The sequence below is a fragment of the Saccoglossus kowalevskii genome, chromosome 6 (assembly GCF_978046115.1).
Source record: "Saccoglossus kowalevskii chromosome 6, keSacKowa6.1, whole genome shotgun sequence".
In the NCBI taxonomy this organism is placed as follows: domain Eukaryota; kingdom Metazoa; phylum Hemichordata; class Enteropneusta; family Harrimaniidae; genus Saccoglossus; species Saccoglossus kowalevskii.
Window position 1 is genome coordinate 5,856,061 of NC_140646.1, and position 72,089 is coordinate 5,928,149.

Genomic DNA, 72,089 nt, shown 5'->3' on the forward strand with positions numbered 1-72,089 from the left:
GCACTTTTACATGAAATTCGGGCGTCGGCCAGCTATATTGAATTGAATCACAAAAATAATGTTGGTGCAGATGTATCTCTTGGTATACTATCTTTGTACAAAATTTAAACAGAAACGTTCATGGCATTCAAGAGAAAGTAGCATGGGTACCATGAAAAACAAAATGGCCACCAGTCGGCCATATTTGTTTAAATCACGGAAAAAGTATGACGTGCACCTATAACCAAATATGTATGATCATCATACCAAGTTAGATCCAAATTGACCCAGTCATCTCCGAGAAACAGCTCCGGACATGTAAAAATGATGATTTAGCGCTTTTACATGAAAATTGAGCGTCGGACAGCCATATTGAATTGAATCACAAAAATCATGTTGGTGCAGATGCATCTCTTGGTATACTATCTTTGTACAAATAATAAAGATAAAGTAGCATGGGTACCATGAAAAAACATAGTTGAACTCTGGTGACCTTGCCCTTTGTTATATAATATAATTCCCTTTAACATATTTTGTTTCAATATAAATATGCATTGTCATAATTAATTTTGAGTACAAACAAGTTTTGGGGTTGAACCAACAATGGGGAATCAGTCTACCGAATGTCCTTTAAAGATGTAAATATCTTACAAAAACATTGGTGCCTTATTTGTTTAATTATTTTAAAGGACATAATTTCCAGTTTTATTCAAAGTAATTCAGATATTTTAGTATAAAAATAAATGCCTCATCGCAAAAAAAAAGTGCTGCATTTAGACGTGAATAGATTCATAAAACATGCAAGATAACATAAAATCTTAGCTTACATCCAAGTATTTTGTACCGGTGTCTGTCAAAAATTAATGATTCACTGAGACAAATATGAACTGCCTCATTGTGCGACTTCTGTATTATATGAAAAGTAAAAAAAAACACTCTTTATGAATAGCTATCATGTTGCAAGCTCTGCTTTGTATGCAAATCAACTTAAATAGTTGGTGTCCAGTGGAGGGAGAAGTCAACAGTACTGTTGCCTCCTGAGAAACTACATCTTCAAACACTGCAATCTCTGAAGTGCGTTTTTAAACTAGTATAAAAACTATCATTCTGTTCTAATAGCTGAAACATATTCCTGTGTATTTTCATTTGTCGAATGAACTGTTTGTCAAATACAGAATACATATATTTTAGAATAATTTTCTTTTTAAAATGTGGATGAAATGTTTTGCTTTTAATGTATTTTTTATGTATTGTTTTTGATTTGATAACTTTGAACTAAACACATTTTCTATTAGCTTCAGATCTTGATCAAAGTTAGGCACCCAGTTCATAGGAGTGCTTATATTGATTTTCTGACATCTTGTTTTCTGTAAAGATTTTATTGGTAGGTTTGCAAATGTGTATCAGACTGTGCAATCTCTCCATGAGTTGGTTTTGAAACCCAGTATGGGATTCTGAGATACATTACCAAGGATATTATTACAAGATAAATCATTTGCTTCATTGAACACATACAACAATGCATATTTCCACTGAGAACAGTGACCTTTGATGTGTATCACCAGTGATCAGTCAAGTAGAAAGTCAAAATATTTTATCAGATTTTCTCAATTTTGGCATGATATTTTCATACAGGACATCTGTTGTTCAAACTCAGGGAAGACTTTATACTGATGAATAAGGTGACCAAGTTTGATAAAGTTTGGAATAGAATTAGTAAAGTTATTATGCACACAATAACAATTATTAACAACAACGACAACAACAACAACGATGACGACGACAACGCCGGACAAAATTTTTCCCTTAATAAACCTTTCCCTTCCATCTTTGATGGTACGGGCAAGGTAACAAGATGGCCACCAGTCGGCCATACTTGTTGGAATCACGAAAAAAAAATGACATTCACTTACAACCCAATATGTATGATCATCATACTAACTTTAATCCAAATCGGTGCAGTTATCTCAGAGAAACTGCTGCGGACATGTTTGGCATCAGAAATAGCAAATTTTACATCCAAAATGGCCGCCAGTCCATTTTTTCTCCGATCATAAAATAACTTGACGTACATGTGTAAGACATTATGTATTGTCTTGATGTAAAGTTTGAATGAAATACGTCAATGAGTGTGCGAGATATAGCTCCGGACGGATGTACATCTTTGCAATAGGATCCTACGAACTTGTGTTTAATGGATCTTGGCAATAATTGCCTTTTCAAATCCTCGTAAACTACCAGCTCAATTGCTTTGATACATGTATTTGACATGTAGGTAGAAAGATTTATTTTATGACTACCGGTACTTCAATTTTCGGTACAAAATGTTATTTCCGAATTCTTCTTGGACACTACCAATAGCAGAGCTACTTAGACCGCTATGTAATTTGTTTACAACCATCTACATAGTTTCTTCCCTCGACACCAATCCTTCCTTTATTAAATAATCCGCTTCCCACAAGTCAGAGAATTTATGCACCAAGATTCATCGAAATAAGACTACTTGAGATATCAATGGGTAAAGTTATGGATATTTGGTTTTGTGTTAAAATCTGCTCACACAATTACCTATCGGGTCTGAAATATCAAATAAAAAGGATGAATAAAATTTCATTTAAATGTGATTACCATAGAACCAAGATGTGGAAATGCTGAAAATTGACGGATTATGCAAATTAGATATGCAGATTTTAACCCAAAATGTGGCAGGTTTGTGAATTGTTCTAGCGCATCTATGTAACAAGTTTCACTGAAATTTGACCAGGTGGAAGAGATGTACAGACAGGGTAACTGGAGACGATTGCGAGTTTCGCACACGAGTAAAAAAAAAAATACAATCTCTACAAACAAATTTTGGTTGAACTTTTTTAATTTTTATCAAAAAAGAATACAAGATAAATTTGATACAAAAATTCTGAAGAAATTTTTTTTCCCCACTGTTTACAATCAAATTAATGTGGTCTGCTTCATTGCCATCAGTAAAAACAAGAGAATCGCTAAAACGCACAAAATGTATCCCAGGTTCAGCGACATCAAATAAAACAGCACAGGTAAATTGCAAGAACTTGCGAACTGAAACAAAAATAATTCCCCTAAATTAAAAGCAAGTACCATCTAAAGTCCAATTATAAACCGCAACCCTTGTTGAGAGTTAAATTAAAATTCCAGACAAACATTAATAACTGCATCTCCAACTTCAAGAAATTTACTGTAATATCCATTTAATAGAAAGCATCCAATTCCAGAATTAGGTATAAATTCCAAACATCCTAGCATACACTTATTTACTAACTCTGGTAACACTGATCACACTGACTAGTCATTTGAAGGTATATAAATTGGCAGTGATTTTTCTCAAAACTGAATTTAAATTGTTAGTGTGGAAATTTCAGTAGTTTTGAAATTCCAACATTGTAATACTAACTGCAGTAATAAAGGGACTTTATTGTTAATAAAAACTGCTCATTGTGACAGCACCACCCTACTTTTATGCAAGACCCATTCAGGCAGGACTGGTGGTACCAGCAGTAGTTTACAGTGCACTTAACAATTGCAGCTCAAATTTCTACAAACTGCATTTTGTGAATTAAAGACTGAATAGGAAATTAATTTCACACTCAACATCTTCAACTGACCTATAGAGGTGAAAGAGTTAGTCAAAATTGTCAACGAGTTTCACATTGTAAAATCAGCACAAATTGCCTTAAAAAAACATTGAATACTTCTATGGGATCTTGGGATTTAGCTTCAGAAGCCAATGAATGTTACTATGATAATTTGCTGAAGTAAATATTTGAAAACAAGATAGCAATGATTAGATAATAAACTAATAGTTGCCAATGGCTGGTATAATTAATACTGCTACTTGCCACTTCTGATGCACAATGACATGTTACTTTTTCTCAACAGAAAACATTTTTTAACTGCTCTTAAAAATATTTGCTTTATTACATTTCTATACATGTACTTTTGGGAAAATAAAACCTTTAAATATCTGTAATTAGAAATTTCTTAGACATTATATAAATTAAAGTCATTTTTTTTTAACCTTACTGAAATTAAAGCTGAAAACGTTTTGCTACATGTCAAGACGTCCAAAGATGGCACCTTATTCCATGGTTTTACTAAAAGTGGGAAAAGTTTTCTCTGGAGAAGGGAACAATTTTTTACCTGAATGGAATTTGACCAACCAGCAGGCCCAGTGTGTAGAAATGTAAAATGTAGACATTTTTCAAAGTTAAGAAAAAGAAATTGAGTACAATGCAAGAAATAACCAGTTTCAAACATAATATTTGGCTGAACGCAAGTTAATTGATGTCATCTTTCAATAATTTTTAAGAATTCATTAGTTTTTTTTTTTACAACTGATTGCAAATTATTAATAAAATCCAAACTACATGAGAAGTCTAGGCGGCAATGACTACTTCTCACAGGAAAACAAGTATTTTTACAAACAAAACTCAGATTCTTTCTGATTTTCTCTAACTTAATTATTGATTTGAAAGTTCAAATTTTTTTTTTTTTGCAGACTTATGGTAAATCAACACATTGAAGTGAAGGCACTGTTATATCTGGTAACAATATGCCTATCTAAGAAGTAAATGGATATGTACATACAAACTCTGGCAGTGTGCACACAATTCCCCAGTCACAATGCAAAAATATCAATATTCTGCCTAAAAAACCAAATGCTATTTAACAAGGCAGATAAAAACAATCACATACAAATTTCTAAGGTGCTTGTAAATAGTACAGTCCCTGCACATGTCAGAAAACTTGTCTCTGTCAGTTTTCTATTTAGTATTGTCTGCAACAAAACAAGGAGTATTGGGGAAGACAAAACAAGATTAATATTATAGTACAAGATGAGAACTAGTCATTTATTTTCATGGCATTTCTGTTCCAATTAAGCTTTAGCCAAGATAATAAATTACTACTCAAGTGAAAAAAAAAAAAAAAATATCTTGTGTGTCTACGCTTTTAAATTGATCCCAATAATACCATTTTAAACCAATCAATAGCCAATTAGTTTATTGGCTGAATGTAATTACATTTTGTAGATATTCAAATCATATGTTTTATTATAAGTAGCTTAACTGCTGTACATGTGGATCTCAAAAATAATATCCTATAATTGCAAAAATCATGCAGCAAGAGCTAAATATCCTCAATCTTTGAGAAAGTTCTCCAGGCAATTGTGCCTGTCAAAATAAGTTAGATTTTGTCCTTTTCATCCTTTCCAACTCAGACGCTTTCCCTGAAAATCACCTGCAAATACAGCAAAAGATAATGAGCTAGATTTAAAATCAGTATCATTATGATCACACTAAAGGAAACCAGGTTACTGTTAAAGCTGCCTATGTTATTTGTCAATGTTGCATTGAGACCAAGGCATAGCCTTTATTTACAACTATGTCAATACACACTGTATAAAAAAGTTATTCTTTGTTTGGATCTTACCATATTGAGTTCATAAACCATGTATAAACCTAATTTGGGCTTACAAGGAATGTTTGTTTCTAAAAAAAAAATTACCATATAAAGTTATACTTCATTGTGTACTTCAGGCGCTTGCTGCTCATAGTCACCACTCTGATTTTCAGCACTGCGGCTTCGGTAAGCACCCTGTTGTTGACGACCTCCGCCTCTGTTATAACCACTGCCTCTATTTCTATTACCACGGTAACCACGATAACCCCAACCACGATAGCCTCGCCAGCCACGCCCTCTTCCTCTACGCCAGTTATTTACGGGTACACCAAATGTCTCTGCATTGAGGACTCTTTCTTCTCTCCATGAAGGGTGGTTTCTGACGCTGCACACAAACACAATAAGATATCATTGTTAATTTCAAGTGGGAGATTCTCACAATTCTTAGAGTCACTAATTAACTTGGAGTATAATTTCACTTTGTCAGTGGCTCACAATAAAGACACTGGTTAACAATCAACTAAATTGAGTTAGCACAGTATACAAAGCCAGACATCTCTATAAAAATCAAAGAAAGCTTAGAAAGAACTCCCGTGTGCTGAGAGTAATGAAGACACATTAAAAATTAATTCAAAATTACTTGTACATGAGATATTGATAGAAAAGCTGAAAACTAATTATGTACATCAGGTAACTAATATGAACAGAACAGAACAGAACAAAAAAAATATGAATTATTATGCTAATTAGAGAATTAATATGAACAAATTTTAACCCAAAATTAATCAGGCCTGTCTATTGTCCTAGAGCATTTATGTACCAAATTTTATTCAAATGTGATGATCAGTAATTGAGATATCAGTGTTAATTATGTTAATTAGGGGTGATCTCATATTCAAACAAGCGGGTCAAACCTACGAAAACCCAAACCGCCCTAAACCGCCCGAACAAAACCCAGTTTTGCGGTTTGGAAGTTTAAACAATAGACAGTGCGGTTCAGGACGACCGCACGAATTTGCATAAAAACTGCGGTTCGAACCGATCTCATTCACACCTCATTCAAGCTGTTGTTTATTTTTAGGATTGACAGTTTACATTGCTTTTTGAAGACGAGATAGTTGTCTGAAAAATGTGTCGATTTATTTTGTACAGTAGTCATTTTACAGTGTGTCTTGCCTAAAAAAACAACACTATCATATATCGGTGAACAGCGTGCTGAATAAATTGTTTTGTTTTGATAAACTGTTATGCTCGTGTCGCAAATTGAGCAGAGGACGTGAATCAGACTTTTCATTGGGCTGGACAATTGATATGTGTCTCTGACAGCTAATAAGTATCAGAAGACGAACATTTGTTGATACAAAGTTGCACTTGAGACATACGCTACAGTGTTCAAGCCTTTACTACTGTTGCGCGTTCAATTTTCAAACAGTTCTTTCAGGAGTGCGTCATCGCAAAATCCGGAAAAACAAATGCAGCGTACGCGAAACGAAGTATCAAAACAGAAAATTAAATTAAATGGACTCGCGCTGATTATTTAAGGCTATTCATCTGCAGACGAGACTGCTTATAAAATACGAACCCTGACCTCTGAAAATACCTTATTCATAGAGTGCCTTTTACCTAAGACCGTCGCCCAAGGCGACACAGTGCACGTTGCGATATCGCAATCGATGCATGCTGGGTGACAAGGAGAAATTCTGATTGAGGTAACCAAGATGGCTGCATTGAGTGCATGATTTTCTGCGGTGAATTTAAAAACAAATCCTCACTGCCTACTTCGCCCGCAGTCTCTCAAAGCACTGTACTTCGATGTATTTTCTAAAATAATCGTTTATTTTTAATTAACCGGGGGTTCGAAATGTGTGCATTTTGTCACCGAAAAGTAAGATTTCGGCAGCGGTAAATACCCGTAATTTCCCCGCAATGCCGTCAGCTGACAATGTTACGGTGGTGCGCCGGAGTCGTAGCGTTTGCCCCGACTTTAGTTTTCACACAGTGATAGAGGAAATGTGGTTTTCAGATGCCTTCGTAAAAAACAATGTTGCCATTATCGATTTTATATCATATCATCATATTTTGATAACTCGCAGTCTCACAGACTTTACAAATTTAAGGTAGAGATGCAGTTTATTTGGCTTGCTTTTTAATTGAGTAATTAGACAATGAAGATGGTATTATATATCCAACATGTTATATATTTTCTGAAAGCTTATTATACAAACTTTGTAAAACTTGTCTTTATTTTAAATATCCAGAATGCGTTTTTGATTTTGGGTCAAAAATATGCTTTTTTGGACAAAAGTGGTTTAAAAAAAAATAGCTTAAAAACTTCAAGTCCATTTGTGGATAAAATTACATCACTGGATACCTTGGTATACTACTAATTCAAATGTGTCCACTCATCTCTCTAACGACTTTCAAAGTCGCACAGCATGACCTCAAAGTTCACTCTTTTCTATTTTTGCATAATTTATATATCCATGTTAATTGCGGACTTGTTATTTTTGTTCCACTCGCCGTAATAAACTGTCCGGACGCATTTTGAAGGGGAAACACCTTGTCAATGTGTGAAAATTTCGAGGCAAATGGCCAAAGCGTCTATCAGCTATTTTAATTTAAAACCCAAGAATTCACCAAAAATAGAAGACGAGAAAAAGGCTAATTTGCATATTTGCGCGTTAAACCGGGATTTACTGCTTTGTCATACTTTGTCATACTTTCTAGACTATTGAAATTGAAAGTTGACGTATAGACAGACATTTTATGTAAAATCGTTGGACCAGAACAACTGCTCTTGAATATATAAATCAGAAACACGTCATTCATACCAGTGATTTGATGGGGTCGGTAAAAACACGTGGCAATGCCCAGTAAATATGACGTCATCTCATGAATTATTAAACAGGGGGCGGTCCTAGGAAGGTGACCTTTTATCATGATCAAAACAGCATGGCTTCTCTTCGATGTATTTTCAATAAAAAATCTACGAGTATTTCAGAGCCTATGGTTTACCGTGAAGAGTACAAAGTGGGATATTAAATTATTTATCCTTGATGATTTTTATGTAGTATTGAGAACCAACTCCAGGAAGCGAACGCACAATAATGAATAATCGCGTAATCCTAGAATCGAAACGCGAGGCACAGAAGTTTTGTTCATTGTTTCCAATCCCATTTTTCCCACTGCAACATATTTGAATTATGTTCGTTTTTTAAGGAAGCATTTTTTTATTTTTCCGATTTTGGCAACGCCTTATTCAGGGATTTTCTAAGACAGTCGCAGACAATCAGCGCACGGATGTACGTACAAAACATGCTGTTGTACTACCGGCGACTGTCGCCTGCAAGAAGAGAGCTCCAGCTCCTAACGTAAAAGTTTTAAAATTTCGACCGGTTTTAAATAATTAGTGTTGGAAATCTGACATGTTTTAAGGGTGCAAATTAAGGTGCATTTTCGAGCGGTCGAATTTTTCTGAATAGAAATCGGCAAATGAAAAAAATAGGGAGTGCTAAACAGTGTGCTTCGGTAGTTTAAACAAGCAGCCTATCGGCTGAGATAGCTCCGCTGTTAGCAATGCACATTTCACTTAAAGAACTGAAGACATCATTAGAAAATGAACAATATGAATAGTATCAAAGCAATCGGACTTACAGTTTTTAACAAGAAGTCGAAAATATAACTTTTTACCAAAAATGACAAAAATATTCACCAAAATTAGAGAATTGAAGATATCATCACAAAATGAACAAATCTGAGAGAGGTCCACATGTAGTACCTATATATGTAATATCAAAGCAATCAGACTTGCGGTTTTTAACAAGAAGTCAAAAATATCACTTTTTACCAAAAATGACAAAAATATTCACCAAAATTAGAGAATTGAAGATATCATCACGAAATAAACAAATCTGAGAGAGGTCCACATGTAGTACCTATATATGTAGTATCAAAGCAATTGGACTTGCGGTTTTTAACAAGAAGTCGAAAATATCACTTTTCACCAAAAAATGACAAAAATATTCACCAAAATTAGAGAATTAAAGATATCATTACAAAATAAACAAATCTGAGAGAGGTCCACATGTAGTACCTATATATGTAATATCAAAGCATTTGCACTTGCGGTTTTTAACAAGAAGTCGAAAATATCAGTTTTTACCAAAAATGACAAAAATATTCACCAAAATTAGAGAATTAAAGATATCATTACAAAATGAACAAATCTGAGAGAGGTCCACATGTAGTACCTATATATGTAATATCAAAGCAATTGCACTTGCGGTTTTTAACAAGAAGTCGAAAATATCAGTTTTTACCAAAAATGACAAAAATATTCACCAAAATTAGAGAATTGAAGATATGATCATGAAATGAACAAATCTGAGAGAGGTCTACCCAAGGTACATATACACCAAGTATCAAAGCATTCAGGCTTGTAGTTTTCAAGAAGAAGTCGAAAAAGTAAAACATTGACACGGACGACGACGACGACGGACAATCACTCATATGATAAGCTCCGCTCGACAAAGTCGACAGCGGAGCTAAAAAATGGAATGTCCGTCAAATTTACGTAAACTTCCCCATTTTTCACGGAAAAAGCAAAGGTCGTGGCCGTGTTGCAGGCTAAAAAACTCAAAAATCAAAACAAAATCATCAATCAGTAAGTATTATGACAAGGAAAGCAAAACATCAGACGCGGAGAAGCGGTCAGCGCGTCAAAAGAGTTGTTACCGTAATGTATCAAGTTACCTCTCTCTGTGATTTATTTTTCATTGAAATTATTTGGTTGTTTTCAATTAATTTTAGCGTACCTTTGCAATTTATTTTAGCATTGTCAGTTGTTTGCTTTATTGAATTAAACGGAGTTCGTCCGGTTGCAAACAAAGCTGTCTCGCACCACCGAGCAAAACTTGCGAATGATCGAAGTACAGGTACCCATTGGACAAAAGATACACAAAAGTTTGTATCTCCCCGACCCAGTGCAATATATCCGGTTAGAATCAAAGCTCACGTGTCCCTTATTTGAGGGACCAGATTCTGCCGTAAATTCGGGATGGGATTTAGAAAAAAAATAAAATGGGACTTTTAAGGTGTATTTTGGCGTCATTTCAATCATTCCTAATGCCTAAAATAGAGTCTAAGTTTTACCGTAGTTATTGACGCCTATTCAAGAGTATGATGTTTATCGTGACAAGCGTGAATGGGTAAGCTTCGTTTCGACTATGAGCAGTTATCACTGTAAACAATGTTAAATTATTCTTCACATGCTCAGTTTATTTTTTGAGAACAATTATTTAAAAATAAAATCTCTCAGTCAATCAGAAACTCTGATTCATGCCTTCAGGGAAAGTCATGTTTGGACGCTCACATCGATTTGTTTTTCGTTCGGTGGGCTGATGCCTACAGTGTAGCTTTTGCATCTTCCGACATAGAAATCATCTGAATCTTCTTTCTACCTCTCTATCTTTTCACACCACGCATAATGTAATGATAAAAATTAAGAAAAAACGCTGAGGAAATATAATGTTTGGTTTGCTAGCGAGCGAGAACTGATTTGAGAATAATTGCACATGCGCGTGAATTGAATGAACTATGACCCATACAATCTCGATTTGCATATTGTCAATCAAGGTCTTGTTATTTGGTTACTCATGCAAATTAGGCAATTGGACATAAACATTGCCATGTGTGAGTGTTTTTTATTTTTAACCAGAAAATAAACAGCAATTTTAACTGTGTTCCAATAAGAATTCATTGGTCAAATTTTCACAGAATGTTCTTTAGATAAAAATCTATATAAAAAACGAAAAAAACTATTTTTGATTGATATTCACAAATAAAGTGCATCTCTACCTTAACCAAAAAATGTGTTCTATGAATTTATGAACTGACATGGGCACAAAACTGACCGTACTTGTTGCGGACAAAATGTACCAGTTCGCTTAATGGATAAACATATTTTACTGACTATGCCAAATATATATAATGTAAGTAATTTATCCTAAGAAGCTGCTCATTAAAATTCTAGTGCATTTTTTCCCTGTTCTGTTTCAAACATTAATTCACCATATATATCACAATAGAGAGGGTCTATGGTATCACTTGATTCACATTCAATGACAAAATATAACAAACCATCACGTCTGTAATTAATTCCAGATAAATTGAATAACAATTGTATTTGGTACAAACCAAAATGTGAGTTGTGGGAAACTGATTATTATTACCAATCACAGAAATAAATAAACTTTTCATCACACTTATAAATGACATGATGTAAATAGATTTGTGAAACACATGCAAGTTTGTTTTTTATTAGCATTTACATGTACAAGACTTGCAAAGAAAAAAAATCGCTGCTGTAATTCTTAACACTCAATATGAATAAGGAGCTCCATAGTATACATCTTATTTTTTTTCCTACTGAAACCTGGCTGAAACAGTATTGTAAGAAAAACCTAGGTTTCCCTAGGTCTGTCTTCTTTGTTCTCTGTTGTTTGTTTTCAGTGGAGGCGTTAATGGGCAGTTAATCCAGAGGTTAGGTTCAAACCTACTACTAATTTGCATATTGTAGGTCTAGTAGGTCTGATTAGGGCTAGCAAGGGAAGACCGGGTTAACCCAGGTTTGGCCCGCATGTTTGAATATGAGATCACCCCTTAGGAGATTAATAAGCATAAATATTTACCAAAAACTAATTGGGTTTCTGCATAGTTCTCTTTAAAAGTTTCATTAAAATCCAATTTGTGGTTCTTTATATATCAGTGGAACATTATGCAAATTAGGTAATTAATATCCAATTAAAACTAATTAGGTCTCTGCATAATCCTAGAAGATCTATGTAGCAAGTGTCATTGAAATGTGATGATTACTACTTGAAATATCAAAAGCTGAAAATTAATTATGCTAATTAGGTAATTAATATGTACTGATATTACCCAAAAAACTATCAGATCTGTGCAGTGCCCTATGACATCTATGTACCAAGTTTCATTGAAATGTGATGATTACTACTTGAAATATCAAAAGCTGAAAATTAATTATGCTAATTAGGTAATTAATATGTACTGATATTACCCAAAAAACTATCAGATCTGTGCAGTGCCCTATGACATCTATGTACCAAATTTCATTGAAATGTGACAATTACTACTTGAAATATCAAAAGCTGAAAATTAATTAATTATGCTAATTAGGTAATTAATATCTACTGATATTACCCTAAAAACTTTCAGGTTTGTGCAGTGTCCTATGACATCGATGTACCAAGTTTTATTGAAATGTGATGATTAGTACTTGAGATATCAGTGGAAAAGCTGAAAATTGATTAATCATTATGCAAATTAGGTAATTAATATGCATGGATTTTTACCAAAACCTAATCAAATCTGCGCATTGGCCCAGAGCATCTATGCACCAAGTTTCATCAAAAACTGATGTATGGTTCTTGAGATATCAGTGGAACAGACGGACACACATACACACATACAGACACACTAACTGCAAAGACTCCCTTTTTGTGCTTCGCACACGGGAGTCAAAAACAGATTTGAATTCAATGTGAAAAAGAAACAGGAAATTAAATGCCAGCGAAAAAATGATTTTATAGTAACAGCTCAGAAAAAAATCAAGGATTGTTCTAACTCTTGTATCTCGCAACATTGCATGCCAAAATCACCACCCAAATACAAACAAGTTGGAAATTTCATAAATGGTGAATCTGTAGAACAAGCTATTACACCAATTGCACATTCTTACCCTCTATTTTTCTGTCTTGTAGATGCTTCACATGAAATCATATCAAAGAAAGATTTAGTTTTATCATAATAAGTCACATCATCTTCCTCTTCCTGAGGGACTTCTACTTCTTCTGTTGCTTCACCATTCACCAATTTAGTATTGTCACCTACAACAAACAGTTTGTAAATATTACAGATATCTGTCTAAAAAAAAACATTGGAACATTATCTGTTATGTGCCATTTTTTGTTTCAAGATTAAACTGAATTGCAGTACCTAATTGATCATTCCAGCTGTGACACTACTTTCACTGTAAAAAGTGCTGCAGTGTATTTCAATATTACTATCAGATAGTGCATGCAAATATCAATGACTATCAGACATAGTTTAATGATTGTACACTAAGAGTGACAAACTTGTATCTCTTGGCACAAGACAAAGCTTTTTCCTTCATTTACATTATGGGCAAGATAACAAGACATGACATGTCATAGCCCCCGCTCAGAAAAAAATTTAAAAACTTATATTGAACTTAGTTTGTGTCAGAGTGAATTAATTCATTATGAGCTGTATTAAAATTCTGTTCAGAATTGATGTGTTACAATTTTAGGGGGTGGGGTAAAAATATATTCATTTGGCTTCTCTGAGACAATTTATAACTTGTTAAACATATAATGCGATGTGCACTTGTAAACAATTATTACCTGTCCCTGTACCAACTTTGAACAAAACTGGATGACACACATCTGAGAAAAAGCTGTTAACAGCTAGAAAAAGCTTGTTTTTTTTAGATTTTTGAGGGAAAAAATGGCCTCCAAGTCGTAAAACTTTATCCAATCAAACAGGTCATGAATGACAATCCTTGGTATACATTACCTGTGTCAACAACTTTACTTCCCATGTACTTCATGTACAGATCTACATGTAGTTTGTGGCCCTGAATTAGTTTCAATATCTCTAAATAAGGACAAGAGTACTTCTCATATGACAATGATACAAATAAAGTGCAAGAATCCAGAAAAATATTATCAAGTTTTTATTATCATACATTAATATTAACAAATCGTGTGAAATTGAACTTTTATGTACAGAGAAACACATATTTATGCTTTGGTTGACAGTACTTCTCAAAAAAAAAAAAAGACGACCTGCAAAACTTTATACAATTGTCAGACATGCAGCGAATAGTATGCTTTTGTAATATATACAGTTTCAGTGGCTTTGCTTTCCAAGAAAAAAATTCTGGCTCTGCACCTGAAAAAAACAAAAAAACATTTAGTCAAAAGTAAGCAGAGGTTGTAGTATATATGCTCCCATTAGCTGTTAAATTTAATTAAATAAGATATTTGTGTACTGTCTTTTCAGTACGAAAACATATTACTTAATATATTTATACCAGCCAGAAAGAAATTGCAAGTTTTCACTGAGCAATTAGGAATATACATGGACAACAATTGATGCATGTGTAGCAATATACTGTTTGAAAGGCTGCAAGATGTAATGAAGTAGCAAACCAATCACTACTGAGTCTGACTGGCTGGGAAACTTCACAATACATACAAAAATGTATGCAGATGATATATGAGCAGCTCCACCAAATATAAAAATATTCTTTTCATAGTTATGACTCTAATGTGATCGTACAAGTTTATTGTGATTCTATAGGTGTTTGTAATATTATTTAGCTTTATTTAGCATTCTGTTTAGTTGGTTAACTTTACTGTATCTTAATGTAGTTTATTTTATTTTTATACGACCATAGAACAACTCACTGTAGTTTGTTTTAATGTTGAATTAAAATTAAATCAGTCACTGTATAGTGGTGACGTATTGCGCGAAATTGTTGCAAGGACAATACTTTTCTCGATTTGCGTGTCGTCGTGCGTCGATAAAAAATGCATGGAATGGTCGGCAGTATCGATCAAGTTCGTCTAGTGTGACATTCGTGGCTGGCGACAAGATGCCGTATAATCGTTTAAATAGACGTCAAGGAGGAGTGAAAGGCCATAATTTGGTGCTACAATAGACTTCATGAAATGTTGGAAAATTACAGTCAATCAAAAAAACTGTTCACATGACAACAAAAAATATTCACTATATTCAGGCCTCGAAAATTTAAAAAAAAATTTATTTCATCAATTATTTTGAGAGCGATTGTTCGAAATTGGTCGTTTTCACGACGAAAACCGCGGAAAACTACAGCGAAATCCCCATGTTTGCCGCCATCTTGAATAAGTTATCGTGACGTCACAAGGCGTCACAGTTTTCCCATTTCACGCAGTTTTCGTCGTGAAAACGACCAATTTCGAACAATTGCCCTCAAAATAATTGATGAAATAGTTTCGGGACCCATCGACAGTAGAAAAGTTGAAACTTGAGGCGAAAATAATGAAAAAAAACTGCTGTTACGGCCCGACCTGATTTCAGGTCGGTAAAATATGGTAACTCGCATAGGATGGAACTGTAGCTCCCTGGTTTCGCGTTAACACCACGACGAACAAAATAACCGACAGCGAAACCAAGCGAGCTACAGAACTGCAGCTAATCTCTGTGCCGACTTTCCACAACAGGGCACATTGCATCGACATGTCTGACATCGGTTTCCCATACTTGGCAAGCATAAACACTGTGCTAAAAAGGTTGCTGTATCGTCGTAGCTGGTCGTCATTCAATTTACGCATAGCAAGCCCGATAAGTGTCGCATTTATATTTGGAGATGACAACTCGTTGGGACTTCCGATGACCTGTGTGACGTCGTCTCTACGAAAATACGCAAAGCACTACAAGTGTGGGCGGCTGCTTTCATTGATTCTACGCGAAAAAATATCGCAACCATCAAAAAAAGCATTTCGCTTACACGACGGTTTTGCAATACTAGGATATTTCAAACAAACTTGACAAAACATTTTATCTTGCCTGTGTTGTAGCCATGGCCACAGATCGATCCATTTAGGCAAAAACTTTCGTTGGCACTTTGAATCATCATAGCGTTGGTTTTTTGACCTCTTGTCGACCTTATCTACAGTCTGATCTAAGCGTCTTTTGTTGTTTGCCGACGATGGTGACTCGGGTGCCGATGGTTTGGTAAAATACCTGACGATACTCATGGCTATGATTCGGAGATCCAGGGCTATAGACAGTTCAAATGAACCAATTTTGAAACCAAAATTTAAAAGTTAAAAGTCGTAATTTGATTGGATTTCACGTAAATTTTATTACATAAAAAGTTGCAAGATAAACCACTTCATTGGACGAAAGAAAAATAAATGACAGCTATCATACGCGTGACTTTGGCGTAAAATAGAAACATGTTGATAATTTGTATCAGTCTATCAAGGGCCGAGCTTAGGGAAATAAACATCAGCTTCAAAATGGCTTGCCCGTCGGACGAGGACATTGTTGATTTCACTTGCCCTGACATAAAATCTAGTTGCCACGGGCGTCGGGCAGCGAGAATTTTCGAGGCCTGCTATATTTATTATGCATTATTTTTTTGTTGGTAGCAAATGATCACGGTACGGTAGCATACTTGTTTTCGAAGTATTGTAATTGTTGATTAGTACTCAGTAGTGATTATATTAACGTACAAAAAATAAATTCGTTGAATTGTTATGAAAGGCAAGTAAAATTCAACTTAGTTTTATCGTAAGCAAATGTTTTTGGTTACATGTTAACGCTCGATGAGACAATATCCGCCATGTTATCCATGCCCACGACTCGTGTTTATTGACCAGATAGGTCAAGTCGCTAATCAACCAATCAAAATGCTGGATGGTGCCCATGTGCTCAAATTACCATAAAGCATTTAAATATGACAGTTCAGCGACCTCATGGTGAAAGCAACACGAAAGACCAGATTTACCGATGTTTTAGTGTGATCTTTTGGCTTCGTTTCTCATGGGGAAAAAGGCATGATTTTTTTAATCGGATTTAGAAAAATAAATAAACGTACCGTCCCAAATAAAAATGTGCCGGGTGGAATTTTTCTGTGGAAAAAATAAACGTACCGGTACGTTTATATTGGGACATTTAGCGTGGGCAAGCTCTCCTGAGTAGCGACATATTTTTAACTTCGCCTATTGCGTGATCAGTGGATTACGTAAATAAACCAACACTTTCAATGAGTACATGCCGACCCAACTAAACTTGTTTATGGCTGTTTATGAACAGCGAGGACGCATCTCATAGAACAATAGCTGTGGAAATCATAAACAAATGTAAATGTTGCGGAAATCAAGCATGGCGATAATGATTTTGAGCGAGGCAGAGTCTGGCAAGCATCTCAGAGCAGCATTGCGCCGACACCACGACGTTTGAATCCCGGTGAGAGCACTGCAAACCTCTTAAGTCACGAGGTAAACTTTCAATTTACACAATACATAATCAGTTCCTACAACCATAATAAAAAGGCAGTTTTTCTGGCGAAACTCTCGACAGGTTAGCAATAGTTTCTCATGATCACCAAACCCGAGACACAAACGATAATACAAAGTGTATAAATACCATAACAAGCACAGTTTCTTACCTTTGAAATTGACTAGACACAATTTTGTCCATAGAAGCGTTGCGCAAATAAAGATACAATTCCGGGATACAATATCCTCATAAAATTGACTGATTTCCACCGAGACGAGAACTGCGTAAGCATCATCAAAACTCGGATTAAACTCGGGTAATTTCGGGAAAAGTCGGATTTTGAAGGAAAAATGTTAAAAATCAAGGAAAAACAGTGAAACTTTGAAGAATTGAAAAAATAACTTGATGTGCACCATAGCACCATCAATTTCTGTCTCTGTACCAACTCTGAACTGAATTGGATCACACATGTCTGAGAAAAAGCTGGTAACATGAAAATGTGCACACACATTGCAGAGACACAACCCAAATTAATACCCCCTAAAAATTAACCATCATAATGACACTTAAATACATGTAATAATAATTTTCTAAAGTTCCAAAGCTCATAACAAGATTTTGTTTTATACTGCAAGGTAATGTTGATACTGTAAAACTTAAATTCAACCTAATTTTTAGTTTTTTTTAAAATTTATATAGGCTTACAAAATCACTGGTTTTTTTGTTCTGTAAAAATTCGTCCACCTCAGATTTACAAGGGCAATGAGGTTATAATTGTATGAAAGTTCCCAAACAGTGCTACAATTATATATTGAGTAGGAAAATACAAATTTACAAGCCAGCTATATCAGACTTGAAATGCACCAAAAATATAAGCTGCTTGATAATATTACAAAGTTGAGAAAAATTGAGATTTCAACAATGACAGACATTGTAACTACTATACCTCACTACTTCATTAGCATTATGGGCAAGCTAACTTCAGTGCTAACCCAAAGGTATTTTGACAAATAATGCCCATGTGTGCCATCCTACATTTTTGTAATCACTGAATTTTTTTCTAAAAATAGTTCAGTTCAAAATTCAATGTGATTTTTTAGTAAAAAACAATACTAATTTTTTAAATTAGTTAAAATTCATAAAGGTGCAAACAATGAATGGTGTGAAGAATAAATGTGAATTTAATTTTCATACATAGAAAAAGCAATTATGACCATAAGAGCCAATAAAGTATGATAAAAAAAACTGCAGTTATTACTTACTGATTTTGAGTTTCTGTTGAAGTTCATTTTCAATTGAATCTTTGTCAAATTTGGCATTTGAACTTTCAAAATCAAAATCTTGTTCAAATTTTAAAGGTTCTTTTGTTCTTGCTGTAACCTGGCCAGTGCGAATGCGACCTCGTCCTCTTCTACCTATATAATGGGGCAAAACATTATGATTACCTTACTTAGAATCAGGACATAGCAATAACGCTGCAACAACAGAACAAGCCATGCATGGCACAGCCCCCGTTAGTTATCAAATTTAAAATATATAGTTTTGTTTATAGTAAATATAGCTGGAATATAACCATGTCAGGAATATGATTTTTTTAACATTAAAATGATTGACATTTGTATCTGATCGTCAAACAAGTACTTGTCCATATTGAGAGATATTGCTCTGGAACAGCATTCAAAATCAGCCATTTTGAATACATGTATATATATACAGTACAGTTCTCGCGGAAGCTTTGGCTTCACTTTAGCTTCACCTTCGCTTCAGCATCGCATCATTATGGCATTGTTATGGCTTCAGCATCGCTTCAATGTCGCGACATTAAAAAGTTAGGCGATTATCGCTTCGCTTCATTGTGGCCTCATTATGGCGACAATGTGGCATCAGCATCGCTTCATCAAACAAAGAAGTACTGTACTCATTTCCTCCAAACCTCTTGACCGCTTCCGCTTTTGACCGGTCAATTTCTGTTTTATTTTTGACCGTGCAAAAATTCGGACTACTAAAAATTTTCTGGTTTTCATAGATCACGGTTACTAGTTTAGTAACCGTGCATAGATGTTGAACAACCGTCAAAAGTTCAAATACATTTTGTTTTAACTATCTATAATTATATGCACGCAATCTGACCCTTTGACCTAGATTTGGCTGGGATTGAATATTTTATTTTAGACAATATTTCGACGTGATGCACTGCTACAAAATGTATTCAACAGAAGTACAACATGGTTGTCTGGGTTTCTTTTCCTGATTGTGTTGAGTTTACGATTTGTATAATTATTGTTGTTTCCCCCCAAAGCAGAAGACAAGCCGAAGGACCATGAAGCTAAATAGAATTCCCACGCATGGACGTGGACTGAGTGAAAGAAAATATTTCTAAGGCTAAAATAAAAATGACCTACTATTACACCTCTTTGTGCATTTGTCAATTTTGTATATATTTGGTATGACCGTATGATCGTAAATACCTAGAAAAATCTCGTCTTTCGTTAATAATTTCATTTGTTTGAAATATCTACCGACCGTAATTTGTTTCTCCAAACGGTCCCGACGTCCGTCATTCAACACAATCAGCATTTATTTATTGCAGTTCATGGGGATCATGTCTCGTAATTTGCGGGCTGTACAACCAAATAATTAAACAAGTACTATTTATTGTATTTTTGTTTTACCTCACGAAACTACAACAGAGCGTAGAGTTGTCGCGGTTAAATAGTCGCCTTGAAATCGATGGAACTTCAACTACTAGTATCCATTTCTCACCTTGAAATAAAAAAATCGAAGAGCATCGGGGGATATATTATTAACCAGTCTTACGAATCACTAGCTTTATTTTATTCGAATTCATAAAATTCACGAGTTTTCGACATTTGTTGGCAACTTCCGCGCTAAAATGGTTGAAAATGTGGGTGTGGTTTTCTCGCAAAGTCCTGTTGATAATACGGACAAATATGGTTCTGTGACCCAGGTCGTGCTCCGATCAGGTGACTCTCAGCCAATCAATGATGTTGTAACAAAACATGTTTAACGCAAATTGAAGGGTCGTCATACCATCCAATCTCCATCGTCGATTCACAATTTTTTTTTTGTGCTGTAACAGGCTTCGCAATTATTCACTGAAAAACATCGGTATATTTTGACAAACTGATGGGATTTTACCTCAGTTCAAAAATAGAAAAAAAAAACAGGGCTGAGATACAAATCAGTTTTGCAAGTTGGGAAATAAGGTAAACCAGCCTGGGGTCGATGATTTTCAGTATCGAAGGACTTCCGTGTGAATCATGATTTTCAAATTGTTCATTGGCTGGTCACCAAATATTTACGGCCACACTAAATGGACACGTTTTTTTCTGAAGCCCAATAAATTATTTCTGCATGTCAAGCGCTATTCGATTTTTTACAGGGCATGTGGCTCGTTTTCATTCGAAAATATGTTTGTGAAAATACTTTTAAAGTACGTATAGACTGAGCTCAGATCACTGATCGTGACTTAACTTTGAGAATTGGTTGTCAAATTTTACCAGACCGACGCCACCACAACCATCCAATCATATGTTGGAAATGTACGCACTTGTTTTGGAACTTTGTATCAAGATGACTGGCGACGACGCCGACGCACCAGGCGGCGTACGTGTGTATTGCATGTTTTAGTAGTCCGGGCATGGGGTCGGACTCGGCTAAAACTAAACGAAACATAGAAAAATACCACCGAAATGAGGAATCTGAATCTGCTCTTCTAGCAGCAAATAAAATGAGCGAAAAAAGGTAAATTTTATGACAAGAACAGTTTCACTTCGTATACAGCAAATTGTGTTGTATCAGAACGACGATTGCATCGTGTGATTTGAATTTATCACGATTTTCCTTCCAGTCAATATGAAACACGTCACCTTGCCGATTGTAATGTACTTCGCAAAGTTTTTGGTGCCCAATACTCGCAACACTAAAATAATTAAACAAGATATCTTTTTAAAATGGCATTTTACTCTTGATCATATTATTTTATTTGCCTTGAATTTCAAATCGATTACATATCGAACTTCTGTACATGTTTTTGTCTACTGCCCTTCTGCGTGCAAATAATGAGGTCATACTCATGTCACAACAAATTGAAGCTGATGCCATGTTGATGCCATGAGACTGCGAAGCTGAGGCCACGATGATGCCACAAAAGAGCGAGGCGAACACAGCTTCAATTTTCAATGACGCGAAGCTGATGCCACAATGATGCGATGCTGAGGCGACAATGAAGCCATGCGTAGGCGACAATGATGCCACAAAAGCCAAAGCTTCCGCGAGAACTGTACTGTATATAACATGATGTATAATGAATATATAAAATTTAAATATAATAAGTCAAAGCATTTAAGAGATATGGCTCTAGAAGCCCAATCATTAATTGGCCGCCAGTCAGCCATTTTGAATCCAATCTGAAAAATAAAATGATGAGCATCAGGAACTAGTAATGACTAATGTATGTACCAAGTTTGAACGAAATCCACCCATAAATACTTGATATTTGATGATTTTTTAGCACAAAAATGACCACCATTCGGCCATTTTGAATAGGATCGTCAAACCAATATATCTATGACATGATGTATAATGAATATTTAAAATTTGAAAATATTATCAGTCAAAACAAATCAGATATATGGGTCTAGAAGCCCATTCATTAAAACAAAATGGCCACCAGACAGCCATTTTGAATCCGATCTGAAAAATAAATGATGTGCATCAGGATGTATAATGAATATTTAAAATTTGTTCATAATCAGTGAAAGCAAGTCAGATATGGCACGAGAACCACATTCATTAAAACAAAATGGCCACCAGTCAACCATTTTTGAATCTTATCTGAAAACAATTATTTGCATCAAGGTCCCATAATGTCTAATGTATATACCAAGTTTGAACAAAATCCATCTGTAAACAGCCGAGAAATGCTTGATTTTAAAGATTTTTTTTAGCACAAAAATGGCCTCCATTCGGCCATTATGAATCAGATCGTGAAACAAATTGACGTGCATATGTGTAATACACACATGTATCATGTATGATGTATGTGTGAAGTTTGATTGTGATTGGTCCAGGCATTTCTAAGATACAGGTTCCGATGCACGCACAGACGCACGCACACACGGAGGTCAAAACATAAGTTCTCGTTTTCGGACTGGATCCAAATGGGGACTAAAAATACTGTATTCCACTGCGTAAAGCATCCCTCCCACTTTAACGCGATTTTTATATTCGCAAAATCTGCCACCCCAACCAAAAATCTGAAATTTGTTGACTAGTCATGAAACTTCAATCATCCCATGGTATCATATGGTAGTGAGAGTTTTGGGGGGACTTTTCAAGGTTTTTTCAAAATGTGTGAAATGGCACTTGGGAATTAACTTTATGTAGTGCCATATTTATTTTGCTGAAAAGAATGTTTTTTTCTGGTGTAAAAATGCATGTTTTTCTCTTCTTTAAACAAAAGCATAACCTCTTCATTAATATTCATGATTGACAAACGTTAATGAACAAAGCCTAGATAATGAAAAGTAGTAGGATTCTAATGTTTGTCATTTGTAAACACCTACAGATAAGATATGCACACTGTTAGTTTTCTTGACAAGAGAAAGCTGCACGATAAAACCACTGCCACATTACTGGAGGCTGTTTGCCCAGCACATTCTCTAAAATATGCTCGAGAAGCAATTTATGTTGTCGCAGAAGCATTGGAATTTGGTACATTGAAAAACTTGCAAGAATGTACGCCATTGGCACCAAAAAGCTGATCAAACAAAATCAAATCTACACAATAGAAGATTTTCGATCAGCAGTTACCGTAAAAGCTCAATCAATTCGGCCACTCAAATAGTTCGGCCACCTATTTTTTGCGTCATGGTTAATTTTAAAATGTATCTGTTTAGTTCGGCCATCTGTCCAGTCAGTCTATTGTTTGTATTCAATTAGTTCGCCCTGTGATGACACCGCCCGATTTTTACGTCCCTCTCTCAACAAAGGTATATTTTCACACATCTATCACGTAAATACAATGTACATGTATAAGCATTTACATCCATGGTATAAACAATCGGGATATCCGCCAGATGTGCAGTCATGGTGTCAACCGTGGTTGTACAAAAGACGTGTGAAATCTCCAGTACGTCCATGGTGAAATATACTCTGTTGATTGTCATTACAAATTACCCAGTACATCAGTTGTAAATAATCGCTAAGAAAATTCTCATCACGACGCCAAAAATATCGACAACGAACAAATACTTTAAGTCTGCTAGCAATCACTGACGAAACGAAGCTCCATGGTTTAGGGACAACAAAATTCAGGCCGACACTTGATTCTCGTCTTTGGAATTTCAAGCAAGTCATACAAAGTCGCAAATGTGTTACGTGAAAGCGTCATTATTATTGGACGTAGTTTTGTTTACACAGTCACGCAGCATGTCAAAATATCTTCTTTTTTTCGGTTGACCCAAATAAAATTATCTGCTGGATTGTTTCAGCACAGTCGTTTCAGTAATGTTCGAAACATTGTCCTGCAGAGTTGTTTGTTTAAAAGTCAAGTAGATTATTAATGTTAACGGGGTAAAAAATTAATTAATGCCGACTTGCAAATTGTATCGTCTTCGGCATTTCCAGTAAGTCGATACAAAGTCGCCAATGTGTAGCGTGAAAGCGTCATTTTTATTGGACATGGTTTTGTTTACACAGTCACGCAGCACGTCAAAATATCTTCTTTTTTTTGGTTGACCCAAATAAAATCACAGTCGTCCCAGTTATGTTCTAAACTTCCTCTTGCAACGTTGTTAGTTTAAAAGTCGGGTGGATTTTTTGTTTTGTTTTAACTGTGGGTAAAAAAACATGACCGTGAAGTGAAAACTGCGCTCTCATAGAAGCGGTTTCAGTAGCTGTGCGTGGTTACGGTAAAGTGGCAGACGAGACGACGTGAGGTGTGAATCCTGGGCCTATCATTTCGACATTGTACGTCAGACTGAGTACTGACTGATGTACATCCTTTAATTTCAAAAGAATATGTGATAATGTTGTGGCTGGTCAGAGTATCATGCTATAAAAGTGGCAATTTCTCTGGGGAAAGACACTCACTTTTAGTTTTCCCACAAGCTATTAGTACTTATTTTGTCACTCGCTAGCCATGTCTCGAATCGATTCATTTTTTACTAAGGCAACTGCCGAGGTCCCAGCTGTACCTGCTTCTATGTACCGGACACCACCCGCCCCGCCCCGCCCCACCACCACATCCTCCAAAAAGAGATACCGCAACAAAATATCAGTGTGTCGTCTCGTATTATGTTTTTCAGTGTTATTTATTGTAGTTTATTTAAAATATATTATTGTATTGTATGTATAGTTTAATTGTAGATAATTTCAAAAAAATAGTACAGCAATTAGCAATAAAGCATAATTCTATTCTACTCTATTCCAGTGAGTTTTTCACGTTATTATGTTTGTTTACATTTACGGGAGCGTGACATAAAACTGTCGTCTCCACGGCAACAAAACAGCAGGTGGCCTGGTTGCGTCAGATTTCTTGAACGCGCTTGTAGTTTGTTTTAAAATTGGGTCAAGTCTCAGACTAGTACTACCGGTACACCTTTACTCCAATCCCGCAAAAGATATATTTATTCAGTTTTTCACGTTACCATGTTTGTTTACATTTACGGGGAGCGTGACATAAAACTGTCGTCTTCACGGCAACAAAACAGGTGGTCTGGTTGCGTCAGATTTCTTGAACGTGCTTGTATTTTGTTTTAAAATTGGGTCAAGTCTCAGACTAGTACTACACCTTTACTCTAATCTCGGGAAAACGATATATTTATTCAGTTACCGGTGATACACACTTCGAACCAAGTTTTAAAACGTTGAAAAATTATTCAAACAAATCGACCACTTCGGAAACATATTTTCTATATTTATTCAATCAATTGGCCCACCCCCAAAAATATTTATTTTTACATGGCCGAATTGATTGAGTTTTTACGGTAACAATTTCTATAAAAAATAGCATTTTGTACAAAATATTCATATTTAAAAAATAATTTGCATCCAAATCGAGTTTGTTGTTGTCTGCTCCGTTGAAAACCGCTACGATCTGGAAACAGTTTATTTGACTGTGTGAACCCTGATACTATGTAAAGATGCATTTGATTGAATAAAACCACGCATCGACGCGAAAAACAACCAATCAGAATATTTGTTCCAAAGAAGAAAGCAGGTGAATCTAATTCCTCCACTTATGAAAGAGAATTGAAAGTTTGACTGTTTTATCATGTTTTTTTTTGTAAATCACGATTTAAAGAAAATTCAACTGATATTCGTCAAAATATACCCGTGTTTAAGCAAGCATTCGTGTGGACTTCTTGGTGATCAGCAATGTCTGTGGTGGTGTGTCAGCTGCGCTGGTCGTTTAGGTTTACCGATCATGCCTTTGTTCCGCTTGACTGACGTTGCTGCTACATGTGACTGCGTGAACTTAGTTTTAACCTTGTGCCTCAACGAATGTTTTAACCGATATCGATTTTATATATTTGACGTAACCTTGACAGTAAAAATATGGCTATGGTACTACACTTTTCTAGGCCAAATGTTATTTTTTTTAATCATGTTCAAAAACTGTTTGGTGGTGTTATCACCCCACGGTGACCTGCTTTGATAAGTCAGAATTTTTACGAGATGGCGATGGTTCGCTCAGGAAGTTTAACAGAGTGTTGACAATTTAGACAGGGCTTTAATTTCAGAAAGCAGGGTGCAGCACCCAGTTAAAACCCTTCGTGGAGAAACCCAGAGACTCGGAACATTGTAGCTGTCATTTACAGTGATATTTTTTTGAAACTCGCAGCCTACCGAAGTCAAAAACGGACTGCATACTTGTAAAATCACAAAATGTTGGAAATGTGAATCATTTGCTCAGGAAAAAAATAAATAGAAAAGGACAAATTAGAAATACAGGATCGAAGTTCATGAGCTCCTTCCCATGATAACGTGACTTTTGGGGTCACTGTCATCATAGTGGTGTCGTCATTTTCAATTTTATCCATGTTACAAAATATACCAGTCTTATTGGTTTAGGAGGTCATGTGGTCCTAAAACAAACAATATTGAACAATATCCCTTCTTTCAATTGTAGGTTGGCATTTCACTTGCCAATAAACTATCTTACTACCTTAAAAGACAATTTGACTAAAGACACTGTTTATATGCTGTATTACCCATTGTAACATGATTCTAACAATCATTGAACACCCCAACCATCTACCATGAATTAACTTATAACTACCGTACCTTGATTGTTTCCTTGTCTCTGTTGTTGATCTCTCTTCCTTTCTCTATTATCTCTTTGTTCCCCCTTATTCTGCCCTCGACTTGGTGGTCTATCTTCTTTAGAGCCCCGTCTTTGAGTTTTTGAAGTCTCCCTCTCTTCTTTCTCATCTTTTGGTGATTCTGTTGCCTGAACCCCTTGCTCCATTGTAGGTGACTTGCGGGCAGGGGGTGGGGTTGTAGTCCGCCCTGTCAAGAAGGGAACAAAACCCAAGTTCCTATCTGAAAGACAACACTTTTTTTTTAGGAGGAAAAAGCGGCCACAAAATGGAAATTCTCTTATAATTGGCGGCCCAATATTTAAAACGCAATCATAGTCCAGTTTACATCAGACCTACCTCCCATTTGTGACATCTATGAAGGCTATGCATACTGTTTGCATCAGACCTACTTACCTCTCATTTGTGACATCGGTGAAGGCTGTGCATACTGTTTGCATCAGACCTACTTACCTCATTTATGACATCTGTGAAGGCTGTGCATACTGTTTGCATCAGACCTATTTACCTCTCATTTATGACATCTGTGAAGGCTGTGCATACTGTTTGCATCAGACCTACTTACCTCATTTATGACATCTGTGAAGGCTGTGCATACTGTTTGCATCAGACCTATTTACCTCCCATTTGTGACATCTGTGAAGGCTGTGCATACTGTTTGCATCAGACCTACTTACCTCTCATTTATGACATCTATGAAAGTTGTGCATACTGTTTGCATCAGACCTATTTACCTCCCATTTGTGACATCTATGAAGGCTGTGCATACTGTTTGCATCAGACCTACTTACCTCCCATTTATGACATCTGTGAAGGCTGTGCATACTGTTTGCATCAGACCAACTTACCTCTCATTTGTGACATCTATGAAAGCTGTGCATACTGTTTGCATCAGACCTACTTACCTCTCATTTGTGACATCTATGAAGGCTGTGCATACTGTTTGCATCAGACCTACTTACCTCTCATTTATGACATCTATGAAAGTTGTGCATACTGTTTGCATCAGACCTATTTACCTCCCATTTGTGACATCTATGAAGGCTGTGCATACTGTTTGCATCAGCCCTATTTACCTCTCATTTATGACATCTGTGAAGGCTGTGCATACTGTTTGCATCAGACCTACTTACCTCCCATTTATGACATCTGTGAAGGCTGTGCATACTGTTTGCATCAGACCAACTTACCTCTCATTTGTGACATCTATGAAGGCTATGCATACTGTTTGCATCAGACCTACGTACCTCCCATTTGTGACATCGGTGAAGGCTGTGCATACTGTTTGCATCAGACCAACTTACCTCTCATTTGTGACATCTATGAAGGCTATGCATACTGTTTGCATCAGACCTACTTACCTCCCATTTGTGACATCGGTGAAGACTGTGCATACTGTTGACCAGGCATTACACCATATTGATATGACAAACCACTGAATGGACCATACCCACCAGTTGGAGGACCAAAAGTGTTTGATGGCTGGAATGAGGGTTGTGTAGACACTGGTGCGGATTGCTGTTAAAGAAACATCAATTTATCAAAGCAATGAAGACCTGGGACCAAAGGGACTATTCTCAGCCCATTAGTGTCAACAAAATGATAAGCAGGTTTACCTGAAGTTTTGTTAAAATAAAAGTAAGCCCACATGACAAATTAGTATTTGTATGCTATAAACAAATCCTGACACATCATACAAACTACATGATGCATCAAAACTAACATTTCAGTGTGCCCGTATACAAGGCCCACCCCACAGCCCTCCACTAGTCTATTATTCATAGATTTTTAAAAATCACATGGCATCTAGTTTAAGTGTATGCAATCCCTTCCAGCATAAAACATCAGTGGAATGCATATTCCATAATTTGCCTTTGTAACAGGTTCGATTACTCACAAATCAGAAAACAAGTCATTGTCAATGACACGTCCCCGTTCCGTTCATATTTGAGTGACATATACATTCAAAGCAGATCATGACCGAAATCTCAGACAACTTTCAGTGGTCTGATCCAAAATGTACTTGCATACAGGGTTGCAGCCAGGATTTTTGACAATGGGGACATGGTGGCCCACCAGCTTTAATTTTGTGGGACAATTATAATTTTGTGGGGACAGTAACAAAATGAACTAAATTGCACATGTAACTAGTAAATCAACCATAGCCTTTATTTATCATCATAATCATGTACATAGAAATAAATCATAACAAAGCTTGACAAAGATAAATAACTGGTGTTTCAATTAATTGCATTGTAACAATACAACATATAGTGATGCTTTTGAGTTTGTAAAATTTAACAAAATCAGATCACTGCTTTGCTGAACAGACCTATAAGAATATTTGGTGTCCTATATTTTTTTGAATCACTGTTCTGTTGTGGTACAACTGTTTGGGGTTTTACTTTACTGTTACTGTTACTGTTACGGCCAAAAGCACATATTATAGCCTTATTTGGTTATAGCGCCACCTATTGATAGGTTTTGGTTAGGTATTTTGGCCACTAGACGAAACATGGCGGCTGCCGCAGAGTTTTAGGAACGCAAAGGTCAAATACGCGTTTGTTTTGGTAATTGTGTTAGTTACCACACACTATAATAGTAGAGAGCGGTAGATAAATAGCGCCTGGTCTGCTTGAGTCGTCTAAAATCACGGTAGGAACTTATTTACTTGTGTATTTCTAGTTTTATGCTATCTACTGACCGTCGGAAAATTAGACACGTGTGTTTTGTGTTTCTGACAATGTCGATTTATTGGTACCTCGTGTGTCACAGTCTATTCAATAGTAACACTGAAAATTGTCATTACATAAGAGTATTGTACATTACTTTCATTGAATAGTTTTTATGATGAATGTTATACTTTTGAAAATCAGACTATTTCTGCCTGTTACGGGCATCAAGTTATCATCGTTACTGTATGGCACTCCATGTGCATTTTGATTTTCTGATATCATACTGACTATCTTACTGCGTATATTAATACATTTATTTCGTAATTTATCGATGTACTGTACGATTCATTTAGTTGCTTTTAGTCAGCTTATTAGACGTTATGTAGGGTTTTATTTTTTGTATATGTACTTTAAGTAGGGTTAGGGCTTTTCATAGCTCTATTTGACTATACCTATATTGTTTGTATTTTCTTTATTTTAGTTAATCATTCTCCATATGTATTGATGTAACAGACTCAAGTTGAGTGGGCAAATAGTTACTTTTGGACTAATAAAGATCAGAAGTTAGAAGTTTATCTGTAGCCATTACAGTTGCACTGATTTCAATTGCACATGTAACAAAAATAAATGGAAAAAAATAATAAATTGTACCATAAACTGAGATCAGGTAAGTTGTTTTTATTATTATAAAACACATAAAAGATGTCTTTTCTGTTACAGTCACTGTATGAATGTTTATATACAAAATGACCTACTTAGCAACAATTGTTTACATAACACTTGAAATGAACTAGAAATGAACATTTTTGTTGCAATATTTTGATGAGAAAATGTCAACATAGATATAAACTTTACATCTAGCCTACTGCCTTTATTTTACATTGTAATTGTTATGCTAGTCACGCATCTAATTTTGGAAAATACAGCGTTGTTTTGACTGTCGCCATTCCTTAAGTGCGTCGTTAAATGGAAACTGCTCGATAGGGGAACCCTCTGCCGATATCACGTGAAGCCGATCGGCTTCCAGTCGGTTGCGCGATTTCGTTTTAATTCAATTTTGTACAGAGAATCCCTGTTCGCAATCAGCGGTCTGCACTGGCAACACGAGCACAATTTTGGCAAATTTCAGCAAATTTGGAAAAGCTTCACGATGGTATGTGTATAAGATTTTCCACAAAGTATCAATCCTATCTCTGGGGTATTTCTGCACACGTACAAACTCCTTGGCATCAGCCCACTCCACTTGATCGGGATCAACAATTGGCTTAACGCACCGTCGGCCAGTGTTTTAGGTTCGCCAAAGTGTTTGATTAAAACCTCAATTTCGTTGTTGCTAGTCATTTAGATGTTCCTCAGACAAGAATTTTAACTGTCGCATAGCGAGAACGGCGAATGCAGTAATTAGATTTGTTGCGTCTTGGGGAAAACGTTCGTCTAAATTATCTAGAATATTTTCAATGAATTCCTGTCTTATGTTTTCGAAATGTTTCTTCTGATTTTCAGTTGCACTGATGACGTGACCACAGACTATTTTTTACCGTCTGGTGTTACCATGGCCTCAAAATTAGACATGAATTTCCTGTCAGTAGTTTTCAACTCGTTAATTTGGGCTCGAGTAGATAATGAAGCATTGACTACTGCGATATCTAGGTTGCTCGATTGAAATACCATACTAAGATGTGTTAATATAGGAATTACATCCATCAGCAGATATGTAGTAGCCACAAACTCGTAATTTTTCATAGTTTTCGCCAATCCCTTTGCTTTTGGTTCTTTATCAGCAATTGATTCAAAGTACGATAGATAGTCTCCAGGGACGAATAAAACGAAAACCAACGGACATCGTGTACCTCTTTGTACTTCAGAATTGGGTCATCAAGAATGGCTTGAATGTTCTTGATGGCCTCACGGCTGATCGAGAAAAATAATAATAAATATTAGTTAATGCCTGGGAATAATTCTTTAAATAAGGAACAGAGTTAGCCGCCTGACTGGTGCACAGGGCTGAACGATGTGCTATGCAGTGAATGCTTACCCATACATGTATATGGGTTGACTTCACACTGGCACCGTCGCTGCCAAAGCCGATGAGACCCGACACAATTTTCTTCAAGCAGATTTTTTTTAAAGCTGTTGATATTGTCACCACTGTCCCGTCTTTCACTGTCACATTACCAACATAGCTCGCGTTCTTGGATTGAAGTCGTCGTCAATATGACGTGTGTAAATAACCAATTTCTTTGTGACGGAAATATCTGTACTTTCATCCGAAAGAACACTGACAAATTCACTTTCCTGAAGTTGGCGTTTTATTTCTTTTGATATTACAGCTGCTATTGCATCTTGCATTTCTTCGGCTGTCTGTCATGATGTACAAGTCGCATTCTGTCTGACATTTAATTTATCCAAAGTATCGACACCTTGTAGTTTCAGAAATGACAATAACGATGCATACTTGCGTGTGGCAACGTCCTCTTTTGCTAACCAGTAAATGGACTGCATTGCCGAAACCAATGCCTTGTCACTTTCTGTTAGTGCTTTATTCACGGCAGTGTTAAAGTTGGAGCGTAAAGCCGTCTCCTGAATACCTTTGATGTGGTCGCGTGTAGCCATGTGACGATCCAGTGTTGAGGTACGGAAATTAGAACATCCAGGCACAGCAGTAAATGGGTTCTTCTTCCCGGTAGATTGACATACACTGCAGAGCATGGCATTATTCTTTCTGTCATACTGCAGCCAGTGAGCATATTTTTTATTTTGCTCCCACTCTGTTTGGTACCGGCGCTCAGAATATTTCTTTTTCTTGGCAGCTGGCCCCTGGTCGGGATCATCCCGGATTTCATTGTGATCACCTGGTTGATCTTGTTTTCCAGTATCATTGTGGTTTATTGACTCAACGACGTGCTCATCTACATCAGACTTTGTTGTAGAAAAGTAAAATTATATTCTTTTCTGTTCTGGTTTCTGACCACGTATAGTAGTGGCAAGTTGTCGACTAGCCATTTTCACTTGCTGTCACAATGATATCCACAGCGCGTACCTGCCGCGTGTATTTTCCCACACTTATTGCAACAAATTATTCCAAGAGAGGCACGCGTAAATTCATAGTTTCTGTTGACAATTATGCAAATAATCGAATAAACGACAAGGTAGATAATACGTCAAATCAATTTAATCGCGTAATGCATGCGTGACTCGAACCGGCACTCGCATGCGGCACATAATCGCCTAGATTCACATCACTACACGTCTTAGCCTTGGCCACCGGGCATTCCCCAAAAAAATGAAGCTTAATAAGTGAAACTTATTACGTGCAGAGAGCAGGAAACACATCTACGCGATCTGAGTCACACAGCGTAGCCAAATTTGATTTGAGTAGTATCTACCTGGCTGTTTATTTGGTGTTATTTGCATAGTCAAAGATCTTGTCTATGTTCTTAACCGGCAAATTTGTATAGGGCGCACAAGTGATTTTTTCTGCGTCAGTTTCTGTTTAAATCATGCGCCCATATTGGTCCTCAATTATAAAACAAGCAGCCTATCGGCTGAGATAGCTCCGCTGTTAGAAATGCACATTTCAATTAAAGAACTGAAGACATCATCAGAAAATGAACAATATGTATAGTATCAAAGCAATCGGACTTACAGTTTTTAACAAGAAGTCGAAAATATCACTTTCTACCAAAAATGACTAAAATATTCACCAAAATTAGAGAATTGAAGATATCATCACGAAATGAACAAATCTGAGAAAGGTCTACATGTAGTATCTATATATGTAATATCAAAGCAATTGAACTTTTGGTTTTTAACAAGAAGTCGAAAATATCACTTTTTACCAAAAATGACAAAAATATTCACCAAAATTAGAGAATTGAAGATATCATCACAAAATGAACAAATCTGAGAGAGGTGCACATGTAGTACCTATATATGTAATATCAAAGCAATTGCACTTGCGGTTTTTAACAAGAAACCGAAAATATCACTTTTTACCAAAAATGACAAAAATATTCACCAAAATTAGAGAATTAAAGATATCATTACAAAATGAACAAATCTGAGAGAGGTCCACATGTAGTACCTATGTATGTAATATCAAAGCAATTGCACTTGCGGTTTTTAACAAGAAGTCGAAAATATCACTTTTTACCAAAAATGACAAAAATATTCACCAAAATTAGAGAATTGAAGATATCAACATGAAATGAACAAACCTAAGAGAGGTCTACCCAAGGTACATATACACCAAGTATCAAAGCATTCAGGCTTGTAGTTTTCAAGAAGAAGTCGAAAAAGTAAAACATTGACATGGACGACGACGACGGACGACGACGACGGACAATCACTCATATGATAAGCTCCGCTCGACAAAGTCGACAGCGGAGCTAAAAAACGGGACAAAGCTCGAAAATTCGCAGTAATCCCGCAATGCCGCGCTCTGGCTGAAACCCTGCCTGCATATGTACAACACATTGTATGTGTGTGAAGTGTGGTCTTGATCGGTTCAGGCATGCCTGAGATATGGATGCTGAACTGTATTCAGTTAAAACTCGATTTGGAAAACAAAACGTGATTCAAGGTACCATAATGTACAATGTATGCATGGTGAATATGTGCAATTTTGACGAATTTTTGACCTTTGATGGATGTTATACACCCATCTTAAATCAGATCTTGACCCACCTAACATGCATACATGTGTGTACAACATGTATGACGTATGTATGACACTTGAACTTGATCTGTCCAGGCATGTCCGAGATGTGGATCGAAAACTAAATTCTTGAAAAAACAAAAATGGTGTGCATCAAGCTTATATTATGTTTAATATATGCACTAAATCTGAACAAAATCCATCCATGCATGACTGAGATCCAGTTCCGGAATTGTGAAAATACGTGATTTTGATGCATTTTCGGCTTTAAAATGGCCATCATTCAGCTATCGTTAAGCGGATCATGAAACAAATGCACATATCTATTTGTGACAAGATGTACCATGTGTGTGTGAAGTTTGTACTTGATCAATCCAGACATGTCTCGGATATGAATCCAGAACTGAATTCTTTAAAACAAAATGGCCACCAGTCGGCCATTTTGAACTTGATCCGAAAAAAAAAAACGTGCATCAAGGTCCTATTATGTTTAATGTATGTACTAAATTTGAACAAAATCCGTCCATGCATAACTGAGATCCGGGTCCGGAATGGTGAAAATGTGCGATTTGAATGCATTTTCGGCCTTAAAGCGGCCGCCATTTGGCTATCGTTAATCGGATCATGAAAAAAATGCATGTGCACATGTGCCATATAATGTGTGATGTATGGGTGAAGTTTGAACTTAATCTGTCCATGTATATTTGAGATACAGGTGATCACTGAAGCACACAGGGCAAACCATAAGTCCCCCCGTTTTCGGACTATGTCCGAACGGGGACTAAAAATATTTATTTTTCCTAAAAAGAAACACTACCTCAAAATACACGGACCACAATAAAATGTCCGTAGAATATGTATTCTATTATAATTTGTATCTGTATAATTTTTCAACTGCATGCAATTCCAAATACCAGTTAAAATATCGTTTAGACTTAAAATACAATTTATTTGGATGAATCAAGATAAAACAAGTCATGAATGACACTGCCTTCGCTAGTTGTCATTCTAAAGTTGCATGGACATAAATTGGCCAACATGATTTCTATAGCATTTTCAAGTTTATAGCACTCTCCATCCAGGTCAGCATTATTCTCAGCAAGGAAACCAGATAGCACCAAACCAATACAACAGGTAAAATGACAAGGAAGTATACAAATCAGATCTGCAAATATGTAGAGTCAGTGTTGTGTCTGTTTGGATAAACTAGTTTGTGGCCCTGGATCAGTTTCAATATCTCTAATAAGGACAAGATTACTTCTCATACGACAATGATACAAATAAAGTACAAAAATCCAGAAGAATATTATCAAGTTTTTATTATCATACATTAATATTAACAAATCGTGTGAAATTTTATGTGCACAGAAAACACATATTTATGCTTTGGTTGACAGAACTTCTCAAAGTAAAAAAAAAAAAGAGGACCTGCGAAACTTTATACAATTGTCAGACACGCAGTGAATAGTACCGGTATGTTTTTGTAATACATGTAGTTCCAGTGCCTTTGCTTTCTGAGAAAAAAATCTGGCTCTGCACCTGAAAAAAAAAAAAAAAAAAAGCATTTAGTCCAATAATAAATTTATACCAGCCAGAAAGAAATTGCAGTTCACACTGTACTATTTTAAACATGTTCTACCAAAGTCTGGGATGAACTAATTCAATAGTTTCCACTCTACAAAGTTGTCAAATTAATATTCACAGGATTCTGCAAAAATAAAATATTAAGAATGTGCAAAAAGCCAGAGTACTTGTGCCGAAAATTTCACTTGAGCTGAACCAAATGGATGCCAAGCTATCAAAAGTAATAAAAAAAAAACTATTGAGAAAAATACAAAAAAATACATTTAATATAAAAGCAGATAGAAGTGCATAAAAAACTAATCAGCAGAGGTAGTGATCATGTAACCTAAAAGTGTATGTCAAATTTCCTTTGAACTGGATTGCATTGTCTCAGATTGGCTGCTAATTTGTATATTAATTTGCATACTAATTAACATATTGTAGTTGTATTAAAATATTATATAAAATAATATCCGAAGTTTTGAAAAAAAAATTTTAATATTAAGTCAACATCATTAAAATTGAGGATTACGTGAATTTGACCCCCTCCCTAATATTATTTCACATATCCCTTAAAAACATGGCCGCCGTTAAATCCATCTCAATCGAGGTCCGTAATTTATTTTCCTGCTCATAATGGAGATAAATTGCCACCCTGACTTCTGTACCGAAATAAATAGCTGATTGGGAAAATGTGTCTCTGTTGACAGAGGTTCGATTTACCGATAAACTTCCAACACCGCATGTAGCATGGAGGTCCCGGTCACGAATGCAATAACGCACTCGGGTATCATATTTACTTCAAAGGTAATTTAAAAGTGATGATAGATTCATTGATATTGAATTAAAGTACTTTTCAATTTCATCATTGCTTTCAAACAGTCACGGTTGGCCGAACTTGACTTGTGTTTTCTCGATAATTCTAGTCTAATGTGTCGTCACGAAACCAAGTTTCAATCTGCTACAGTTGCCAATGAACAACGGAAATAGCAATCGTACATAACAGAATCACGATCAGCGTGTTCTAAACTTTTACGTTTTTATTATTCCAGTATTTTATATGCCAAACGTTATTCCCAAGCCTCCTAAATGACGAGATAGACTTTCGATTCACACGTTTCATAACCAGTTCTTGAACTAATAGCAGGACTGTTTTTCTGGCAAAATGTGACACTGTGCGATCGCTAGTTTCTCACTAAAGTCAGGACACAAAAGGATGAATCAAATAAATACCATAATAAATACCATTGGCACAGTTTCTTACCTTTGAGATAGAATTTAATCTATGTAAGCCTTGTGCAAAGAAAGATACAGTCCGGAATAAAATATCCTCAGACGAAATCGCCGACGATTTCCTCAGCGGTTGGACTGGCGCATGCGCAATACGGTATGCCAGTTCTCTTGCGAGATGTCGTTAAAACTCGGATTTTTCCGGCAAATTTCGGCATTTGTACTAGTAAAATGTTGAAAATCACAGAAACACAATGAAACTTTGGCGAATCAAAAAAATACTTGGCGTGCATATGTATGGCATTGAGATATACATTTGCACCAATTTGGAAAAAAATTGGACAGAACATATCAAAGTTATAGGAGGCAAAAGACGAACGGACGGACGGACGGACGGACAGACAGACAGACAGAACCCAATCTATAAGCCTTCGGCAGACTTCGTCTGCGAAGGCTAACTAGCACAGGGTTCTCCCCAGAAAAAATGCATAGTGCCGGGGCTAATTTGCATACATTTACATATCATTTACATATCTTTCCTTCATTGATTAACAGAACTTGTTTACAATTATGAATATTAGTGAGCTCAGTCACAGGGCAAATATTTTTTTTTAATGGAATCAACACATTATGTTTCACAATTTAGAAGAGTTTGAAACATTCTCGAAATACAAATGCTGCAGACTAAAAACACAAATAAATTATTGTTGCAATTTAATTGTTTTGTAAAACGTTGAAGGAAACGCATTCAAAACGTTAAGCCAGATTTATGTTCACGAATCTCATAATTTTATTCACTCCAAAAACATTCTCCTTCAAAAAATCGATCACGTAATTGACATATTGTTGTAATTTATTATTCGTACCATCAACTTCTAAAACGTTTACAATTACAGTAATGAGCGAACAAATAAAGCTTCAAAACGATCATCAAATTTCAATTGACAACTGCATGATAGCTTTCGAAATAGGTGATTTGCAATTTTTAAAAGGTAAATTAGGTCTTGAAAGAAGAGTTTTTACATGATTCGCAATGATAACAGTTCAAATGTATTTTACCAAATCACGCAATAAACACGTTTTTTTCTTGAGTAGCGTGAACTGATCGTGAACTCCGATTTGACCATGTTATATCGAGGTGGAATTGATTTTGAAATAATTTTAGCTTTCAATCTAAAGACTGTGTTTATCGCAGAAAGTATTTACTTACAAACAAAGAGGTGCTAATTCCACAAATTTGACTAGCCGCTACGTATCGTGCGACTAGGTCTATTGTTTATAAAATATAATCCACGACTGACAGGATGCGTGTCGGTCGGTACGTAATTATACTAACAATCAGACAATAGTCCTCGTCGGAAGCATTTCCGTGGTGGTCACTAATTTTGAGTGACGGTCGGGGCCGACCGAGGTGGCGAACAAAGATTTTTCACATCTGATATTGGCATGTCAAATATGAAATCAAGCGCCGAGGTGGGAACACATAGCGCCGAGGTCCCAAGTGAAGCGCCGAGATTCACAGGTATAGCGCCGCGGACCTCGGCGCTAAAAACCCTGTAGCATGTGCATCTGCCTCATGTCTGTGCATTGTGCATGTCGGAAATAGATGGACAGATGGAATCCAAATAATAAACCCCTGTTAAGACTCAATCAGGAGTTAAAAACACATGAGGACTTAAACTACAGTGTTACAGCATATCTGAGTGCAATGACGATACCTGCACAATAGCTGGGTCCTGTGGCGGGAGAGGAGCCGAGGGTTTAGGAGGTTCACACACATGGAGATCTTTGATATCTGCACCGCGGAAGATAATGTATTCAAACACTTCGTCCCTTGGAGCTACAGGTCGATCTGTTGGTCTGTCTTCTGTTCCAAATGAGCGTACTAGAAAATAAATAAATAATAGAATACAATAGCATTACACAATCTTGTGAGTTATGAAGTTCACAAAGTCTGCAGGACAAACACATGCCAAAAATAGAGAATTAAAGATGAAATGAACAAATTTGACATTGTTTGTACACAAGTATCAAAGCAATTACGAACTTTTGAGTTCCTAATGGCTGCTCATTTGCATGACCATTTTAAGGTTTGAATGCGTGCAGGCTCACTCAGAGAGGGATTGTTTTTGAATAACCGGAGCGTAACATCTTTAAACAAGTCATTGAAAATGACACAGTCCCCGTTAAGTTCTCTTTGTGCTCGTCATATTAAAGCGGAGGGGTTGTCGCGAGCATGTCCTTGAAACTTGAGTGCCAAGTGGCGTATACAACAGATTGTTTATTTACATCAAAACACGTGTTTCGTGTCATAGTAGTATGGCCAAAATAAAAACAGCCGTTATTCAGCCATCTTTGATCTGATTATGAAACACACTGATATGTATGATGTACTGTATGTACCAAATATGAATGAAAATGGTACATAAATTGTGGAAATATAGTAGTAAGGCCAAAAAGATGGCTGTCAATTGGCCATCCTTGACCAGATTTTGAAACAAATTGTCATGGATATGCATCCTAACATGTATAAAGTACATGTATGTGCCAAATTTGAATGAAAACTGACAGAGCACGTCCAAGATACCGCATAAAATAAACAAAAACAAGATGCCTGCCAGTCGACCATCTTTGATCCATCATGGACATGTATCCTAACATGTATGATCTATGTACTAAATTTGAATGAAAACTGACAAAGCATGTCCAAAATACGACATTTTCAAAAAACAAGATGGCTGCCAGTCGGCCATCTTTGATCCAATTGTGAAATAAATCATCATGGACATGTATCCTAACATGTATAATCTATGTACCAAGTTTGAATGAAAACTGACAAAGCATGTCCAAAATACAACATTTTCAAAAAAAAACAAGATGGCTGCCAGTAGGCCATTTTGAATGAATCGCTAAACCACTGCATGTGCATATGTCCCACATAAAGTACTAGGCACATGCAAAGAATGAACGGAATCGGTCCAAGGGACTCTGAGATACGACTCCGGACGGACGCACGGACACCGAATTCTAAGTCCCCGTTTTCGGACTTCGTCCGAACGGGGACTAATAATCTTACTTCAAAGAAATTCCAGAATTCGTTAATTCCTCCCCAAGGATCCTGCTAAACATGCAGTAATGCACGAATAGCAAAGCCTATTGAACTTGTAGAAAAATGCTGATAAACTAAATGTTCTTTCCTTGGGACATAACGATCATGGAATGTCGAGTAAGCTCCGCTGTACTTTGCAAAATTGTTATATGTACACAGTTGAAATTATTTTTACTTTTGCATTTTTTCATAAAGTACCAAGAATTGAAAAAAAAAAACAGTGCCAATAATTATGTGTGCATGTAATATATTTATTTCCTACAAACTACATGTACAGAATTTTCTACTAATAAAAACATTGCTAATATCTTCAGTTTCACGTACGGCTATCATCAATGCCGCTGTACATATAAATACAAAAAACGCCATTGGGTTTAGTTATCAATCGTACGTCTCCCGAGAGTAAGTGTGGTAGACTAAACCAACAGTGAAGAAGAAATATTATTTTCCTTACGATGAAAAGTTGTTTCGTGTAAAGTCATGGAAAGTACAAGTCAGAATATTTCGTCAGTTTTTTTAATTGTACTGGTAGAAGACCAAAAGCAGTGTAATACCAGTCTGGAAATAATATGCTTCCCCATACGATGCTAATTGGATGCATACATGCTGTATTAATTCATAGACCCTCCAGTAGAGGGTCTATCATTAATTCAACCCCACTCAACACGCCAAACACTGAGTGTCTTGTCTTTACTGGAATTGAACCTGGATTCCTAGCCATGTGGTCTATGTAACTATCATATGGAACATTTATTTTCTAGTTTAATATTGCATGTTGCTTACATAAACGACATGTGTCTGATCAAAATGTCCAGCTTGTATGCTACATATTGCACCATTGGATTTTGAGTGTGATAGCTGATCTACAATATAAAATCAGAGTGCTACAGACCCGCCAGAAAGTATTTACGCACCACACTACAGGCAGCTACTACCTACGATATCATACAATAAAATAAACTCAGTAACGGTTTGAATAAATATATTTCTATATCTAATAAACTATGCGTTTTTACGCACAATAAAAACAACAAAACTGTCATTGTCATGCATGATTGAATAAAAATGGCAGTCTGATCGAAACAGTGAAAAAACGTTTGAATTCTCTATGGAGAATACCGTGTAAACGCAAGCTCATGAATATTCATGAAGACATAGAACGCGGCGATTGTCAATAATGCGCGTGTCCACCTCTTCGCTGGATGACTTCTCTGAGCCGTTTTGGCATGGTATCGACGAGTTTCCGACACATGTTCACCTGGAACTGTCCCCAAGCTTCCATTATACTCGCGTATAAATCCTCGATGTTAGCAACTGGTCGGGAATGCACCTCTAAATCGATCAACTCCCAAAGGTTCTCAATGGGATCCAAATCTGGAGACTGTGCAGGCCAATTCAAAGTGGTAAAGTTGTCGAAAAAATAACCGTACTCTAGTGGATTATTTAGAAAATCCCTCACTGCCAATGCTGTGTGAACGGGGGGCATTATCCTGTTGGAAATGAAAATTGGGTCAAACGAGTCTTAGTGCCGACGGTATCATTTCGTTTTGCAGGATATCCAAATATTTCCATCGGTTCATGGTCGTCGGTACACGGACCAGCGACCCTAAGCCGGTAGCCGAAAAACATCCCCACACCATGACGCTACCACCACCAAATTTTATTGTAGGTTTAATGCATTTCAGCTCGTACTCTTCACCTGGTCTCCGACGTACAAATAATCTTCCACGGCTCCGAAACACCGTAAACTTTGATTCGTCCGACCAGATAACTTGAGCCCACTGCGCCGGAGTTCAGTCGATGTGTTGTCTGGCAAATTGCAACCGCGCTGCGATGTGTCGAGGTTGTAGTTTTGGTTTCTTTTTTGCAACACAGCCGCGAAGATTACCATCCTTATATAGTCTTGATTTTATAGTGCTCAAACTCAATCTTTTCCCAGTGAGTTGATTAAAATTGGCACGCAAATCACGGGCGGTGTGAAACCGATTCGCTAAACTAGACCTGATGAGTAGCCGGTCTTCGCGTTGCGTTGTACGCCTTGGTCGACCTGATCGACGACGATTGCCCATACTACCTCGCAGACGAAGTTTTCGCAGGTTGAAACGTATGGAGCCTTCAGAAATTCCCAGTCTTCTTGCAATTTCCCTATTAGACACTCCTTCTGTATACAGTGCTTCAATGTTCCCTTTAGTAAATTCTGACAATTCCCTAACTTTCAGCATGGCTCAATGTTTGTAAATAAAAATTACGTATCTGACACTATGACCTCGATAGGAATATTCATGAACTACAACTGACAGGTATTCCCGCCCAGAAGCGCGTGTTGAAATAATTTCAACTTCCCAGTTGGTTCAAATTTGCATGAGAAAGGACACGACTATCACACATGTTTTATGGCGCGAAGTTTTAATGAGATGCAAATGATATGCAAATGAGCGCGCTTCCATAGAGTTAATTATGGCGATTTTTGCTCACTGAAAAAACGTCTACATAGAAAAAAACTAAACACAAATCAACCATTTTATTTTGACTAAAATGCACTAGTTCTTAAATTTAGTATATTTTAAAGTCAACACATGTTACCCGGAATTGTTATTTTTAGTTACGAAAACGATCAAATGACAGGTGCGTAAATACTTTCTGGCGGGTCTGTATATACATTCATTTTCTGCAATTTCAATTTTTGATAGGTAAACTGAATATGGCATGAAGTATTTGCCACATTTCACTTTTATTAACAGGTCATTGTCTAAGTGTAGTTTAGGCACGGTTACCATGGTCTGTCTATGCATTCACAAAATATTCACGGTGGGCGATTACCAGTATTCGTTAAGCAATGATCAAAGACAAAGTTTTATGATTAGATAGTCAAATTAAAAGCATTTTGAAAGGAATAGGCGTTTAGCCGAGCATGCACTTTATCGGAGTCAATATTCCAACATTGTCGCACCTAGACCCAATACCAGCCACTGCAAGAGACGAGAATTCGATGTTGAAACACCAAATTTACGCAAAAGGCTCTTCAGCCGTGGTACTGTGTGTTAGTCGACATCATCAATCATATAAACGTAAAAACTGATTGCAAGCAAACAACTCATGCAAGGACAGCATTTTGAGCCAAAGATTGACCTGTGTCACGTGGCTGACAGCCGTTGTCAGGGTATCTCACAGGATCTCGCATTATCCACTATTTCATTCATATTTCATAGGCAAGAGGGCAGTAAACTAAGGGAACTGATCATTACCACCCAGCCGGTTTCCTGTGAGTTTGACTCGGTTTACCGTACCGGTCGTTGCTTTACCGTACCGGTCATTGCTTTACCGTACTGACCGTTGCGTTACCGTACCGGCCGGTGCTTTACTGTACCGGCTGGACAATTACCGTACTGATAGGACCAATACCGACTATTTATCACCTTCGATTAATGAATGCATGGTAAACAAAGCCCCGGTAACTGATCGGCGCCCTGCCGGTAACCGTGAGTCATGCATGAATTAATTGGGCATTTTGCAAACAATAAGAATTTTTTTTTACCCATTGAAAGTGAATAATTTGAAAAGGACATGACTTGTACAACAGTGTTACGTCCCAGTCGACTAGAGGACTCGATGGTTTAATTATTTGTTTATATTTGTCAGTAGCTCACACAGTGGAAAGAAAGTCGAACAACCATCGAAATACAAATAAATTAAATAAAAAAGTCTTTCTGAAATTCTTCGCATGTGTTTTTTTCAATGTATGTGTGTTATTCACATATTCATGATCGCCTGTAACGCTATAAAACGACAGTCCTACATCGTAGCTTACCCACGACGTTGAATAAAACGTCTCAATCTGTCACATGAATTCGATGATACTTGCATAAAGTGTCAGCGTGACTCGCTTGGACGAGCTCACATGTATTTAAATTCGGGCTTGGGCGTTCGAAAATCTGTTTTGATACTTTGTTGACAATAACACGCGCAACGCGTGCACGTAGTCCAGATAAAATTCAAGTGCGTAAAACGAAATTTGACCTTGCTCTAGGTCAACATTTTTCCATTGCTTTTCGACCTCATTTTGTGATTTTGCTTATGGAATTGACCAAACATATTTACACACCCCCTCCAACAATCCCCAATGTAACTTTATTATAACAAAACAAGTGTGCAAGTGTGCCGGTATATCTCTTTTTGGAACATGTGATTGGCCCTGAAAAGGACTGTTTGGTTTGGGGCAGAATACGATTTAGACTGGAAAGGTCGGGACTTTTTTTTTGTTTTACAAAAAAAATATAATTACAGCCAATACAAAGTCAGCTTGGACATTCAGTTATGAGACATAACAAAATAAACGGTGCCAGCGATAGATTTTGCGAATGAAAGAACAAACTAAACGCAATCAAAGGCGCCGACCACTCCGTTGGAAATAAACTAATAAAACGCGTTGCGACGAGAAATCTCGTCTGCATCTATCATTCACGCAAACGCACACACATGCTATTTTTGTATGTTGAATACGTTGGCAACGTCGTCAAATATTTAGCCCAATCACTGAATAAAAAAACATCCAAGCACACGTGCACTGGCGCCAGATAAAGTAAAAAAATGAAAACAAAATTACGTCTGCACTGTGCATTTGTAACAATAACCAAAACCATTAGGTTACATGCCAAAACTACCGACTCGGGATTCATCATACACAAATATAGTCACTTTCATGGAACTGTTATTTTTGTGATCCACTTTGTCGGCTCAGTTGATTTGAGTGCACTGATCCCAATTTAAAAAAAATAAAAATATCGTATAAAATAAAGACACAGTTCCGTCTGTAGTCATATCCAACAGTTCACATGGACGTACTGGGAGCTCCATGGTCTCACAAAAATCATGTGTAGCATTATCACGCGCAACTTGAATGTAAATATCATGCAATAATAATGGTAAAGTTTAATCTCTGACAAATAAAAAGACGCAACAAATTGACCTGGTGGTGTATTTGACCTCGAAAGCTACCGCATAGCAAACATGAACAAAATGATTTATAAACAGACTATAACTACAAACTAAACAAATTCTACTCAAATTAATTCTACAGTTTTGCTTTCTCTGACGATCCTGTGCATAAAACTGAAATTTAAACAGGTCGGCATTTTACCGGTAAACCGGAATATCAATGCATAAATTAACTTGTCAGAAGTGTGAATTGCCTCCTGCCAGTACGGTAACGGCCTTGCCGGTACGGCTAATGACCTTCGGGTACGGTAAAGCAGCGGCCGGTACGGTAAAGCAGCGGCCGGTACGGTAAAGAAACGCATGCCGCAGGAGACTCGCAGGAAACCGGCTTGGTGGTAATGATCAGTTCCCTAATTAAAGTGCCTGTGAAAAGCCAGTGTTTTACCTATTAAAATACTTGTGCATTTGGAAATTGGACAGAATTAAAATAAATATTTTCTATCAGACATGCACGTTTTATTGATCCGGTTGGCGCGTCAAGATCATTTGCGTTTCAAAATATAACTACGGTATTTACTTCCATCTGCAAATCTCCAATAAAAGTGCATATAAACCCACAAATCATTTTGACCCTAGAAACACCTGTCATTAACACAAGCCTATACACATTACTATACAACTGTACTTGTTTGCCCATGGTACTTGGGACCAAAAATCCAGTTTTACAAATCAGAATATTTTTGTAATCTGAAGAAATGGGCACTGAGTCAACTTGCTTCCAAAAACAAAAATATCCCTAAAGCAGAGGTGGGCACTTAGACAAGCATGGGCACCAAGTCTATACAAGTACATGTAAGAGAATAAAGTAAATATGGTACTTGCATATTCATCAGTACATGATGCTGTTACTGCAAGAACACGAGGCAAATGATTTGAAAGAAGCTCAGATTGAACTTTCAAAGTCTTTCTTTATTAAAAGATATCGACCTAGGTATTCACAAATGCAAGTGCGCAAGGCTGTGTGGAGGGACATTGTCAGTAGTTGCCCTGATTATCGCAAGTAGGGCTATGCTTTGACATACCTCTCCAATAAATTAAAGAGAACCTAAATGCGGCCTTAATTTATAGTTGTGTATATTCTAAACTGTATTCGAAATAATATTGCAGTGGTTTAATTTTGTTTTAATTATAACTGTACATGTAGCTTGGATAGGCATTTGAAGTGCTTGCCATGGAGGCCATTCATGGAGGGGAATAATTAACGAACGAACATATTTAACATCCGGGTACTTTTCAAAGCTACGACGTTTTAGTATCTGATCGCATTCGTATACGCCATTGTACATAGCCGTTCATGCTGCCTAGCATTGTGTACTATTAGTATAAACTCAACTTTTATATGCACAATGTGCTTTTTAAAACTTGGGTTAGAGCCTTATGCGTTTGAACCACAGTATTCTCAGAGTGAAAGCCGATCCCCGATCGTAAGCCCCTCCCGAGTATGAAGCCCATCCCTATGTTTTTACTTGGTATTTATCGAGTTGAGGGCATTCACGATTATAAGCCCAGAGTGTTTTTACTGGGTGTCGACGATATTCTTTAAAATATGCGTGTAAAACGTGTGTTTCATTTCATAATAATCGTGATTGACATGTTAGTTTGGTTCATGCTTTTAGTTTTACGAGTAAACTCGCATTAATTTCAAGTTCAGAGTGCATGGCGAACGTACACAACGTGATTCGCATCGTTTCTATTCTGTCATTTACTCAGGATGAACATCGATGTTGCAATTCTGGAGTAATCCACATTTCTTTGAGTAGTAACCTTCGAAAAACCAAAAAATATGATTGTCAAGGTGTGTACCTGGTTATTGGGCATGGTTTACTTTGAGACTATCATGAAAGTCCTAGGGTTGAACGATGAGACATGTTGGAAAGGTGTTTAAATTCTTTCTCCACACTCAGTTTACCCACGGTTACTATTAACAGTCGTTTATATTTCGGAAATTGCGAATCGCCAGTTTTTAGGGAAAAAAATCATCGTTTTTTCGTTGCAATCAGTGCTACAGATCACATTTTAACATTGCGGTAATTCACTTCCGCATTGCGCTAAAAAATCATCGTCAATAATCGGAAAATTTCATCATTACGACACATCATATTGATTGGTTAATGAAAGACATGACCATTTATGTCAAAGGAAGTTGTTCCAGGTCAAATCGTGCTGAAAAACCTCATGGTGGAAAATTGTTTTGCGTCGAGAGTTACGATCGAAAACATACCAAAACGAAGATAATGATAAATGTTTTCGTCCACCGTTTCCTCACAGACCCTACCCATTATTTCACCGTAAATTCAGACGGTATGTAAATCGTATTGTAATAAAATGTGTGTGTTTTTTATGAACATGTTTGTTTCTTCATTGTAAGTATCGTTCAAATCAATGACGCATTTTTTTTCAAAAATAAGTATTATTTTCCCCGAGCCTGGCGTGGTGAACGAATATTTTTTTTTGGATAATTTTTCGTTGTTTGCAAGATGGTTACAGTGTTTAACCCCAAAACAAAATCATTTTTTCTGAGTTGGTCCTCGAGTATAAGCTCATCCCTTACTTTTCCTTTACGTGTTCATGCCTCCGAGCTTATGATCAGGGAAGTACGGTATATCGTGAAGATTCAATTCAGTCCAGTGTGAGTGATGAGAGTATATCGTCGACGATGCCCCTTGTTCGGATGAAAGTGTTATTTCAAATTACACGGAAGTCTGAACAATCTGCTTGGTGTTCCTGTGACACTTGTTCCATGATTTGCCAGTGCAGCCCCGTGAATACATGGACGAAAATGTTTCCACCACCCACAGTACAGTTCTCGCGGAAGCTTTGGCTTTTGTGGCATCATTGTCGCCTACGCATGGCTTCATTGTCGCCTCAGCATTGCATCATTGTGGCATCAGCTTCGCGTCATTGAAAATTGAAGCTGTGTTCGCCTCGCTATTTTGTGGCATCATCATGGCCTCAGCTTCGCAGTCTCATGGCATCAACATGGCATCAGCTTCAACTTATTGTGACATGAGTCTGACCTCATTATTTGCACGCAGAAGGGCAGTAGACAAAAACATGTACAGAAGTTCGATATGTAATCGATTTAAAATTCAAGGCGAATAAAATAATATGATCAAGAGTAAAATGACATTTTAAAAAGATATCTTGTTTAATTATTTTAGTGTTGCGAGTATTGGGCACCAAAAACTTTGCGAAGTACATTACAATCGCCAAGGTGACGAGTTTCACATTGACTGGAAGGAAAATCGTGATAAATTCAAATCACGCGATGCAATCGTCGTTCTGATACAACACAATTTGCTGTATACGAAGTGAAACTGTTCTTGTTATAAAATTACCCTTTTTTCGCTCATTTTATTTGCTGCTAGAAGAGCAGATTCAGATTCCTCATTTCGGTGGTATTTTTCTGTGTTTCGTTTAGTTTTAGCCGAGTCCGACCCCACGCCCGGACTACTAAAACATGCAATACACACGTACGCCGCATGGTGCGTCTGCGTCGTCGCCAGTCATCTTGATACAAAGTTCCAAAACAAGTGCGTACATTTCCAACATATGATTGGATGGTTGTGGTGGCGTCGGGCTGGTAAAATTTGACAACTAATTCACAAAATTAAGCCACGATCAGTGATCTGAGCTCGATCTATACGTACTTTAAAAGTATTCTCACAAACATATTTTCGAATGAAAACGAGCCACATGCCCTGTAAAAAATCGAATAGCACTTGACATGCAGGAATAATTTATTGGGCTTCAGAAAAAAAAAATGTGTCCATTTAGTGTGGCCGTAAATATTTGGTGACCAGCCAATGAACAATTTGAAAATCATGATTCACACGGAAGTCCTTCGATACTGAAAATCATCGACCCCAGTCTGGTTTACCTTATTTCCCAACTTGCAAAACTGATTTGTATCTCAGCCCTGTTTTTTCTTTTTTTGAACTGAGATCAAATCCCATCAGTTTGTCAAAATATACCGATGTTTTTCAGTGAATAATTGCGAAGCCTGTCACAGCACAAAAAAAATTTTTGTGAATCGACAATGGAGATTGGATGGTACGACGACCCTTCAATTTGCGTTAAATATGTTTTTTTACAACATCATTGATTGGCTGAGAGTCAACTGATCGGAGCACAACCTGGGTCACAGAACCATATTTGTTCGTATTATCAACAGGACTTTGCGAGAAAACCACACCCACATTTTCAACCATTTTAGCGCGGAAGTTGCCAACAAATATCGAAAACTCGTGAATTTTTATTTCAAGGTGAGAAATGGATACTAGTAGTTGAAGTTCCATCAATTTCAAGGCGACTATTTAACCGCGACAACTCTACGCTCTGTTGTAGTTTCGCGAGGTAAAACAAAAATACAATAAATAGTACTTGTTTAATTATTTGGTTGTACAGCCCGCAAATTACGGGACATGATCCCCATGAATTGCGATAAATAAATGCTGATTGTGTAGAATGACAGACGTCGGGACAATTTGGAGAAACAAATTACGGTCGGTAGACATTTCAAACAAATGAAATTATTAACGAAAGACGAGATTTTTCTAGGTATTTACGATCATACGGTCATACCGAATATATACAAAATTGACAAATACACAAAGAGGCGTAATAGTAGGTCATTTTTATTTTAGCCTTAGAAATATTTTCTTTCACTCAGTCCACGTCCATGCGTGGGAATTCTATTTAGCTTCATGGTCCTTCGGCTTGTCTTCTGCTTGGGGGGAAACAACAGTAATTGTACAAATCGTAAACTCAACACAATCAGGAAAAGAAACCCAGACAACCATGTTGTACTTCTGTTGAATACATTTTGTAGCAGTGCGTCACGTCGGAATATTGTCTAAAATAAAATATTCAATCCCAGCCAAATCTAGGTCAAAGGGTCAGATTACGTGCATATAATTATAGATAGTTAAAACAAAATGTATTTGAACTTTTGACGGTTGTTCAACATCTATGCACGGTTACTAAACTAGTAACCGTGATCTATGAAAACCAGAAAATTTTTAGTAGTCCGAATTTTTGCACGGCCGAAAATAAAACGGAAATTGACCGGTCAAAAGCGGAAGCGGTCAAGAGGTTTGGGGGAAATGAGTACAGTACTTCTTTGTTTGATGAAGCGATGCTGATGCCACATTGTCGCCATAATGAGGCCACAATGAAGCGAAGCGACAATCGCCTAACTTTTTAATGTCGCGACATTGATGCGACGATGAAGCCATAACAATGCCATAACGATGCGATGCTGAAGCGAAGCTGACGCTGAAGTGAAGCCAAAGCTTCCGCGAGAACTGTACTGTACCTACGAACGATTGCATACTCCAGCATTCATACTTTTGAATAATTTGCACGCCGCACAGTGCAGTACTGGAAACAGCATTTATTAGACAGACAAAAAACAAAACAAAATGCCTGTCTCGATCAATCGCACATCCATAATTTTTGTATGTTGATATGCTTGTAAATAACATTAACGTAAAAGTCGAAACAACCTAGACTAGAAGTCAATTCACCAGTCCAGGCAGCTATGGCTCCCCTGTGGCTCCCTAAGTTGCTTATATTTAATCAGATACTATTTCGTCATCATGCTTTGTTACCTTGCCTGTTTATACCTCATGAGGGCGTTTTTTATGGCAAGATGGCGCAAACGAAAGTCCTTCGCAGGTTTATGGTTTCTCATATTTAAATCATAACTCTGAAGATAATCATTTTTTTTTTCAAATTTATAATCAATATACATAACTTGATAAATACAAATACCAAAATAGGCTCTATTTAGTTCCCCTTTAATCTAATTGACATTCATATGAATACATAAAATGGTTTCCGATGGTTGCTACAATTTATGTAAATTTGCTTTTCAGAACAAAAGTTCAAGATGGTGGCAAAGTTGACATTTCCAGAAGAAGCATAACCGTCTTGATATGCCCAAATTTTTTTCCCCCAACTAAAAAGTTTTGAATACTTGGAAAAAATTGTCCAAATCTCTGGTTGCACAAAACTAGTTCAGAATTTCTGGTCTGACAAATATATTTGAATGAACAATCAGGATCATCAAAGATAAATAGAATGATTCAGTGCTGCAGCCCATCAAGTATAACTGCCACAGTTTATCGGTGCCCGTTTCTAATTAAACAAGATAAAATGGCAAATTGGTACTGTACTGTCCTGGTAATTTGTGTTATCCAGAAAGAATTGTTTGCTTATTGGCCAGCATAGAAGACGAATCAGGTAAATCTGGAGGAGTTTTTTTTGTAAATATGTTCACCTTTATGCAGTCATGGATATTTTCTGTTCTCTTCACACTTGACCATCCTCCAGCCCACTTCACTTTTAAAACCCATCAGAACAATATGTACGTTGTATCGAGCTAACATTATGTTATGTTATGCTTTATATGTTACATTGATTTCCCAACATAATAGGTGTCACACAAAATAACCATGACCAGCTGGGTAAACATATTTATCAATACAGGTCAGTGGTACTACACTGACGGGGGAACGTAATTACGTTTCTACAGCGATTTGACAAGTGAAATGCAACTTACTGCATAAAGGTGTTTTTATTGAAACAGCAGCATCAGTGAGAACGCTTCACACAATATGAACCAGTAAGTGTCGTGAAAAAATACTAAACTGGAAAAAGCCGAATTTGACGAAACGGGTAAACGCATTACTCCCAAGTTAACATTTTAGAGAACAATATAAATATTTTAAACACCAAAATATAGCTGTATTGTTTTCAGTCTTTTTATTTTAATAATAGGCCAAACAAACTTGGTTCATACTGCGTAGGTCAACACAGTCAACTGAATAAAGTAATGACCCACCTTTGGCAAGCGCCACTGTCGACTCCTTCGTATCAATGGTATATAAAATCCCTTCATAACGAATTTCGGCTTTCGAAATTAGGCTTATTTTGCTACCTATATACGGCACTCCCCCACTCATACCGAATTTGAGCCGTAGTGTATATAGCTATTAAGGATGGCAGCGGATGGCAGACCAAAACAACAACACTTAGCAGTCTCGGAGTAATGGCGGACAGTCATTAAATTGACCCCTTAACCCGTGCAATGCAGTATCCCCTTTTCAGGAAACAACGCGCGATGTTTTATATTTCACATACATTTGTGGTGTTCGTAGTACAATGCAAATTATTACGCAGACATTACTTAAGTTTTACTTGAAAAAAAAAATAATTACACCAGAAAAATAAAATAATTGAGAGAGAGCAACATGTAATGTAGTCCAGTGTTTAAAATGAGCGTCTCTATTATTTTTGAGTAAGATAAGGGTTCTAAATTGAAAATGTTGACAATGCATTATTTTGCTTTAGCGTCAGGAGCGTCCACTAGTTTTTTCACGCAGAACCTCATTTAAATGGTATAATTTTAATTGTAGCCAATATTTACGGGACTATGGATGTAATTTTACCTCAATATAAACGTATATAGGTGTTGAATCGAAACACGTTTTCAAAGTCAGACGTACTAGCATTACAACCCAAATAACACAATGACGAAAAAACGGTGATGATGATATACCAAGAAAGTTAGTGAAAATATTTCAAAAGCATAATATGCATAATAAGATGATGTTGCATTTCACCCCGGGTTATAAAGCCCTCTATAGTTAAATTATAATATTGGACATATTGGACTAGAGCGCTCAAAGTTGGTCAGTTTCGTCATAGCAGCTGTATGCTGAGCGGGGTTAGTCGGCAGTTACATATCTGTTTACGACAAAATTGTTTCAGATAAGAAATCCAGACTTGTTTATATTTGTTTTAAAGCGAGGGAGTTGTCACCCGCGCATGTCTCAGATGGCCATAGCGCGTCATTGTTTACAATCAAGCGTCAACCCATGAGCCTTTGCGTTTTTAGCGTGTGTTGTAATCGTCGCTTGGGACTCAATTCCCGCGCGTGCGCAGGTGACGACCCTCCCGCTTTAATATACTGGTACATGTATATGTATTTCCATACAAAGTTTTAAAGAACTTGCTAACTTTAATACAAAATTAATAGCAGCCGACTCTTCTACACATCTCAATTTAGTTTTAGAGTGCTGGCTCTGTTTCACGGACGGACAGAACTTTAAAAAAATAGTCGCCAAATTTTCTATTTATGACCATATCTCAGCTCTTGGAGGCTCGTAAAAAAATATTCTGGTGCCTATACATATGTTTTCAGGGTCTAATAATACCACTAGTTTAGACTTTTTTACAGACTTGTTATATACCTTTCTGTAATTCAGCCATTGAAACACAGAGTCATATGTTTGTGGACACAAAGAAAATGTGCTTTGACTAATTGTCTACCATTCAACAAAAGTTGTGAATTTAAAAATGAAAACAATTTGTCATTTGAATTGGCATATTCTTTTTGCATTTCAGGTTAAAGTCTTAGAGTGCCATCCAAGACTATGGACTTCATTCTATTTTCAAGTCAAGTCACGCCCTGAGGCTGTTTTATATGACAAGGAAAAGTGATAATAATAATAATTATCCTTATTGCGTTCGTATCCCTATTAGGATTTTGACTAAAATGCAATACAGATGTGAATAAAGACAAACAAACAATTAAAGTGTGAATAAAAATAAACACAGAAAAACAAAAAATAAATAAATAAAAAACAACTAGCAAATAAAAGTAGAGAAAAAAAATGGTAAAGTAAATTGGATTGTTTGCCACATTTGTGTTGGTGAATGTTTGTAATGTGTCAAAAAACAAGATAAACTGCTCAGCACACCTAGTGGTTGTAAACGAGTACGAGAATCTAGCGAAATCCGGAATGATCTTGTAACTAAACGCATAAAACTGCTTCCAGTCGACAGTGAGTTTATCTACCATGTTTCAAGAATTACACCCATGCAGCACCACTTCAAGAAGGAGTCCCACAATAATTCCATGATGAAGCAAGTAGTCCAGATGGGATTTTGACTCGTTCTCAGTAGATTCCAAAAGTGTGACTTTCTCAAACTGTGTCATATGTGGCAATAAGTCATATAAAAACAGCTTCACAAAGTTCAGTATATCTAAGTCAAATCGAGCTACGTCATTTCTAGAAGCAGCAAATGTTATCCAGGGTGATGTTTTCAGTCGCATTTGTGAGCTACAAGACGAGCATGCGATTTTCGGAGCTGATTTATATTACCACAAAAACTGCATGACAAAGTACATCCACAAATTTGAGACGGCTCACTGTTCAACTGGTAAACCACAACAGATGAATCCCAAGTGGTGCGCATGGAGTGTTATTGTGCCTGAGTAGCGGCAATGGTTATGAACTCTCTTCAATCAGAGACCAACTAAACACAAGTGTAGATGAGATGCACCAGTTTGGAAATAGAGATGTGAAAGTGTTTCCGCTGAGACAGTTTGGAAGCAGCATTGACTTTTCATATCCTGATGAAGTTTGCAAGTCTTTGATGGTTTACAGTGCGCCATGTAATAGATGTTTTAGCAGAGCGAATTAGCTGTATTGATCCCATACAAGTGTGTGTCAGGGTACTACATCCAAGTTTTAATAGCTATGATTTTGATTTAGATGACAGATTTTGTATTGCTGAAGACCTGAAACAGGTATGCAGCAGTATGAAAATACCTGAACCAATCCTTAGGTTTTTTGGACACCTGTACAATTTCAACCCTGCAACCTACCCAAAGGCAGCTGAAGCTTTAATGATGAAAGGAGATACAACAGATATAGATAAAGATGATGAAGAATTAAATAAAGCAGATGAAGGAAATGAATCAGATAAAGTGAATTATCATGAGAATCACAATAAGTTGTCAACTGATTGTTGTCTGTGTACTGAACGATGCAGAAAGGCCCAGGCTATGTTCTATGTGCATCATTGTGGCAGAAAACGTACACCAATGCATATGATGAATGCTGAATCAACTCATAGTCTTGGGCGTGGAGGGAAAATCCTCACTATTATCATGAACCACCAAGGGCTTGCTCTAAGTTACACAGAACTACGGCAATATCAATATGACATTGCAAATTACATTGCACAGCAGAACAATGAGTGTTGCATTACCAGCCACTGGAGAATTCACATCTGCAGGTATTAATAACTGGAATCAGGAGGGAGCTAATATATCTGAGCATGACACAGTTTATCTACTTTATCGGGACAAGCCCAGTTCTCAGCTACTCAAGCCAAAATGATCCGTCACTTTGGTTGACCATGGTCCACATACTTTCAAGAAAACCCTACTCTGCCAGCTACTACAAGAGTTTCAAGCTCCAGTGAAGCGACCCGGTGTTCCAAGTTCATTTAAAGACCATGAAGAGCTGTATAAATCTGAAAAGAGGCTCGCTGACATTGCATGGTCTATAAGGCGCCTAAATCTTGAAGTGAAGGATAACCAGTTTTCTAGAATGATATATCATGACATGCAGACATTGCTTTCTTGGAGTGACTCTAATAATATCTGGACAGATGAAAATGTTCCACTCGAGCATGTGGCATTCTTACCTGTTCTGCCATATCCTGTCACAATGTATAGTTCTGTATACACACAGATGAAAAATCTAGTGGCAATTTGCTCACAATTGGTTCAGTGCCAGCTCCCTGTGTATCCAGATGAAAAGGTGTGCTGCATGGCCGAAGAGAACCAACTCATGCGCCCAACAGAATTCAAGAGTCTTGTGTTATGTCTTGGGACCTTTCACACTCTCAAGACATTGCTAAAATGCACTGGAAAGAGTTTGGGAGGAAGTGGTGCAGAGAATGTATGACTAGAAGCAGGATTCTATGGACCAACAGTGATTCAAAACTTAATGGAGGTCACTATAATCGGTCTCTCAATGTGCAAAAACTCCTGGCTGAATCAATGCAACATCTACTGTTCTTTAAAGAGAAATGTATGACAAGTTATGCCCAAGAACTAGATATCTTACGTGAGCTTAAGGAAAGCACGGCAGACTGCCCCGCAAAGCTTTGTTACCAAGCAAGTTATGTCAGAAGAAATCAGAAAAGATGTTCTGAATGCATCTGAAAAAGGCAAAAAGAAATACCAAGCTTTCCACGTAAAGCTAATGATACGTAAGGAACGTATCATTAACAAAACTGTTCAACTCAGAGACACTATTCACAGAATACATCCAAAACCATGATCACCATCAAAGATAAACCCAAGCAAACAGCCAAGAAAGTTATCCGATCTATGAACATTACTGACAAATCAGTTGAAGTAGCTAGAAAGAGAGGTCTCAGTACAGATGATCTACTGACATATGACCAAACAAGAGAAAAGCCAACATCTTTGACATTTACAATGATAATCCACCAGTGAAAGACACAGAGAGGTTGCAGTACGAATCCAGTGGTCCTCAGCTCAGTTAACCTCTCAACACCAGTACATGACAACATTATGGCCATCAAGCCAAAATAAAGTGCTACTGGAAAAATGAATTGGTATGGTTTCTTGCATGAAAGGTCTTTGGAAAGGCGTGAAGAGTCAGCTTTGCATGGAGAATAATGAATGGCAGTGCATAAAGATTCACCATGGTGCAGTACATAACATGCATCAGCGCAGTTCCCAGCTGAAGAGGCAGATCTTTGTATACCGACGGATGTCCCGGATTGTCTCAGAACAGGTTACAAAACTTGTGTTTTTATATCCAATGATACTGACGTAGTAGTTGCTCTGTTGTTCTATATGCCCAACTTTCTCCAAGAGGGTCTTCAGGAACTTTTGGTAAAGGCAAAAAGAGACAGCACTACGCGTTTTGTCGCTCTTCACATTTTGTATGTACGATGGGGTCACCTTATGTACACAGTACTTCCAGCTCTACATAGTCTCACAGGATGTGATGTCACTAGTAAAATAAGCACAAAGAAAGCAGCTCTGAAGGCCGACGCTGTGGCTTACTTGCACGGATATGGTACAACAGCTCCATTTGTTCTTTCAATGATCCAGCAGGCAGAACAGTACTCTGTGCATGTCGTAGATGCTTGAAAAAAGTGGAGTAGTGCCTATGCACTAAACTCAATTTATCCATGCAATGATGTAGTCCATATACTCTAAACCCTATATATCTAAGCAATGGAGTAGTCCCCATACACTAAACTCCATATATCTAAGCAATGGTGTAGTCCCTGTACACTATACTCCATATATCTAAGCAATGGTGTAGTCCCTGTACACTATACTCCATATATCTAAGCAATGGTGTAGTCCCTGTACACTATACTCCATATATCTAAGCAACTGAGAAGTCCCTATACACTATACTCCGTGTATCTAAACAATGGAGTAGTCCCTATATACTAATCTCTATATATCTAAACAATGGAGTAGTCCCTATATACTAATCTCTATATATCTAAGCAATGGAGTAGTCCCTATGTACTAATCTCTATATATCTAAGCAATGGTGTAGTCCCTATATACTAAACTACATATACTGATTTACAATTATGTACTTTTGATGATATATGTGCTGTTGCGATAAAAGTGTTACATTGATTTTTGTCAAGTTTCTTAATGTGAAATTGGTGAACACTTGGAACATTAACAATCAACACTACAAATCAGTGGTTCGACTAGTTCCAATAAAATGTATATTTATCCATGTATATCTATACTTCCATATATAGTCAGGTTGCAAAATGTAAATTCGAGTTCATATATATGTTATGCTAAACAGGCAGCAATTTGAACGATCTTGGTAAATGCATAGAAAATGATATTATAATTGTTGTCACGCTAACAATTGACTTCAATGACATGTAAAGATCAAATAAAAGTCATAATAAAAAACTGTAAAATTCACGCTTTCGTGCAGTATATAACTATATTTATGCCACATGCTTGTATAAACTTGTATATATTGCATGAAGGATTAGTAGTGTAAATGGCAAAGTAAAATATAAATATGGACGCATTTCAAAATGGCTGTGGTGGCCATTTTTTATTTCAAAATGGCCGCTGTATAGTGTTGCCGTTCTTTGATATTTCAACTTATGTACTTCTTGAGAAATCCATTTCTGTTCCATAAAACATTTCTTATCCCCACATTTTTTATTTATGACAAGAAAATAACTCTCAGACAAATAATCTTCAAACAACTTTTATTCTTGTGTTTTATATTCCTTCACTAATGTTAACATACCATCATGTAGTTAGAATGTGACATTACTTAAATATAGCGGACTTACCCAAATTAGGTTTCTCCTTAATGATCACGATCACGATCACATTGATTACCATTATACAGAAAATAATATATGCTACTCAAAACAATTTAAAACACTTGAATATTCTCAGTTACAGCAAGATCCTTTATTTCAGATAAATCCATTTGGTCACATAATTGCATAATTGACGTGAAACATCTGCACAATGAAACAGATGATAACAACTGCATGTAATCATTACACATTTCGTTACATGAGTTCTGAAAGAGAGAAGGGTTTAAAATGAAAATCCCAGTTCATGGAACATTTCAATAATGGGTGTGACCACCTCTTGCAATAACACATACAACAGAACGTCGCATCATGGATGTCACTAATCTCTGCAGTAAATGATGTGGTATCGCTTGCCACTCCTGGGTCAGCCATTGAGCTAGCTGTCGACGATCCACTGGTGGGGGATGATTGCCCATAACAAGAAGACCAAGTTGATCTCACAAATGGTGTCAGGTGAATAAGCAGGCCAATCCATTCTGTTGATGTTGTGTTGGCGTAGAAAATCTGTGACAACACGTGCACGGTGTGGCCTGGCATTGTCATCCTGTAGGAATGCCCCAGCTCCTATCCTATGTAGACAAGGTAACACAATAGGTCGCAGGATCCCGTCTCTGTAACGTAATCCAGTTAAGTTGCCATCAATAACATGGAGAGGGGTTCTTTGGTGGTATCTGGAGCCACCCCATACCATGATGCTGTTTGTGCTGTCTGATGGTGGCATCAGTGAAGCGTTCACCAGGTCGTCTATAGACAAGAATACGACCATAATAGTTCTGCAAAGGGAATCATGACTCATCTGTGAAGATGACAGAAGACCACTGCCGACGAGTCCAACGAATGTGCTGTCGAGCCCAGTCTAAACGAGCAGTTATATGGCGTGGAGAAGGACTGGCCTAACAGCCTGGCATTTCTGGCCCTCAGACGGTTCCGCACAGTCTGGTCACTCCTATGTAGGGAATTGGCAGTTACGGTTCTGTTATAAAGGGCTGAGATAAGGAGGTAGCGGTCCTCAGCAGGAGTTGTGACACGTGGACGACCTGACCTGGGTCTGCCATGTACTGCATGGGATTCTCTGAAGCGCTAGGATAGTCTGTGAATAGTCACCCTCATTCAACCAGCCTATGGCCCTGGCTTTCTCTTCAATTGTTAAATGTCGATGTGGAGGCATGCTTGCAAAAGTTGCGACAACACCATTAGTGAGTGTATTCTGATTACAATAATTGGAGGATGTGATCACAAGGATGCATTATGTACAGGGAAAAAACTCAACATTCTTCGAAGCATAAGAATTAGAGCAGGTGTGTGATGAGCAATGTTCCATTTTTTCACCTGATTTTTCACCTGATTTTCCCCTGAAAGAATACGTAACTGTGAAATTGAGGGCGCACCTATCCTCATCTACTGGGTTGAGAAAGAATATAGACTTGTGTGACAGATTAAAAACGTACATAACATCGTCGAAACATACTTGATGTAAAAACTCAGCTGTTCCTTAAATTGTTTTGAGTAGTATAAATAAGAACTTTAAATCTTGTATATCATAAGTTATCTTGTTCTTGTCAATATAATGACACACTAATAGACACTACCATTAATGTTCGTGCATGGCATAAGAAGTTTAAATGATAAACATAAAAAATATGGTTGAATTTATGTATGGAAATGGAATACATGAGCATGCGTTTGTTTCACCACATATAATTATGCAATTACTTTTGTCCATTTGGATGTCTACAATGGTCCTTGCATGGGCATGCTCCTGTGCATGGGAGAGCAATCCGAGTACATGAGCATCTCCGTATGGCACAACACATTCCACTAATGGGGCAACTGCAAGACGTTATCTCTAAACACTCTGCTATTATAGGCCCTGATCTGAGGAGCCTTGGTTTAAGGGTTATATATAGTTAAATACCATCCACTCTCTTCTACAGAAGACAGAGTTGGGCATGTTATGAGAGCTTTTCTCCATATTAACGTTTGAAAATGAGATCTCCAGATGTGCAGGTCGAGCACATCTTTTTTAGGTTGTAGAGAGTCTATGTTTGTCTTTGTTTTTCGGAATACTGCATTTCGTACTTGATGAATAGATGTTGATCTGGTAGAAGGGTCATATAGTTTGCAGACAAAGGCTTCTGCATCAGCCTGGACAGACTCATTAGAAAAGTTTTCTTCTCCTAGATGCCTAAGTAACTGTGGGTACTTAACAAAGATATTCCAAACAGATTGTTTTCCAATGCAAGCAAATTGACTGGTTGTATTAGACCCAATTATCGCATGGAATGCCAGCAAAACTTTTCTTGCATCATCACTAATCTGAATTGCATGCACTGGAATGTAGTGTTTCTTTTATGCTGTTCCAGACTACAACCACACCTGTTGACACAAGTTTGGCATATGTACTACAAGTAGGACCAGTACATCTGTGTCGCGGCAAATAATAATAACCTGTTGGAATCCAGAATTCTTGGCATCTGCAGCATGAAGGTCTTTGCTCCACAATGATATCCCAGAGACTGTACAATTGCCATGACATCCAATATGGTTCAAACTTCAAGGGTAACAATTACTCACTGGAACAGATTGCCATCTGCTTTGACAGATACTATTTTTTGTTTGCCAGTATTCACTCGTACTGTGTATATTGAGATTCTGTTTCTTATTTACGCTCTTGTTAATTAACCTATCCTGTATGAAATCGAAGTCTGAAAGCACTTTCTTTCCAGTCTCTTTGGCTTTCGATAAATTACTTTTCACATCTGTACTGGCAACATCTCCAGTAGTAAGTGATACCAAATCTGCAAATCTCGACCAAACACATTAAACCTTTCAAACTGTTCAGCAAGTTTGTTCACATCTTCCTGATCTCCCACCGTCCTTTTTGGTCCATAGTCTTTGTGTTTCATTTCATTACTATCATAATCACTCACTAGACCAAACATTGCCTTTGAGCCCGTTCATTATATGTGATACACCAACAATCTCGAGCTGTGTCTGAAGGTGTTATGCCAACTAAGCCATCGCAACTTTACCAACTTTGTTCACATGTTCAAGTGCTTGGTCATCTAAAATATGATTAAACGTCTGGGCTGTTTCCTTTGTCAAAAAATCTCCAGCTAAGAAACTTTGATATACCTCTGGAGCTGTATCTTGTAATGAGTTAATATCTGACAGAAAAACAGCTTCCCATCGTGTGTAGTGGACATGATCATGGACAGCAAACCAGGGTAGTGTTTTAGCAAATGATGAAAGGTACAGTTTCCATCGTGAAGAGCACAAGTGAATCTGAGTAGAATTGATACCTAATTCATATATTGTCTCCAATATTTAAAGGTAGCCCTTTCACAATTATCTACATCAAAATCAACAATAACTCTAGTTATTCGACCAACCTCTTCAGTGAATGTCTTTAAAGATATTTCTAGCTTATCATTGTCATCAGGACAGAACCCATTTGCATTTTTTTCATCTAGATCATTCAACTTGTAACCAATATTTCTGTCATTTGATTCTGCCCATGAAATGGACCAAACGATCTTCCATAGTGCTTCGAGGGAAAGTTTGTGTGCACGGATAACTCTATTCCACAGTTTTCCTTGATGTTCTCTGCTGTATTTTGTTCAAAAACTCCACTTTCCACCCATATATCACTGAGGCCTGATGCTTCCTTGTGATGTCCAATCACTTTGGAGAAATTCGAGTATTGAATCCTCCTAACATGAAGATAATATCCTTACATTACTCTGTTTCATCCCACTGCAACATTTTGGCCTTGCAGTAAAGCTGCTCATCAAAAGTGGTTACTGTGTATCTTTCATGAAGACGTTTTGTCATCACTTTACATTTCTTCATCACTATCCAGATAGTATCAAAGTCATGTGCTGTGGCATTGATGATTGGCCAATCTCAGATTGAGGTGGGTTATTCTTTGATACTTTTTGGTTAAATCCACTCCAACTAGGAACGCTTTGATTTTCTGGCTGTACCTGTCATGAAAGTATGCATGCTAAGTCCAAAGTATTTGACTGTGCTATCATGTGTTTGTGTACACATCCTGGAAAAACTGGTTCTGGTTTTTCTGTAGTAATATTGCTTCTTGTAGCTCACTAACTTCAGGGTGTACCATCACAGTCCTTGACTCTATGTGAATATCCATCCTTGATTCATCAAATGCTCTTCTCCGTAAAGCAGCATATTGTGTAGCATGGAATGTACCCATACCACTCACAAATTCTTCATTGATATCTATATTGTCACCTGCATAATGAATATAGGCTGTGTCTGTACCTTGAGCAAAGTTATGTGAAGTTAATATTTGTCCATTATCATAATACGGTTGCAGAATATCATTAGCAATATCATTATCAATTCGAAGAATTCTATCATAGCTTATTAAATGTCCTGCTGCAACTGAATCAGATCCTTTGAACGAGTTGCTTGGTGCACAGTAAGACCTATGTTTTGGTGTGAGTTTACGACCACCAGATACAAGAAACACTATATCCTGACAGATGCTTAAAATTGTGTTTTTGTTGTACTGGGCAATATTGCTGTCATATCAACTGTTTTATCTTTTTTTTTGAACCTGTTACTCATATAAAGGCCAGAATCTAAACCATATTCTGAAGCAAGCATTTTAGAATAGTATTCTCAGAGAGATTTCAATGAATCTATTACCTCGTGCAATACTTTGAAGCTCAACCATAATATTTTCAAAACACACCTTTCGAACTGACTACCTGTTGGCCATCCCCTCATATTTTCTCAGAAATTGGCTATAACACTTAAGGTGATATTTGCCTTCACCAGCTATCATATCGGTAACTCCTGATAATCTACATCTCAGTACTACCATTTTCTGCGATGTTTGCATGGTCTGCACTTGATTTATACCAGCACCTGGGATATCCTTTTGGCAGAAAATACACTTGTCCAAGTCAACCACACTAACAAAACTACATGACTGTTTGGAAGATTCTATTTCATCTGATGCAGCAATTAATGATGATGGATTTGGTTTACATCTTTGCTTGATTCGTTGAATGTGTCTTTGATGTGTGAAACTACTGTTGCAAGATCTATGCCAAATAAGGCATAGGCAGGTCTTAAATCTGTCTAGGACTTCGATAAAACTATCATCATTATATTTCTCTCTGTCACGTACATTGTCGATTACACGGCCCAGGCCTTCGGTTGTAGCCTTTGAAATGGAGTGCTTCTTCTTAGGCAGTTTATCTTCTTGGCAAAAGATACATTTGTTCAATTCAATATAACAATCAGACACTTTGTCTCGCCTCATAGACAATAGCAGTGATGTAACTGGGTCCATCTTCACTTAAGTTCAATTCAATTCACAATCGTGAAAACAATTATATCACATATATCTTATCACAGGCATAATGTGCAAATCACGTGGCTGTGACGTGGAACAGGGGTGATTTCGGAAAGAATCACGCCTGTTCTAGTCACGCACTGGAACAACCAAAACAAATATGGATGTGTATACGGTGTCAGTTTTGCACTCGCCTGTAATACTGCTTAAAAACCTAAAGCTAAAAACACAAACAGAGGTCACCCGTCTTAGAAGCAGCTATCTAATCGTTTAAAAATATTTCCAAAGTTAGTATGACTCAATGACCGGCAAACGACAACCGCAAACGTAAGTACACGTTTTGAAACGTATACGCAGTACTAACGTAATTTGCATATGAATAGCGCGTGTTAATCTACTCTCAGTTAAGCAATAGTTCCCTATTTTAAAAACATCGTGTTTTTGCATCTTTTTATGCTTTGGCTAAATGCATGTGATAATTGATAATTCCACGTTAGTTTGATGTTATGTCACACTCGCTATTAGAGTTGAATGAATCCTCTCCTGAGACTCAGATTGATATCCACACTGACGGTAATCACTCATGTGACATAACATCGAACTATCAAAAAATATGCTATAGCTAATACCAGCAATTTTTATGACGTCATTGCCACATATCATTCGCGATAATGTATTGCATTATTTAGCATCAAGGCCCCGTACCATGCATAAGAATAAAATCTTGAGTTCGGAAAACAAATAAAGAGGAGGGAAATTATTTTTGTATACTGTTATGTTGAAATGAACGCTGCTCACTGTATTGAAAGCTCATTGAGGACATTTTGTAGACGAAAACAAATAATTAACTCGAGATAATAAGTCGAGATCTCGAATTAGTAAGTCGAGATCTCGGGATAATAAGTCGAGATCTCGAGTTTACAGGGCAGACAACATCTATGACCGAGGATCACATCTTTGAAAGAGGCTAACCTTGTTCGGTCTTGTTGTAATGTTAGTAATAGTTTTAACTATTTAAGCTATATTTTTCGAGTATGTCCAGCAAGTTTTTTGGAAAGCACTCAGTATGCATAACTAACTTCCCAGTCCGTTTTTCATGTCACGCAAAGACGTGTATACGTGTTAATTTATTTGATTAGTTTTGAATGATCGGGCGGAGGTATTTAAAACTTGCAAGCAGTGAACGCAATGCATACGTTTCGACGGGGAGAATAAGTATATACCAACAAACGTAAAATGGTTGTCTCGATTCGCAGGTTTCGCCAATTGCAGTGCACCAACATATGAAATATGATCGAGATTCTCGTGTGCGAAGCATACGGGTCCTTTCGGTTACCCTATCTGTATTTCTATTCCACCAGTATTTCAAGAACCACTGGACAGATTCCGATGAAACTTTGATGCTCTGGGACAGTGCGCACTGCGCAAATCTGTGCATAAGAATTATCTAATTTGTATAATAATTGATCAATTTTTGGCTTTCCGTTTTATTTCAAGTACTAATCATCAAATTTCAATGAAACTTGTTACGTGGATGTCACAGAGCAATGCACATGCCTCATAGATTCTTAAATACATGTACCTAATTTGCATACTATATAAATTAATTAACAACAGAACATAATTACATAACACATATGGTAAATATGTCTGTACGATATAAATCGTTCATTAACCTGAACTGTCCATATACGTTTAATGCCAGCGGTTTTGCACTAAGCAATTGACAGTAAGTACGTTCCGCCATATTTTTGGACACACTTTTCCAACTACATTGTAGATATTTTATATATATTTGTGTTCATTTTCCCTATTGTTAATAATATTGACACCTCATTGATGTAGCAAAGCATATTTGTAACATAAGCGAAATACATTTCCACACACCATCACCACATTAACCAATCGAATGAAAACAATAATTGAATATTTATTTTAGATGAAAAATGGCTTACGATCTGTATGAATACTTGTCTCGAAGAGGTTTGTCTTCTGACGTCATTGAAAAAATGGAAAGAGAGAAGGTAAGACGTCAAATATTGACCAAAATCAATCATTTAAATGGTTTCATTATTTCAAAACATCATGCCTACTGATTGCATATGATAATAATATCTCTTTATTTCGTACTGTGGCCATTGGCCTTATGTACTGATACAAATAAATACATAATAAATTAGATTGGAATGGTTGCAGAAATATATACAAATATTGACATTTTTTGTTAGTAGTGTTTTTATATAGCTGAATGCATTGAGTCAATGGTGAGAGGATTTAATATTTAATAGTTACATTTTGTTTTCTATGGTATTCCTTCAGATTGACCCAACAGTTATCTTTCTTATGGATGGTGAAATGTTGTCTAATTATATCTATTTTTACGGTGATAGAATTGCAGTGGTTGATTTTTGCCAAAGGTTTTTACAGACTGCTTCAAAATTGGAAAGCAGAAAGCATGCTCTACTGAACAAAATCAGGAGAAAATGTTAATTACGCAAAGCAAGGCAGACAAGTCAGGATTCTTCATTGGAAAGCGATAATGACAACAACTCCGGGTGCCGGACAAGAAGGTTTGGAAACACTAATGCCGCCAAATCTAAACGAAAGGTGGAAATAGGATGGCTTCATTATGACCCCTTTTTGAATGCCTACAAGAAAAGGAGGTGGCACAAGATGTGTGCCTGTACGGAAATCCACTCGAAAAGAGGAAATGATACAAATTGGTAAATCCCTATGGTGTGTCCAACAAAGGAAAGATGGAAGAGTTTGAGTTTGATCTCAAAGACATGCAAGAAAATACAGTAGATGATCATAGTACTGCTGCGGACCTGTATATTACGACTAGATTCAGGATGTTACGTTTATATCTCGTGACAAAGATGAAGTTGTCTGAGGAGGGAGCTGAGTACGTTACAGAAACCCAAGCCCTGACAGATGAATCAACAGCAACATCTGAGGCAACTGGTTCTAATTGTGAACTTGCTAACAAGGAGCTACTAACTATGTATGCTACGTCTGGTGATCTATTGTCAGGGACTACAGATGAAATGGAAACGGCGATATCATTGTTGATGCTACTTACAGTATAGAAGACGCCGTATTTGTGTCAGCAGAACAAGAGTATGACTCAGACACTGTACAATTTGGCAGAAATGTAGCTTATACTGGAAATAATATGGATGAAACCCTTCCCTACAATATTGATTCAGACAACAACTCACCTAATCATGATGACCTTGAGGTACGAGAACCAGCAAGCACTAGACTACTATTGATTCACAGGAGTAATGTGATGAACGAAATGATAGACAGCTTTTCCGACTCAAGCATTCTCGATGATAATATCAATGTAAAATTAATCTTGCCGAATGGGGATGTTGAACTTGCCTGTGGTGTTGGAGTAACTCGAGATTGTTTTACTATTTTTTTGGCCGAGTTCTATGAAAGATCTACAATTGGCAACATATATCGTGTTCCATTCTTACGACATGATTACTCCCACGATAAATGGGAGAGCATTGCAAGGATAATTTATAAGGGCTGGAAAGAAATCAGGTAAGTCTTGAAAAGTCTTTCATGAATGAAGTCCTGTTCGGAGACGCCCATAGAACTCAGGACACATCTAATTTACAAGATGACTATTGCCTTTTCGTCTCAGAAACAGAGCGTGATATATTTCAAAGAGCTATTAATGATTACAGTACAGTAGACTGGGACGAGCTTATCGAAAGTCTTGACTGCCATGCTTGTTGTAAGTCCCCAACAGCAGAAAGCTTTCCAGATATACTACACGAGATTGCGCACAAGAAAATGATCCAGGAGCCGATGTTTGTTATTGATTCATTTAGAATGATTTTAAAACCACTTGCGGCAGATATTGGTGTCGCACCTGGAATTTGACAGTCAGAAATGTATTTCTTTTTTCATTATTTATTTGAGACTAATTGGGTTAATTACAGAGAATACGTAGTGTCTGCATTTTTGTATGATTCCGGTATGAGTGTTTTCCCCATGTAATGCATTATCACGCTTTACCATATACGCTACGCAGCAGCAATGATTGACAACACCGCAAAGGATGATGAGAGAAAACCAGGGGTGCAAGAAACGAAAGCGCGGGAGCATGATGCCAACTTTTCACTCTGCCGTGTTTCACTGAAATAACGGACCGTGCATCATAATCTTAGCACATACTGGTGAACGATAATACTGAGATCTTCCAGGACTCGTGATTTGAGTTGAAATTGATTGCAACTCGTAGAATACCAGAAGTTCAAGTTACCGACGACTAAAGAAACCGCCATATTGGGAGTATCAGGGGTAAATCTTCTCCACGGGGTTCTCCACTCTGTCGGGGGGAATCTCGTCTCGTCTCTCTATCTCGTCCCCTTGAGGTACGGGATCGGGAAAGTCACTTTAACTTTACAGTCAAATAAGGCACACACAACGAAATACGTTTCAGCTCTCGTCTTAGTCGGTCAATCGAACACTCTATCAGACACAGCGCCCTGGGGAAAAAATCCCCAAGACTCTCGCAAGGCTGACCCAAGACTAGCCCAAGACTGGACTCTCTCAAGGCTCGCCCCTGGACTCTCTCGGACTCAGACTCGACTCTCGTGGAGTATTCGCCAAGACCAACTCAAACTCTCTTTATTCATTTTCAAAACTCTAACCAATTACAAAACAGTAAAAAGACTCTAGGGCGTAACCTTCAATCATAAAGCCAATCACACTAAGTACTGAACACGTCATATCTTTTGATTAATCGTTCACTACATTAATAACTACGGATGTCAGAATAGCGACGGTATCTTGTAATTAGTTCCAAATCACTGAGCCAAGTTCCGTCCAAAACTTCAAATAGACCTAAACGATGACAGACATAACACAGCAATTCGCTAATAATCAGTTAACTAAGTCGGTCAACAGATACGCGAAAACAAATTCATGACAGGAGCACGAGACCGTACAAACAAGTACAGTGTACGCGTTCAAGCCAGTGAACGTTTTCCGCGCAGAAACGGCACAGTGATCACGAAGACAACCGTTTCAACGAGCCGATTCGCATCGTAGATGCTATCCTAACCCCAACACCGAAGTAGCAACCTTTATCGACAGGTACCGTTCCCTTTATATAGCGTGAAAAGTTTCACTGAACTCCACCGATAAATATAATTAATCGAGTTGAAGCCGCATTTCGCATTACAACCCTGTGTGATTCGGAGAGTGTTTGTAGATTATAATACGAGTTCTGGATAGATCCAGGCCATTTATTTCATTCGGCGATTCGCAAAACAGGCTAAACTGAGTTCTTTCCGACGAGATATTATAATCAAGTGAATTTGTGTATATGTGAGGCTACATATTCTGTTTTAATTAGAGTACTTGCTAGGCCATATTTTGAAGTTACATTTATTTAACAGCCACAGTGAAAGGCTATTTATGCTCTGGTTAACCATCACTGTTATTGCTAATTTTCTTAGTAATTGTGAATGCTTTCCTGACGTTGTTATATTATTATCGTTTGATCAATATATCAATATTTGAGCGTGGAACCACCACTCTTACGGTTCTGAAGACTTTAATTAAGCAGATTGATATTACTTTCTTTATTGTAAGCGATATCGCGTTATAGTAGTAACTGTGTTCGTGTTCTATAAATGCTAGAGCACATTTTGGTGAGTTACCTTTACCAGCATATTGGTCGCCTGACAGAGCAGTCAGACAGTTCTTGGTATTGACGGAGAGCGCCCTCATTGGTCAGTTCTCATTTGACTGGTCTTTCGTTTTTTGATAATTACACGGAAGTGCTTTTTCAAGGTCATACATTTGTATTTCCTACAGTTGTTGAGCTTTTCCAATACCCATTGTAATAGTGCATTGTGGGTAGCGTTGTACTGTTTGCCGTTAGTGGTCTGTTGATTAAATGTTGTTCCTCTGAGATTTGGGGAAGACTGAAACACAACTTTGACAGGTGTGAGTGTGAGTTTATTTCTATAACAATAATTAACATTTTATTTTGTGGTGCTATCACTCTCAGAGCCAAACAAGTTATTAATGATCTGTGAAGATATATAGGTTCCCGAGTACCGTATAACAGATATCCCAGTGCAGTGGTGATACCATTCAAAGTTTTTACCCTTGCTACACCGAGTTTGGTGTGTGGCATTGGCATCAAGAATCTTGACAACATATACAAACAAAGAAAACCATGTGTAAGAAAAGTGATTAAGTTAATAGAGTGTCCCAGTGTAATGAGCATGGAAAAGAAAGTAGTCCACAACCATCTGCAGCGATAGGTGAGAGAAATGGATGTGAAGAGTCTTGAGAAGTTTCTTCGTTTTTGTACAGAATCGGACTTAATGCCCCCAGAGCCATTAAAATTGGTCTTTGTACACATGTGGCAATACACTTGAGCTTCCAATATCAAATCATATTCTAACTACCCAGAATTCCGACCCGATTTTAATTCCGTTCTACAGAGTGGAATATGGGCAATGGTTATCGTTTGAATAATAATCGTTCATTGTTAGCACAAAGAAGTGTTTTGATTTTCATTGTATGCTTTTTTTGTTTACTTTGTGTGTTTGGAGCTGCGTCGTTGTAGACGTGTCCCGTTCTTTATTGTAACAGTTTTTTATTTGTTGTGTGTTCTAACTGTTTCTTTTTACTTCCAGACAGAAAATGTAACTTGCTTATCGGAATGCGAGGAGAGTGCGCCACCTAGTAATGCACAATGTTTAAATTAATATCACTTAACGCTAGGGGACTGAGGAGTGCTAAGAAACGTAAATCAGTCTTCCGTTGGATTGAGTACCAACACAGTAATGTCATCTTCCTGCAAGAAACACACTCCACAATTTGTGACGAGGCAGCCTGGAGCAATGATATGACAGGTCACTTTATATTTTCTCACGGTAGTAAAGTAAGTAGAGGTACGGCGATTATTTTACGGAACTTTGAGTATAAAACTTACTATGTTAAAACAATTCCATGGATAGAATTGATATCCTAGGCAAACAATACTTATTAATAAATTCTCATGCCCCTAACAATGAACATGAGCATAACGAATTCCTTGTGTATAATTGCTATGATAAGGTTCTAAGGTGGATAACAAGAGACGAACTGGTTGTCGCGCAGTGCGTATTTGAATTTCATGTAAATAAACAATGTATTTTACACGCGTTGTATACGTCGCTATGAGTCCTATATCGAACAGGACGCGGCACGACAACTGCCGCCCTTTAATTACGTATATACTTACCTAAAAGAAAATATACACAATCATCTGATTTAAAAATAGGCACGCAACTTGTTGTTCTCCGTGTCCAGTCAAATCGGAGATTATATCCCGAGATCTCGACTTGTTATTTTTTTTGTTTACAAAATGTGTGTGAATGGGAATCGTTGCGGGAACGCTTTGACGTTATATACAGTATACAGATTACAAGGCCCATATAATGCAGACGCGATTCTGTTGAATGTTTTCGGTCGTTCCTTCCAAATTATCTTAGTTTTAACGTGTGAAAATTCACTGGCATTGCCAATGCCTCAAAATAATAACAATAATGTACTCCCCGGTGGCTCATAATAACATAATGTGCGTTAAATTATCGGCAGCAACAAAACGCAGGTTACAGATTACAGGTCAGGTTGCAGGTCAGGTTACAGGTTGTCGATCAATAACATTTTTCTCAATATTTAACTTTAACAATATTTTTGAAATAAAATAATATGCATTGGTAAATCATCGACGTACTAGATCTAGGGAGTCCATATGTCTCCGTTTTCAGACTACGTCAAAACGAGGACGAAAAATGTTAACATGCCACAGATGTACAGTGTTTATTTCTCTGTTTTCACAATTGTGATTACAAAGCAGCTATTCATATTTCCATAATTTGCTGTTATTTTATTTCAGACATTCAAATCCTTTGTGACACAGGGGTTCTTTCTAAGCTTCATTTGACTTTAGTTGGTGTACTTGTTTAGTCATAAACAAAACTTTGACAATAAAAAAGAGTAACTAATATCAATAAACGTTTTAGATATGAATTAATCCGTTCAGTTGATTCACATAGTTAACAGTGAGCAGGTTCCAACCAGTTTCTATGGAATGATGTTGCTGTCTATATCTTTATCATGGTTGGGCCGTTTAAAGGGGTAATAGCTGCAACTTTAACCCTTTAACCTTTCCTCAGTACTGCTGAAATGCTGGATTTCAAAAGATGTTGCCCTCTAGATTTGCTATCTAAGAATTCGGTAACTATACAAACTTGTGGCCATCTTTTTTCAGTTGAAAGTTGTTGAATGTATAACATTGATGTATAGCATATACACTATTTTAGAGGGTACACATTTTGTAGATGGCTGTTATAAGATAAATAATAAGTTAACTTTTGCCCTTTTCATATTGAGGTCAGAAATGTGATAAAAAATGTGAACA

At 37.1% G+C, this 72,089-nt stretch overlaps 1 protein-coding gene and 1 long non-coding RNA gene across 4 annotated transcripts; both read right to left on the minus strand.

Annotated features, from left to right (window-relative positions):
- Window positions 1–2,830: 2,830 nt before the first annotated feature.
- LOC100369334 (protein LSM14 homolog A-like) lies at window positions 2,831–52,169 on the minus strand. Of its 3 annotated transcripts, none has more exons than XM_085499989.1 (8): window positions 51,929–52,169; window positions 38,696–38,862; window positions 28,214–28,370; window positions 26,818–27,042; window positions 18,768–18,920; window positions 13,169–13,316; window positions 5,515–5,794; window positions 2,831–5,247 (listed from the first exon to the last, which is right to left on the minus strand). In XM_085499989.1, exons 1-7 carry the CDS (start codon window positions 52,047–52,049, stop codon window positions 5,524–5,526), a joined length of 1,242 nt encoding a protein of 413 aa, XP_085356115.1. In that variant the 5' UTR covers window positions 52,050–52,169; the 3' UTR covers window positions 2,831–5,247; window positions 5,515–5,523. The 3 variants fall into 3 exon arrangements, with proteins under 3 accessions (XP_085356115.1, XP_085356114.1, XP_085356116.1); XM_085499988.1 differs by having other exon boundaries at window positions 26,818–27,075; XM_085499990.1 differs by lacking the exon at window positions 18,768–18,920 and having other exon boundaries at window positions 26,818–27,075.
- LOC146741484 (uncharacterized) lies at window positions 35,479–37,267 on the minus strand. Its single transcript, XR_014929674.1, has 2 exons — window positions 37,012–37,267; window positions 35,479–35,723 (listed from the first exon to the last, which is right to left on the minus strand). It is a non-coding gene; the product is annotated as an uncharacterized LOC146741484 (long non-coding RNA).
- Window positions 52,170–72,089: the final 19,920 nt, after the last annotated feature.

Excerpts from the sequence above, each read along its gene's own strand:
- LOC100369334 (XM_085499988.1), bottom strand. The coding sequence starts at position 52,049 with ATGAGTGGGGGAGTGCCGTATATAGGTAGCAAAATAAGCCTAATTTCG. Across the intron at positions 38,863-51,928 it reads GACAGTGGCGCTTGCCAAAG|TACGCTCATTTGGAACAGAA; the intron begins GTGGGTCATTAC and ends TTTATTTTCTAG. Across the intron at positions 5,795-13,168 it reads ACAAGACAGAAAAATAGAGG|CGTCAGAAACCACCCTTCAT; the intron begins GTAAGAATGTGC and ends GTTTGTGTGCAG.